Below are 60,948 nucleotides of genomic sequence, written 5' to 3'. Positions count from 1 at the left end.
AGGCTGCTTGGGGAGCGTTTAAAACCGAGTTAATTGTACTAAATAGCACAGCTGGCTTGTTGGAGTTATTACAGATGACACTAGAAAGATACTTTGATTTCTCAGATTTAACAGTTTTTTGGTATTTAAGCAAACTCTCCTTCAACATATCAAAGGAAATCTGTAATTTATCCTTCTTCCAGCGGCGTTCCGCCCTTCTACACTGGAGCCTAACAGTTCGAGTTGTAGCGTTCAGCCATGGTTGAGTTCTAGGTTTTGCTCGAACCATCTTAAAAGGAGCCACAGTATCCAAGATATTAAGACAAGTTGAACAGAACAAAGAAGTCAGATCATCAGTGTTAAGGCCATATGAAGACCTTGACCTTAAAAGCCTCTAAGAATGATTGAATGGTTGAAGAGTTAATTGTTCTACGGCGACGGGTTGGAGCAGTCACTTTAGGATCACAGGTAATACATATCTCAAAGAAAACAGGCAAATGATCAGAGAAAACAGCATCACCGACTTCAACATTACCAATTGGCAAGCCATATGATAAAACCAAATCTAAGATATGACCACAAACATGTGTGGGACTAGCCACAAGCTGAGTTAAGTTAAAAGACTCCACCAAATTAAGAAAGGCTTTAGCCAAGGGTTTGGCAGGACAACACACTTGGATGTTAAAATCCCCAACAATTAAGACCCGATCATATTTTGGCAAAATTTCAGGCAAAAAATCTGAAAACTCCTCAATAAAGTCTTTGTTATATTTGGGTGGGCGATAGACAACAGCGCACAACACCGAATAACTCAAGCTTAGTTCAAAAATACTGAGTTCGAAGCTGGAATAGGAGTAAGCAGACAGACGACGACAGTTTATGTGTTCTTTAAAAATAACTGCTACTCCACCTCCTCGACCCGTAAGCCGTGGAGCATTAAAATACGTACAATTCAGAGGTACGACTTCTGAAAATACACTTGACTCACCAACACCGATCCACGTCTCCGTCACACACAACATGTCCAAGTCCCTGAGAGTGAAAAAGTCATTCAAAATAAAAGACTTGTTGGCTAGTGATCTAGCATTCACCAAGGAAAACCTCACTGGGGTTGAGTCTTTCAGCAACGGAGGTGCACGATCAAAGGATCGGAGGAGCGAGAAGTCCACACCACCTCTTCTAAAATGAGGAGGCCGATAAATGTTGGCCGACGGCTTCCCGTCCACGCCAGCAACTGTTACCGGCACCAGCCACCCATACGCGGGATCCCAAAAGCACGGGAGCACATACCGGCAACAATCCACGCCAAGCTTGGACAAAATCCAACGGGGATCAGCCTCTGGAAACAAGGCCATCAAGGTCTTAGTTCTCACCAGTAGGCCACCGCGTTTACCGCGGCGTCGCTTCTTCCTCCCGGGGGCGCATAGGGTCCGACAAAGAAAGTCAGGTAATCCACACAGGAGCGGAGGAGGGGGTGAGTAGTTTTTTCCACCCTGATTAACCTTATAGATCTCTGTATTTTCAACAGCCGATCTAATATTAAGAAGAGTTTGGCGATCATACACCAATAGAGAGTCTGCAGTATTTAACACAGTCAATAAAAACACAACAAACATCCAAACAACCAGGAGCAGTAGTTCATTAGGATCTAAATTAGGTTTCTTAATGAGGGGCCTAACAACGGCCGGCTTGAAAGATTTAGGGACGTATCCCAAAAATAGCGAGGAATGAATAATATTAAGAAGCGGCTCACCAGCTTTATGTAACACTTCTTTTAGTTATTTAGTTGAAATGGGGTCTAGTAAACAAGTTGTTGGTTTAGCTGTAGTAATAAGTTTATCTAACTCTTCTTGTCCTGTACTTGTAAAGCGCTGTAGTTTTGAGTGTAGAGCTTTAGGTCAGACTGAGTCACAAGCTTCTCTCACATTGAACATTAACTATTTTGTTCCTGATGCTTTCAATTTTATCAGTGAAGAATCTTATCAGTGAAGAATCTGGTTCCCTTTCGTGGAAACTCGACGCTGCGTCAGGGCTGACGCTATGGGAACGCTTCTGAGAGGAAGTTGTGTCTGAAGCTCTGTGTGCAAAAACGCCAATTTAATGGCTCGGGAAGGACACGTAATGTAGTGATTACGCACCAGTATGTCCATATAAGGGCATCTACGTCACATTATTCTAGCTTCTTTGTCTTCAGGAAGCGCTCTGTGTATGTGTGTCAATTGTTTGTCCTGTCTGTCAAGTGCAGGGAGAGAAAAATATATATTTTAGGGAAAGCTAGGTGAGAAAAACAATAATATGTTGCAATCTAAGCATTTTAAGAGGTGTGCATCTGTGCCAACGTGCCCTCCAAGGAGTTGACCCACTGTCCGTCGTGGCTTTCCCTCTCTCATCCGGACCCTTTGGGCCTGGATGTCTTGGTATGGACGTTGCCGAGGCTCCGTCCGTACGCCTTCCCCCGGGGGCTCTGCTCCCGCAAGTCCTAGCCAGAGTGCGCCACGACCGGGTCAACCTACTCCTAGTTGCCCCTCGTTGGCCCTCTCCAGTTTGATTCATGGTCCTAGCCTCCCTATTGAACAGCACTCCATGGAGGTTCCCGTCAGGTCCTTCAGGCACAGGGGGCAATCCTACACCCCCGCCCCGAGATGTGGAAGCTTCGGGTCTGGCCCCTGAGAGGGACCAGTTCCCAGAGGCAGGCCTCTCATCTGAGGTGACCTAGACTCTACTGAATGCTAGGGATCCCTCCACTAGGAAGCTAGATGCTCTGAAGTGGAGGCTTTTTCACCTCTGTGGCTATGAACACTGTCAGGATCCAGTTCACTGCCTGGTCAGTACAGTGCTGGAGTTCCTGCAGTCTTGCTTTTCTCGGGGCCTGTCCCCTTCTACTTTATAGGTGTACGTGGCCGCCATTGCTGCAAACCACAAACCTGTCCTCAGGGCCTCCTTGCGTAGGCACCCTCTGGTCTCTTGGTTTCTGCATGGTGTCAGGCGGCTAAGGCCTTCCTGCAGACCACGCCTTTCTTCCTGGGACCTCTCTGTGGTCCTAGAGGGGCTGCTGGAAGCCCCCTTTGAGCCCATGGAGTCAGCCTCTGAAAAGTTTCTGACCCTGAAGTTGGCTCTGCTCCTAGCCTTGGCCTCTCTCAAGAGAGTGGGGGATTTGCAGGCTTTGTCGATCGCCCTTGCCTGCCTAGAATTTTCCCCTGGCATGGCCAAGGCTATCCTGCACCCCGGGGCAGGATATGTCCCTAGGGTGCCCAGGATGGCTGACTGTCCAGTCATACTGCGGGCCTACTGTCCCCTGCCCCATGAGTCAGCGGAACAGGAGAGGCTGCATTTGCTTTGCCCACTGAGGGCCTTGAGGACTTATGTCCACCACTCTAGCTTGTGGAGTAACTCATTCTCCACTCAGTCATCATTTTCTACTGAATAAACCTTTTTTTAAGTGATATTTTGCATTTGTTTTGTGTTTTAATTGACTGTCTTGTTGAAAGAACAGGAAACAGGATAAAGGCTCAAAAGATCTACTGACAACGATGGTAACGATCAGTGAAAAACAAAGGTTTGGATTGGATTATTCATATAATGAACTACAAACTACATCAAGGTTTCCTTCAATTCTACATATTGAATATCATCTTTATGTAATATTCTGATATTCTTTCTAAAATTACACAGTTAAACAATTCCAAATGTTAAATATATTTCAAATGTTTCTTTTTCCACTAAACTGGTTTAAATGGAAAATGGAAACAAACAAGTTGTGTTTAAAAAGTCTATATTGTAGTTATTAGTCACCATCCTAAAGGGAATATTTAGTATCCTAACGTTTTTATGTATTCCTATTTGCATTGCTTTAAAGGCAAAGCAAATAATTGCTTTGAAATATTTGTCCTTTGGAGCTTATATCTCAGTAAGATTCAAATTTAAGTCTAATTATCAATAGAGTTTGAATAATCAATATTGTTCAGCACCGCCCTATTATTCTCCAGGTAACCTCATCTGAACTTGTGATCACTGTGTTCCTGACTGTTGGAAACTTCAGCAATGCCATGATATCAACCATAAAACGAAAAGAAAAAATAGCTTACAGTTAACAAAAAAAAGGCCAATTAGAAATATTTTAGTACAAAGACAAAACGAAAGGAAAAGACCGGTTATGTAAAACGGTTGCATAAGTATACACACCCCTTAATTTATGTTTTGTAATAGCATTTCTTTCTTTGTGACTTCGCTTTTTTTTTTTTTTTTTTTTTTTTACAGGTTTCTTCATTTATGATGTAATAGAATTGTAGAAGGTGAAACTGTTGGTGGGTATTTCTTACGAAGGCTGAGAAAGGCACATCTCCCTCCCCCCATCCTGACCATGTTCTACAGAGGGACCATTGAGAGCATCCTGAGCAGCTGCATCACTGTCTGGTTTGGGAACTGTACGTTCTGGGATCACAAGACCCTGCAGCGGATAGTGAGGACAGCTGAGAAGATCATTGGAGTCTCTCTTCCCTCTATCATGGACACTTACACCACACGCTGCATCCGCAAAGCTAACAGCATTGCGGATGACCCCAGACACCCCTCACACACACTCTTCACCTTCCTGCCGTCTGGAAAAAGGTACTGAAGCATTCGGGCCCTCACGACCAAACTGTGTAACAGTTTGCTGCTAAGAAACTGTGTTCATTCTAGTATTACTGCACGCAATATTGTCTAAACTTACAGTATTTACATACAGTATTGACACTGGTCGGTCGGCGCTGTTTTTTGTTTACTGTCTTTGTGTACTGTTTTTTGTATTTTGTGTACTGTCTTGTAACCTTTTGTCTGCACTGTCTTGTCTGTCTTGTCTGTCTTGCCTTGCACTGTTTGCACCAGGTTGCAGTTGCACTTTATGTATCTAGGACTACTTACTATGTCCTAGCCCTGTCTTTGTTTTATGTAGCACCCTGATCCTGGAGAAACGTTGTCTCATTTCACTGAGTACTGCAACAGTTATATATGGTTGAAATGACAATAAAAGCTTTTTGACTCTTGACTTGACTTGACTTGAAAGGGCATCATGTTAATTTACAGTGATCCTGCTGTCTGATATTTTATTGAGTTAAAGGAGGAGCATCCAGTTCTGTAAATACTAGATATCTTGCCATGGGCGGTGCTACAGCTATAAAAAGATCAGCGTGATTCTGAGATGAAGCAGTGTTCCTGCACAACTGTACATGTCCACAGAACAACAATCTGAAGACAGCAAGTAAGTGTGTGTGTGTGTGTGTGTGTGTGTGTGTGTGTGTATGGTGCAGTGTTGTAATGTAACGGAGTACAAATACTTCGTTACTGTATTTAAGTAGAAATGTCACGTATCTGTACTTTACTTCGCTATTTAAAATTATGTCAACTTTCACTTTTACTCCACTACATTTCCTAGATAAAATGTCTACTTTTACTCCGTTATATTTCCACTAAGCATCTTCGTTACTCGTTACTACAAAATAAAATCAGAAGAAATGTGTGCGACTGCAATAAGGGAGGTTTGGCGAATCACTGCTCCTAGATTGCATTACGCTCCGCAAGCTCTACGGAGAAGCACAGGGACGCGCAGCGTGCACGCGCAGTCAGAGCTGGAGGCGTTTATCTAGAACATAGGTCACTAACAGGCGGACCGCGGTCCGGGTCCGGACCCAGAAGCTGCCCAATACGGACCCGGACCTACGGCCAAAACAAAAGGTTATGATGTAAAACTTGACGGGGCGCTTCTATTTAACGGGCGCAGCTTTTGCAATATTTACGGTAATGGTAGTGGAAACGCACAGACCAATTGCATGCGAGTTAAGCCATCCCACGTGATACCACTCAGCCAATCAAGTCTGTGCATTCCTGAAGTAAACACTGCGACTCAACAGTGCAAGACAGAGGAGAGAGAATTAGAGTAAAGTTACACGTGAAAGAAAGATAGCGATACATGTAGAAAACAAAGGGAGAGAAACAGACGAGTGAGACGGAGAAAGGGAGAGAAACAGACGAGTGAGACGGAGAAAGGGAGAGAAACAGACGAGTGAGACGGAGAAAGGGAGAGAAACAGACGAGTGAGACGGAGAAAGGGAGAGAAACAGACGAGTGAGACGGAGAAAGGGAGAGAAACAGACGAGTGAGACGGAGAAAGGGAGAGAAACAGACGAGTGAGACGGAGAAAGGGAGAGAAACAGACGAGTGAGACGGAGAAAGGGAGAGAAACAGACGAGTGAGACGGAGACTGAACTCTGTTCACACTTCCCACTTCACACTAAACCAGTGTGTCTCATATGTTCAGAAACTGTGGCACTTATTAAAAGTGACAATGTGAAACGCCATTATGAGACAAAACCTAAAGGTTTTGAACAAACATATCCACTCAAATCTGAAGACAGCGTCCCTGAGACAGCTTTCCCAGGTCTGAGGGAAGTAGCCCTATACATCCTGACTAGGGTTGGGAACCGAGAACCGGTTCTTATTCAGAACCGGTTCTGTTTTGACGGGTGAAGCGCTGGGAGCGGTCACTTTAAATAGCCATGTCTTACCTCATGTATATTAATTGTTTACACTGTTTACAGTCACGCAACCAAATTAACGCAGCTTATCACAGAAATCAGTCACTCGCGCTGCTATGCTGAGGTACACTGTGTTAAACACAGGGTCGGTTCTAGGATTTCATCTTTAGGTGGCTTTGCCCTCAGTGAGAATTTGAAACAGGAAGAGTTTTATATTATATATTATGACTACATAGCAAGCCAAAAGTTATGGTATTATTAAATGGCAAAAGTGGACACCAAAATTTTATGCGTAATGTAATGATGTCAGTTTTGAATCAAATCAGTTCGTGTATGTGTGCATTCTCTACAAACAGTGTGTCCAATGAATGCAGTCATTAATAAAAAAATATTCACAAGACAAAGCCCAAATCAATAATTGTTATTTTTATTTAGTATTGAATGGATTGTTTGCATTAATATTTTGTTTGTGCTACAACTCTGGTAATAAGAATAGTGAAATTTCACTGCTTTTGGTTGCCGTCTTTGCGGTTTAACCGCCGATTAACGTTATAGATAAACGCCTCCAGCTCTGACTGCGCGTGCCTGTGCTTCTCCGTTCAAATAAAGCAGACAGCTGATGACGCACTTTTGAAAGACTACAACGCACGTGCGTAAAAGAAAAGGAAAAAAAAATCGCCCTTGGATCAAACTGATAAATAATATTCTTTCCAATCGAAAACATGTCCTGCATTTTAACGTATTTTTTATTTTTTATTTTTGAAAGAAAAAAATATAGGGCTAAACGAGCTCATAATTCAAGATGCAATTAATCCTTGAACCACAAAGCTGGAGCCACCCTAAAAAAGGCCTAGAACCACCCCTGGTTAAACATGTCTAAAAAAAGTCTAAAGTGTGGATTTATTTCCAAAGCTACAACAATGAAGCAAATCTACCCCCTCTGAGAGGGTTTTCTCCACAGCTGGAGATACAATAAGCCAGGAAAGGTCTCGTCTTCTCCCAGAGAAAGCAGACGTTAATTATTCTTCAGAAAAATTGCTAACTGTTTTGCTAAGTTGTAATTCTGGATGTTAAATTCAGGGACGGAGCCAAGGGCCAGTACCCCACTGGCCACCCCCCTCGCAACTGCATTTTTAATAGAAGAAAACGATCTCGCAGAACAGAACCTCGATCACATGTCTACAATCATTGGACCGCGAAACTGACAGGCATCGCGAGAGATTCGAAAAACAGCGCGGTTTTCCACCTATTGTAAAAAGCGGGAGATGAGGAGCAAGTTACAGCACAGCCTCTGATGATATGATGATAGACTGAGCAATCTGGGGGTCTTAAGTGTCGAGTCCAGACGAGCCAAGTCTCTAAACCTTGAGGAATTTGTGAATTTCTTTGCTTTAAACCACAAAAACCGCAGAATCCAACTAATGTAAATTGTTTGTACTAGTAGTACTAGTGTCATGGATTTTGGAAACAGATTGTAAGTTTGTTACAGTTTTATTGTTTGCACTTTTAATAAAATGCACTTTAGTAGTCTACATTATGCCTACATAATTGATTTTCTGGTCTGTATATAGTTTTTTCAGCAATGGGAGACATGAATTCTGGTTTCAAAGTGAATTTCATAAGTTTTATTTGTTCAAATAGTTTTAAAAAACATGTGGTTGAATTATGACTATACATTTAATGTGAATTTAAATAATTTTTTTTTAATTAATTAAATTAATTAAATGAAAATTAAGGTATTGCACGTCATACATCATTGTAATTTTGGGACCTATACTTTTAAAAAAGTATTTTAAGGATAGATGAGTGTTGTTTGTTTGCATAATGATATTTTCTGTGCCACCCCAGAGTAAGTGCTGGCCCCTGCCTGGCCACCCCTATGAAAAATCCCTGCCTCCGCCACTGGTTAAATTTGATGTTAGATTTATTTAAATTTAAATTGATATGAATTGAAATGTCGGGGGCATGGTGGCTTAGTGGTTAACACGTTCCCCTCACACCTCCAGGGTCGGGGTTCGATTCCCGCATCCACCTTGTGTGTGTGGAGTTTGCATGTTCTCCCCGTGCCTCGGGGGTTTCCTCCGGGTACTCCGGTTTCCTCCCCGGTCCAAAGACATGCATGGTAGGTTGATTGGCATCTCTGGAAAATTGTCCGAATTGTGTGAGTGAATGAGGGTGTGTGTGTGCCCTGTGATGGGTTGGCACTCCGTCCAGGGTGTATCCTGCCTTGATGCCCGATGACGCCTAGTTAGCTCGGATAAGCGTAGAAGATGAATGAATGAATGAATGAATGACTTGAAATGCTCTGTTTAAAATATTTAAAGAGTGATTAATAAACACAAATGGAATTGTTTCAGTATTGTGCATTATTTTTCACATTTCTTTTATTATGGAATTGGAATCAGAACCGGGAATCGTAAGGCAGAACTGGAACCGGAATTGGAACCGGAAAATTTCTTTTGATACCCAACCCTAATCCTGACCATATTTGGCTCTACATACAACTGCGAGGCAGCTTTCTCTACAATGAACATAATCAAATCTAAATACTGTTCCAGGGTCACTAATGAGCACCTCCACGTGTATTAGAACGGCCCTGACTCCATTCAAGCCCAGGTTTAACATCCTGCCAAACTAGAGCTCAGTTCTCTCACTGAGATATAAAAGGGAAAGTTAAGCACTTTATTTAAACATGCACAATTTTCACATTTTATTTATTTTCTCTTGTATTGAAATTATACATATCTACAATCATACATATGCTCAGTTCTATGTTACGTGACAATACATATTGTCAAAAAGTATTTAAATTGTACTGAATTTATTTGATTTGACAGTCAGGTATTGATTGCTTGCAGATGTTGATACAATTACTAGGCTACTTAAATATATATCACACTAACTAGTTAGACATTATGATCTTCTGGACCTTCGCTTCAAGAAATGTTCTCTTACTGGGCCTCTTTAAATTTTAGTTGAATACCTCTGATCTAGAACGTTAATCGGCGGAAAGCCACAAAGACGGCAACCAAAAGCAGTGAAATGTCACTATTCTTATTACCAGAGTTATTAACAAACAAAATATTAATGCAAACAATCCATTCAATAGTAAATAAAAATAACATTTATTGATTTGGTCTTTGTCTTGTGAATATTTGTTTATTAATGACTGCATTAATTGGACACACTGTTTGTAGAGAATGCACACATACATGAAGTGATATGATTCGAGACTGGCATCATTACATCATGCATAACATTTTGGTGTCCACTTTTGCCATTAAATAATACCATAACTTTTGGCTTACTATGTAGTCATATAATATATAATATAAAACTCTTCTTGTTTTAAATTCTCACTGAGGGCAAAAACCCCCTAAAGATGAAATCCTAGAACCGCCCCTGCTCTTATGTCTACCGAAAATCACTGAAATTTTACTTTTTACTTTTACTTCAAATACTTAAGTACATTAAATATCAGAAAATGACTTTTGATACTTAAGTACAGTAAATATCAGATACTTTAATACTTTTACTTGAGTAATATTCTAAAAGGTAACTTTCACTTCTACCAAAGTCTTTTTCTAGTACGATACTTGTACTTTTACTCAAGTATTGCTTTCTAGTACTTTATACAACACTGTTATGGTGTGTGAGTGTGTGTGTGTGTGTGTCAGTGGGTGTGTCAGTGGGTGCTCATAATGGACTTAATTTCATCTGGGGTTTATTTCAACTGCAAGCAATTTTTGAATTAGTGTAATTCTTTAAAAAAAAGTCACATGCAGTCTGTGATGAAACCCCTTTTCAAGAGATTTCTAACATTCTCAGTACAGAAATAAAATGCGTGTTACATATTTAATGGAAAAACTAGAGTTAGAACTTTCAGATCATTTGACCTGCAAATTTCTTTGAACCGCCTGTGAGGAAATGCAAACTTTAGCAAAAGGCAGTTAAAATGATCCGTCACACAACGTTGTTATGTGAATGCACCAAATGTCTTTCTTACTTTCTTTTTCTTTCTTTTCTTTTTTTTAGATTATGAACCATTGCAGACAGTTGTAAGGAAATTTGGGGGGAAAAAGAAAAAAGTTTAAGGAAATATTGCACAATATTGTTTGCAAATAAAATTCAAATGTACTAAGCAGTAAAAATGAAAACTGAAGAAGAAAAAAAGTGTTTTTGTCACGACAAACTTGTGTACGTGTGTATGTGTGTGTATATATGTGTATGTGTATGTGTGTGAGCTGACAATCCGAGCTGACAGCTTCAACGTTTCCGTATTCCAGGAAAAAAATAAAAACAATAAAGATGCAGAGCCTTCTGGACGACTATTCTGAATACCTTCTGAACTTTGAGCTGCTGTTGGCGAATTCTACCGAACACCAGTGCTTGAAAGATTTCATCCATACGACTCTTCCAGACATCCTGGCCAGGCACACACACACACACACACACACACACACACACAGCGACTCTATATCTCTAAACACACTCTATGTTCCTCTCTCTCTGTCTGCCATGTGCAGCATCGGATCAGGAGAATCCATTCTGAATGTGATGGGAGTAGGAACTGGACCAGGTAGGTTGACTCTTTCTCACGTGGTTGGAGCTCCATAAAGGGATCTGCATCATCTTTCTTAATTAAAAGCCGTCATCTTTCTCCAGGTGAGATCGACCTGGAAATTCTCAAACTGCTGCACGAAATGCACCCGGATGCCAAAGTGGAGAACGAGGTGGTGGAGCCCAGCGACGTCATGATTAAAAAACATAAAGGTAAATAATGAACAAGAATCCCAGAAAGATCAAGTATCGTAGCAGGTTAAAGTATCATCAGTCTAAGCAGAGTGAATATTTTAATTAACTAAATATAAGATTATTAAACCAGTTTCTAGACCTTTGCTCTAATGTCAAGCTTTTAAGCTTTCTTCTTCTAAAATCGTATCAAGTTCAGGGTTCAAGAACTTCGCCTTTAAATGTGTGAATATTAAGCATACACACACACACACACACACACACACACACACACACACACACACACAGTGTGTTTTTTTACACTCCAGTGTCTATTTTAAATACTCAGAAATACCTCATTGAGACTAAAGACCCAGGGATTTTTAGGACAAATTATGTAATTGTTATGAGCAAAGAATAGATTTTTTCCTGCTTGTAACCAGCAGGTGGTGCTGTTTCTTTATTATTTTTGGTCTGAAGATTTCAAGTTCCAACATACGGTCGATGAGAAATTAGTGCCTCAAAAAAATAAATTAATCATTCTTGAAGTGAAATCAATGGTGAATGTTTTTTTGTTTAAACCCACCGATCCCAAAGCTTTTTTAAGCATACAATTGGTAAAAATGGCGAGTCGGTGACTTTCTAACAGGAAATCCTACGTTTCTGCAGCATAACAGTAACTGAATGTGAACCTGCTCTTGCTCTTTAGACTATAGAGTAGACTTAGGCTGGTGTGTGACATTATTTCTTCTAGCTTTATTATCCAAAACGCCCGGACTCGATTACGTGAACTTCACTTTTAATGAGATGACTGCGGTGGAGTTCGAGAAGGAATGGAAGACCAGGAACTCTGAGAAGAAGATGCACTTTATTAGCATGATTGAGGTTTGTACCTGCACTTCTGGATATTCCTTTGGTTTGATGAAATATTTACGATATATAATAAATATATAATACCGACTGTGATATTAAGTATAAACACAGGAATGGCTTTCTGCTCTATTGAAGACTGAAGAGCCTGATTTACTGTTTTATTAAAGATGCTGTACTATGTGGAGGATCCAGAGGCCACGCTTTCCTTCTACAGAAGTTTACTGCACAAAGATGGCAAAGTCCTCCTCATCCTGCTGGCAGGTAAACAAACCCAGTTTACTTTAATCTGAGGCACAGGACAAGGAGTGAGTGAGTGAGAGCTTTGCTAACACACAGCATTCCCTGCAGGTGAATGCGCATGGGCCAGGTTGACAGAAGTGTTTGAAGATCAGATGTACAAGCAGGGAACTGTGCAGAACTTGACAACCAGCCGACTCAAGTGCTTTCTGGATTCCAAAAAAATCCCTTACAAAAACTACAAACTCCAGTCCCTGTTGGACATCACTGAGTGTTTCATACCTGGAGATAAAAAAGGAGACAGGCTACTGGATCTCCTGACCGAGGTGATTGAGTTCCGTAAGACCGCTTCACCGGAGCAGAAGGAGAAAGTGATGAAGTTTCTAAAACTAAACAGCCAAACTGTGAACGGCAGGATCCTGTTCGACTGCAGCGCCGAGGCCTTGCTGATCGACGCATAGTTGATAGAATCCAGTTGTTATAAGCAGTGCAAGTGACATGTTTGTGTTTGAAATAAAATGTCTGGTGCCATATTCCTGAATCATATTATTTTTTAAAATCGTTTTACAATATCCGTTTGTCTGCTTCACTGAATTCTCCAATTCAATTCAAATATATTTCTATAGCGCTTCTATCGCTTAAAGCAACTTTACAGAACATAAACATGGTTTATAGAAATGGTTAATATTAAAAAGTAATATAAAGATTAATATAATACAAATTTCAAGATTAATATTAGATATATTTAGTTCACAATGTGTATGTATTTATCCCCAATGAGCAAGTCTGAGGTGACTCAGGTGACTGTGGGGAGGAAAAACTCACTTAGATGGTAAAGGAAGGAACCTTGAGAGGAACCAGACTCAAAGCTGAACCTCATCCTCATATGGGTGACACTGGAGGGTGTGATTATAAATATACAGTCTGATAAATGTTGTATTGATGCAAAAGATCACATGGGGTTCACATCTCTTCTTTAGTATCGCAGAGTCCGACTGGAGCTGGTAGATCTCTAGATGCGTCAGGATTCTCACAGCGTCGGCCTCGTCTCTGTGGAGGTCCAAAATCTTCATCGCATGGAAGACGATTGGAGCTGGTACATTTTCTGGCTGCCTCTGGATGGGTTAGAAAGAGACAAGCAGTGGAGAGGGATTAACATATCTGCTGTTCATAAAATGTGCAAGTCTAGTGTAATAGTGCACAATATTATGGGATGTATTATGTGTACGTCTGACTAAAGAGATGAGTTTTTAATCTACATTTAAACTGGGAAAGTGTGTCTGACCACCGAACACTATCAGGAAGACTATTCCAAAGTTTCTGAGCTAAATATGAAAACGCTCTAATACCATTAGTAGACTTAGATATTCTGGGAACTACCAGAAGTCCTGAGTTTTGTGATCTCAGAGAGCGTGAAGGATTGTAACGTGTTAGAAGACTAGTTAGATACATGGGAGCTAAACCATTAAGAGCCGTGTACGTACTGTAAGTAGCAGCAGTTTGTAATCAATTCTAAACTTAACAGGTAGCCAATGTAGAGATGATAAAATTAGGGTTATATGGTCATACTTTCTTGTCCTAGTGAGAACTCTGGCAGCTGCATTTTGGACTAACTGTAGCCTATTTATTAAAGATGCAGGACAACCACCTAGTAATGCATTACAATAGTCCAGTCTAGAGGTCATGAATGCATGAACTAGCTTCTCAGCATCAGATACAGACAGGATGTTTCTCAGCTTGGCAATATTTCTAAAGTGGAAGAAGTCTGTTTTTGTAATATGGGCGATTTTCAAAAGACAAATTGCTATGTAATATAACACACAGGTCTTTCACTGTCGAGCTCCTAGTGACAGTACATCCCTCTAAATGTAAGTTGAATTGTGAGAGTTCATGTGTACAGGTGTCACAACAGAAAATTACAGCTCATCCAGTCTTTTATCTCTCTAACGCACTGAGTTAATTTGGACAACTTAGCTATTTCATCTGGTTTTGATGAGATATATAACTGTGTATCATCAGGATAACAGTGGAAATTAATCCATGTCTTCTAATAATGTTCCCTAATGGAAGCATGTATATCGAGAAAAGCAGAGGTCCTAGGACTGATCCTTGAAGGACCCCATAATTAACTGGCAATAACTGGAGGAGTCACCATTTAATTCTACAAAATGGTATCGATCAGACAGGTAGGATCTAAACCAACTTAAAGCCTGTCCATGAATACCTGTGTAAGCAAACACAAGCGAATTTGTAATCGAACTAGGAGAATGTTGTGATCTACTGTATAGTGTCGAATGTACCAATAAGGTGAAAACACGCTGGATCTTGTTTACACAAACATTCCCGGCGCGTACCGTGCGGAGCCCCGCCCCCACCTCGGCTACTCAGACCACATCACTGTTATGCTAATTCCAGCATACAGACCACTCGTCAGACGCTCAAAACGGGTTATGAAGCAGGTGAAAACCTGGCCAGCAGGATCCACCTCTGCTCTTCAGGACTGCTTTGAGTGCACTGACTGGACTATCTTCAGGGAGTCTGCAACCAACGGTGACTCTGTCAACTTGGAGGAGTACGCGTCATCAGTGACCAGTTACATCGGCAAGTGCATTGATGACGTGACCATCTCCAAGACCATCACTACACGCTCCAACCAGAAGCCGTGGATGACTGCTAACGTGCGTGCTCTGCTGAGGACTAGAGACCTAGCCTTCAGAACAGGGGACAGGGCGGCCCTAAGAACAGCAAGGGCCAAACTGTCCCGAGCCATCAGAGAGGCAAAGCGCGCACACGCCCAGACAATCCATAGCCACTTCCAGGACAGCGGAGACACCCGGCGCATGTGGCAGGGCATACAGGCGATCACAAACTACAAGACAGCTTCACCTATTTCTACGCTTGGTTCGAGGTACAGAACAACGTAACGCCAAGGAAGACCATCCCTCCCCCCGACGACCAGGTACTCTGTCTATCCACGGCCGACGAGAGGAGATCTCTATGCAGATTTAACCCACGGAAGGCTGCTGGACCAGACAACATTCCTGGCAGGGTGCTCAGAGAATGTGCAGAACAGCTAGCGGATGTCTTTCCTACGTGCCTCAAAACTACCACCATCGTTCCTGTCCCAAAGAAGTCTACAGTGTCCTGCCTCAATGACTATCGTCCCGTTGCACTCACACCCATAGTTATGAAGTGCTTCGAGAAGCTCGTCATGAGGCACATCAAGACCCAGCTACCACCCTCACTGGACCCCCTACAGTTCACGTATCGTCCAAACCGCTCCACAGACGATGCCATTGCCACAGCTCTCCACTTAGCCCTCACCCACCTGGACAATAAAGACACTTATGTACGAATGCTGTTCATAGACTTTAGTTCAGCATTCAATACAATCATCCCTCAGCACCTGATAGGGAAGCTGAGCCTGCTGGGACTAAACACCTCCCTCTGCAACTGGATCCTGGACTTCCTGACTGGGAGACTTCAGTCAGTCCGGATCGGGAACAGCAGCTCCAGTACCACCACACTGAGCACTGGAGCTCCTCAAGGCTGCGTGCTCAGTCCACTGCTGTTCACTCTGACTCACGACTGTGCAGCAACGCACAGATCGAATCATATTATCAAGTTCGCCGATGACACGACCGTGGTGGGTCTCATCAACAAGAACGACGAGTCAGCATACAGGGAGGAGGTGCAACAACTAACTGCCTGGTGTAGAGCCAACAACCTTTCTCTGAATGTGGATAAAGCTAAAGAGATGGTTGTGGACTTCAGGAGAGCACAGAGTGACCACTCTCCGCTGAACATCGACAGATCATCTGTAGAGATCGTCAAGAGCACCAAATTTCTTGGTGTTCATCTAGCGGAGAACCTCACCTGGTCACTCAACACCAGCGCCATCACCAAGAAAGCCCAGCAGCGTCTCTACTTCCTACGAAGGCTGAGAAAGGCACATCTCCCTCCCCCCATCCTGACCATGTTCTACAGAGGGACCATTGAGAGCATCCTGAGCAGCTGCATCACTGTCTGATTCGGGAACTGTACGATCTCGGATCGCAAATCCCTGCAGCGGATAGTGAGGACAGCGGAGAAGATCATTGGGGTCTCTCTTCCCTCTATCATAGACACTTACACCACACGCTGCATCCGCAAAGCCAACAGCATTGTGGATGACCCCACACACCCCTCACACACACTCTTCACCCTCCTGCCATCTGGAAAGAGGTACCGAAGCATTCGGACCCTCACGACCAGACTGTGTAACAGTTTCTTCCCACAAGCCATCAGACTTCTCAATAACTGAACTGTACTGTACTGAGCACAACATACACACACATCATCTGTATGCATGACTGCATAGACCCTCACAAAACAGACACACCGACACATCATACTGTTAACATGCTGCTTACAATCCAGCAAAGTGTTTACATGCTGTTTTGCACACTTTTTCTGCTGTTTTTGCACAAACTGTCCCAACATTTCAGCCGTTTTTGCACATATTGTACAATATCTCAGCCATTTCGCACATACTATACAATATTTCAGTCCGGTTCGAAGCTAGGAACAAGTCGTTTGTAACTTTAACAAGTGCAGTTTCTGTGTTATGATGGGGCCTGAAACCTGACTGAAACTCTTCAAAGATATGGTTCACCTGTAAGAAGGAGCTCAGTTGAAGAGACACAACCTTTTCTAGTACTTTAGACATAAACGGCAGATGTGAAATAGGTCTGTAATTTGATAGTTCATTAGGATCTAAATTAGGTTTCTTAATGAGGGGCCTAACAACTGCCGGCTTGAAAGATTTAGGGACGTATCCCCAAAAATAGCGAGGAATGAATAATATTAAGAAGCGGCTCACCAGCTTTATGTAACACTTCTTTTAGTTATTTAGTTGAAATGGGGTCTAGTGAACAAGTTGTTGGTTTAGCTGTAGTAATAAGTTTATCTAACTCTTCTTGTCCTGTACTTGTAAAGCGCTGTAGTTTTGAGTGTAGAGCTTTAGGTCAGACTGAGTCACAAGCTTCTCTCACATGTTGAACATTAACTATTTTGTTCCTGATGCTTTCAATTTTATCAGTGAAGAATCTTATCAGTGAAGAATCTGGTTCCCTTTCGAGGGAACTCGACGCTGCGTCAGGGCTGACGCTATGGGAACGCTTCTGTGAGGAAGTTGTGTCTGAAGCTCTGTGTGAAAAAACGCCAATTTAATGGCTCGGGAAGGACACGTAATGTAGTGATTACGCACCAGTATGTCCATATAAGGGCATCTACGTCACATTATTCTAGCTTCTTTGTCTTCAGGAAGCGCTCTATGTATGTGTGTCAATTGTTTGTCCTGTCTGTCAAGTGCAGGGAGAGAAAAAAATATATTTTAGGGAAAGCTAGGTGAGAAAAACAATAATATGTTGCAATCTAAGCATTTTAAGAGGTGTGCATCTGTGCCCCCGTGCCCTCCAAGGAGTTGACCCACTGTCTGTCGTGGCTTTCCCTCTCTCATCCGGCCCCTTTGGGCCTTGATGTCTTGGTATGGACGTAGCCAAGGCTCCGTCCGTACGCCTTCCCCCCGGTGGCTCTGCTCCCGCAAGTCTGGCTAGGAACTGGCCTCTCAGGGGCCAGTTCCCAGAGGCAGGCCTCTCATCTGAGGTGACCGAGACTCTACTGAATGCTAGGTATCCCTCCACTAGGAAGCTAGATGCTCTGAAGTGGAGGCTTTTTCACCTCTGTGGCTATGAACACTGTCAGGATCCAGTTCACTGCCTGGTCAGTACAGTGCTTCCATCTGATGGATAGTCCTGTCTGTGTAGGGTTAGAGTGAACGCTGGCGCGTCTTGGCTGCCGCTGCTCTCCCGGATAACAATAATTATTAACATCATATACACTGCGTAGACTACAATGAGGATCTATTGTCTATGGCTTGTACTTGCCTGGACTGTACTACCTCTTGTACAGTCCGCAGTACTGTTTCAATACTCTGCTGCTGAACTTTTGAGTTTCCGTCCGTGTTTGTATGATTCAACACCTCCTGCACTGCTTGCTCATCCGGACATCTTATATCTGCCAAGACGGAAATACATTCATCGTGGCTCTCGGCGGAACTTCTGGTATAATAAATCCAGTGAAATAAAGTCGCTATGGTCAGAAGTTCGACGCCCACAAAGGAACGCCGGTCGCCGCACCGGTCAGCGTGTGCTGGCAAACCCGGCTAACTCGGCTAACTGCAGACCAAGCAACAACAACACTGTGAGTTTCGGTCTTCTTAACATCCGCTCACTTACGAGTAAGGGGCATCTTGTGCAGGATCTCCTTGCAAATCGCAAGATTGATTTTCTCTTTTTAACCGAAACATGGCAGCAACAAAATGACTTTATTGCACTCAATGGCGCCATTCCGCCAGGGTTTGTTTACATCTCTCAACCACGTGACTCTGGTCGAGGAGGCGGTCTGGCGATAATCTACCGTGAGAAGTGGAGACTGATGTCTTTGAATGTTTCTGCTTCCCACTCATTTGAGGCTGCTGTTTGTCAGCTCTCTGGATCTACTCCAACTATTATCAGTACTGTATATCGACCACCAAAGTTCAACAAGGATTTTATCCCTGACTTTGCTGCTTTTTTGAATCAAATAACTACACTCTCACCAAATATAATTCTTGTGGGGGATTTCAATATTCACATGGATGATGTTCACAACAATCTTACTAAAGAATTTACATCTTGTCTGGATAGCTTCGGACTGCAGCAGCATGTGAATTTTCCCACGCATTCTAAAGGACATACTTTGGATTTAATCTGTTGTTCAGGTGTCTCTCCAGACAACCTTAATGCAGACTTTTTTCCATGTACTGATCATCTGTTACTGTCTTTTAATGTTAATCTTCCACTTTTCAAATCGAAATCTGTACGCACGATATCATTTCGAAAAATCAAGGACATTAATTTGGACAGCTTGTCTTTAAGCATTGCAAGTCTTCCTAAGGCTGACAGCTGTTCCACTCCAGATAACTTGGTCTCTCATTATAATGATAGTCTCCATAATTTGCTTAATATTTTTGCCCCACTTAAGACTAGGACTGTTTCATTTGCTGTTACTGCACCCTGGTTCACCTCTTTTCTCAGGCAATTAAAAGCAAAAGGACGACGGCTTGAGAGACTTTTTAGAAGAACTGGCCTTACTGTGCACAAGGAAATGTATTCAGAACATATGTCTTACTATAAAGAAACTATTGCCAAAGCTAAATCTACATACTATTCTGGCTTAATTGGTTCTAATGAAGGGAATTCAAGGGTTCTTTTTTCTTTATTGAAAAATTTTACAACACCCCCCGATTCACTTCCCTCTCATTTGTATTCATCTGATTTTTGCAATACTTTAGCTTCATTCTTTACTTCAAAAATTGAAGACATCATCATCAACTTATGGCCACTCCTGTTTCTACTCCATGTGTCTCAGTTTTACCTGTTCCTACACAACTGTTATCTGAGTTTATTCTACCCTCAATCCCTCAATTGATGACATCTTAAAACTTATTCATCAATCTAAATCTTCAACTTGTGTTCTTGATCCTATACCAACTGTCCTTGTTAAGGCTACTGCTTCCTCTCTGTCCCCTTTTATCATGGGTATTATTTATTCTTCCCTTACCACTGGAGTTGTTCCTTCTATTTTCAAAACAGCTGCTGTAACTCCAATTCTAAAGAAACCAGGATTGGATACCAACAACCTTAATAATTTTCGTCCTATTTCTAATCTTCCTTTTATTTCTAAAATTTTGGAAAAAGTTGTTGCTGCTCAACTTCATATTCATTTGTCTGGTAACAATCTATATGAACAATTTCAATCTGGTTTTCGCCCATTTCATAGCACTGAAACGGCTCTATTGAAAATTACAAATGATTTGCTTATAGCAGCTGATTCTGGCTTACTATCCATCCTCCTACTCCTTGATCTGAGTGCAGCTTTTGATACAATTTCCCACAATATTCTTTTAGACAGGCTTTCCACTATTGGCATCACCAACACACCTCTGAAATGGTTTCATTCATATCTCTCTGATCGCACACAGTTCGTTCAACTAAAATCATTCACCTCTTCGACAGTTTCCGTTACCTCTGGTGTACCCCAGGGCTCTGTCCTGGGCCCTTTGCTATTTATTACTTACCTTTTACCCCTTGGACATATTTTTCATAAGCATCAGGTCAAGTTTCATTGCTATGCCGATGACACCCAGCTCTACCTTTCCACAAAACCACATTCCAAACTCCCTCCATCTGCTCTTACTGATTGTCTCATTGACATAAAATCATGGTTTTCAGCAAATTTTCTTAAACTAAATAGTAATAAAACAGAATTTCTCATTATAGGCACAAAATCTGTGCTTAACAAATTCTCAAATTTTCTTATTTCCATTGCTGAATCTCTCATAGCTCCCTCATCTCAGGTTAAGAGTCTTGGTGTCATCTTTGATAGTACCCTTTCTTTCACCTCTCATGTAAATAATGTTACTCGGGCTGCATACTTTCACCTTCGAAATATCAATAGGCTTCGCTCCTTTCTCACGATCCAATCAACCACCACTCTTGTTCACAGTCTAGTAACCTCCCGGCTTGACTACTGTAATTCCCTTCTTATTGGGCTTCCTCACAAAACCCTTCATAAGCTGCAACTTGTTCAAAATTCTTCTGCCCGCATTATCACTCGTACTTCCTCTATCCATCATATTACACCTGTTCTGGAACAGCTTCATTGGCTTCCCATTATTTTTCGTATTAAGTATAAAATTCTTCTTCTAACATTTAAAGCTATCCACAATCTTGCACCTTCATATCTTCTTGATCTTCTTCATACTCCAAAACAAACTCGTACTCTTAGATCTTCTTCTTCCACTCATTTCATTGTTCCCTCTGTCCGTCTTGTAACTATGGGGAATAGAGCTTTCAGTTACTCTGCACCTCAGCTCTGGAACTCCATCTGAACTCCGTAATATTGTTTCTCTTTCATTATTCAAATCTCAGCTTAAAACTCATCTGTTCAGTTTAGCTTATTCTACACCATAATTTGTACTGCTGGTCTAATTTGTATCGCAATGTAGCTATTCGATTTTGATTGTCTTTGTTGTTTTTTGTACGGTGACCTTGAGTGTTCAGAAAGGCGCCTTTAAATAAAATGTATTATTATTATTATTATTATTAGTGCTGGAGTTCCTGCAGTCTTGCTTTTCTCGGGGCCTGTCCCCATCTACTTTATAGGTGTAAGTTGCCGCCATTGCTGCAAACCACAAACCTGTCCTCAGGGCCTCCTTGCGTAGGCACCCTCTGGTCTCTTGGTTTCTGCATGGTGTCAGGCGGCTAAGGCCTTCCTGCAGACCACGCCTTTCTTCCTGGGACCTCTCTGTGGTCCTGGAGGGGCTGCTGAAAGCCCCCTTTGAGCCCATGGAGTCAGCCTCTGAAAAGTTTCTGACCCTGAAGTTGGCTCTGCTCCTAGCCTTGGCCTCTCTCAAGAGAGTGGGGGATTTGCAGGCTTTGTCGATTGCCCTTGCCTGCCTAGAATTTTCCCCTGGCATGGCCAAGGCTATCCTGCACCCCGGGGCAGGATATGTCCCTAGGGTGCCCAGGATGGCTGACTGTCCAGTCATACTGCGGGCCTACTGTCCCCTGCCCCATGAGTCAGCGGAACAGGAGAGGCTGCATTTGCTTTGCCCACTGAGGGCCTTGAGGACTTATGTCCACCACTCTAGCTTGTGGAGTAACTCATTCTCCACTCAGTCATCATTTTCTACTGAATAAACCTTTTTTTAAGTGATATTTTGCATTTGTTTTGTGTTTTAATTGACTGTCTTGTTGAATGAACAAGAAACAGGATAAAGGCTCAAAAGATCTACTGACAACGATGGTAACGATCAGCGAAAAACAAAGGTTTGGACTGGATTATTCATATAATGAACTACAAACTACATCAAGGTTTCCTTCAATTCATCTACATATCGAATATCATCTTTATGTAATATTCTGATATTCTTTCTAAAATTACACAGTTAAACAATTCCAAATGTTAAATATATTCCACATGTTTCTTTTTCCACTAAACTGGTTTAAATGGAAAATGGAAACAAACAAGTTGTTTTTAAAAAGTCTATATTGTAGTTATTAGTCACCATCCTAAAGGGAATATTTAGTAACGGTTTTATCTATTCCTATTTGCATTGCTTTAAAGGCAAAGCAAATAATTTCTTTGAAATATTTGTCGTTTGGAGCTTATATCTCAGTAAGATTCAAATTTAAGTCTAATTATCAACAGAGTTTGAATAATACATACTGTTCAGTACCGCCCTATTAGGTAACCTCATCTGAACTTGTGATCACTGTGTTTCTTACTGTTGGAACCTTCAGCAATGCCATGATATCAACCATAAAACGAAAAGAAAAAAATAGCTTACAGTTAACAAAAAAAGGCCAATTAGAAATGTTTTAGTATAAAGACAAAACGAAAGGAAAAGATCGGTTATGTAAAACTTTTTTTATTTTTTACGGGTTTCTTCATTTATGATGTAACAGAATTGTAGAAGGTGAAACTGTTGGTGGGTACTTCTTATGAAGGCTGAGAAAGGCACATCTCCCTTCCCCCATCCTGACCATGTTCTACAGAGGGACCATTGAGAGCATCCTGAGCAGCTGCATCACTGTCTGGTTTTGGAACTGCACCATCTCTGATCACAAGACCCTGCAGCGGATAGTGAGGACAGCTGAGAAGATCATTGCAGTCTCTCTTCCCTCTATCATGGACACTTACACCACACGCTGCATCCACAAAGCTAACAGCATTGTGGATGACCCCACACACCCCTCACACTCCCCTCACACTCTTCACCCTCCAGCCGTCTGGAAAAAGGTACCGAAGCATTCGGGCCCTCACGACCAGACTGTGTAACAGTTTCCTCCCACAAGCCATCGGACTCCTTAATAACTGAACTGAACTGAACTGAGCACAACATACACATACACACACATCATCTGTATGGACTGCACAGACCTACACCACATACACACACTTCTAATATACATCTATCAACTTGTTTACATGCTGCTTACATTCATCAAACTGTTTACATGCTTACATTCATCAGACTGTTTACATGCTTACTGTTTACAAACTGTTTACATGCTGTTTTGCACACTTTTTTACTTTTTGCTCTTTGCACACACTGTCTAACATTTCAGTCATTGTGCACATTCATTCATTCATTTTCTACCACTTATCCGAACTATCTCGGGTCACGGGGAGCCTGTGCCTATCTCAGGCGTCATCGGGCATCAAGGCAGGATACACCCTGGACGGAGTTCCAACCCATCGCAGGGCACACACACACTCTCATTCACTCACGCAGTCACACACTACGGACAATTTTCCAGAGATGCCAATCAACCTACCATGCATGTCTTTGGACCGGGGGAGGAAACCGGAGTACCCGGAGGAAACCCCCGAGGCACTGGGAGAACATGCAAACTCCACACACACAAGGCGGAGGCGGGAATCGAACCCCCAACCCTGGAGGTGTGAGGCAAACGTGCTAACCACTAAGCCACCGTGCCCCCCCCATTGTGCACATACTGTACAATATTTCATTTGTTGCTGTTTTTTGCACAATCTTATACACTATATCAGGACCTGCTGCTAAGAAACTGTGTTCATTCTAGTATTACTGCATGCAATATTGTCTGAACTTACAGTATTTACATACAGTATTGACACTGGTCGGTCGGCACTGTTTTTTGTTTACTGTCTTTTGTGTACTGTCTTTTTTGTATTTTGTGTACTGTCTTGTAACCTTTTGTCTGCACTGTCTTGTCTGTCTTGTCCTGCACAGTCTTGTCTGTCTTGTTTGTATTGTCCTCCACTGTCTTGTCTGTCTTGCCTTGCACTGTTTGCACCAGGTTGCACAGTTGCACTTTATGTATCTAGGACTAACTTACTAAGTCCTAGCCCTGTCTTTGTTTTATGTAGCACCCTGATCCTGGAGAAACGTTGTCTCATTTCACTGAGTACTGCAACAGTTATATATGGTTGAAATGACAATAAAAGCTTCTTGACTCTTGACTTGACTTGAAAGGGCATCATGTTAATTTACAGTGATCCTGCTGTCTGATATTTTATTGAGTTAAAGGAGGAGCATCCAGTTCTGTAAATACTAGATATCTTGCCATGGGCGGAGCTACAGCTATAAAAAGATCAGCGTGATTCTGAGATGAAGCAGTGTTCCTGCACAACTGTACATGTCCACAGAACAACAATCTGAAGACAGCAAGTAAGTGTTTGTGTGTGTGTGTGTGTGTGTGTGTGTGTGTGTGTGTGTGTGTATGATGCAGTGTTGTAATGTAACAGAGTACAAATACTTTGTTACTGTACTTAAGTAGAAATGTCACGTATCTGTACTTTACTTTGCTATTTAAATTTATGTCAACTTTCACTTTTACTCCACTACATTTCCTAGATAAAATGTCTACTTTTACTCCGTTATATTTCCACTAAGCATCTTCGTTACTCGTTACTACAAAATAAAATCAGAAGAAATGTGGCGACTGCAATAAGGGAGGTTTGGTGAATCACTGCTCCTAGATTGCATTACACTCCGCAAGCTCTACGGAGAAGCACAGGGACGCGCAGCGTGCACACGCAGTCAGAGCTGGAGGCGTTTATCTATAACGTTAATCGGCGGAAAGCCGCAAAGACGGCAACCAAAAGCAGTGAAATGTCACTATTCTTATTACCAGAGTTGATAGCACAAACAAAATATTAATGCAAACAATCCATTCAATAGTAAATAAAAATAACATTTATTGATTTGGTATTTGTGAATATTTGTTTATTAATGACTGCATTAATTGGACACACTGTTTGTAGAGAATGCACACATACATGAAGGGATATGATTCGAGACTGGCATCATTACATCATGCATAACATTTTGGTGTCCACTTTTGCCATTAAATAATACCATAACTTTTGGCTTACTATGTAGTCATATAATATATAATATAAAACTCTTCTTGTTTTAAATTCTCACTGAGGGCTAAAACCCCTATAGATGAAATCCTCGGACCGCCCCTGCTCTTATGTCTACCGAAAATCACTGAAATTTTACTTTTTACTTTTACTTCAAATACTTAAGTACATTAAATATCAGAAAATGACTTTTGATACTTAAGTACAGTAAATATCAGATACCTTAAGACTTTTACTTGAGTAATATTCTAAAAGGTAACTTTCACTTCTACCAAAGTCTTTTTCTAGTACGATACTTGTACTTTTACTCAAGTATTGCTTTCTAGTACTTTATACAACACTGTTATGGTGTGTGTGTGTGTGTGTGTGTGTGCCAGTGGGTGTGTCAATGGGTGCTCATAATGGACTTAATTTCATCTGGGGTTTATTTCAACTGCAAGCAATTTTTGAATTAGTGTAATTCTTTAAAAAAATTCACATGCAGTCTGTGATAAAACCCCTTTTCAAGAGATTTCTAACATTCACACTACAGAAATAAAATGCATGATACATATTTAATGTAAAAACTAGAGTTAGAACTTTCAGATCATTTGACCTGCAAATTTCTTTGAACCGCCTGTGAGGAAATGCAAATTTTAGCAAAAGGCAGTTAAAATGATCCGTCACACAACGTTGTTATGTGAATGCACCAAATGTCTTTCTTACTTTCTTTTTCTTTCTTTTTTTTTTTTTTTAGATTATGAACCATTGCAGACAGTTGTAAGGAAATTTGGGGGGGAAAGAAAAAAAGTTTAAGGAAATATTGCACAATATTGTTTGCAAGTAAAATTCAAATGTACTAAGCAGTAAAAATGTAAACTGAAGAAGAAAAAAAGGTGCTTTTGTCACGGCGAACTTGTTTACGTGTGTATGTGTGTGTATATGTATGTATGTGTGTGTATGTGTGTGTATATATGCGTATGTGTGTGTATGTGTGTGAGCTGACAATCCGAGCTGACAGCTACAATGTTTCCGTATTCCAGGAAAAAAATAAAAACAATAAAGATGCAGAGCCTTCTGGACGACTATTCTAAATACCTTATGACCTTTGAGCTGCTGTTGGCGAATTCTGCCGAACACCAGTGCATGAAAGATTTCATCCATACGACTCTTACAGACATCCTGGCCAGGTATACACACACACACACACACACACACACACACACACAAAGCGACTCTATATCTCTAAACACACTCTATCATTCTCTCTCTCTGTCTGCCATATGCAGCATCGGATCAGGAGAATCCACTCTGAACGTGATGGGAGTAGGAACTGGATCAGGTAGGTTGACTCTTTCTCATGTGGTTGGAGCTCCATAAAGGGATCTGCATCATCTTTCTTAAATAAAAGCCGTCGTCTTTCTCCAGGTGAGATCGACCTGGAAATTCTCAAACTGCTGCACGAAATGCACCCGGATGCCAAAGTGGAGAACGAGGTGGTGGAGCCCAGCGACGTCATGATTAAGAAACATAAAGGTAAAGAATGAACAAGAATCCCAGAAAGATCAAGTATCTTAGCAGGTTAAAGTATCATCAGTCTAAGCAGAGTGAATATTTTAATTAACCAAATATAAGATTATTAAACCAATTTCTAGACATTTGCTCTAATTTCAAGCTTTTAAGCTTTCTTCTAAAATCGTATCAAGTTCAGAGTTCAAGAACTTCGCCTTTAAATGAGTGAATATTAAGCACACACACACACACACACACAGTGTGTTTTTTTACACTCCAGTGTGTATTTTAAATACTCAGAAATACCTCATTGAGACTAAAGACCCAGGATTTTTAGGACAAATTATGTAATTGTTATGAGCAAAGAATAGATTTTTCCTGCTTGTAACCAGCAGGTGGTGCTGTTTCTTTATTATTTTTGGTCTGAAGATTTCAAGTTGAAGATTTCACTGAATGTGAACCTGCTCTTGCTCTTTAGACTATAGAGTAGACTTAGGCTGGTGTGTGACATTATTTCTTCTAGCTTTATTATCCAAAACGCCCGGACTCGATTACGTGAACTTCACTTTTAATGAGATGACTGCGGTGGAGTTCGAGAAGGAATGGAAGACCAGGAACTCTGAGAAGAAGATGCACTTTATTAACATGATTCAGGTTTGTACCTGCACTTCTGGATATTCCTTTGGTTTGATGAAATATTTACGATATATAATAAATATATTTATATATATATCGACTGTGATATTAAGTATAAACACAGGAATGGCTTTCTGCTCTATTGAAGACTGAAGAGCCTGATTTACTGTTTTATTACAGATGCTGTACTATGTGGAGGATCCAGAGGCCACGCTTTCCTTCTACAGAAGTTTACTGCACATAGATGGCAAAGTCCTCCTCATCCTGCTGGCAGGTAAACAAACCCAGTTTACTTTAATCTGAGGCACAGGACAAGGAGTGAGTGAGTGAGAGCTTTGCTAACACACAGCGTCCCCTGCAGGTGAATGCGTATGGGCCAGGCTAAAAGAAGAAGTGTTTGAAGATCAGATGTACAAGCAGGGAACTGTGCAGAACTTGACAACCAGCCGAATCAAGAGCTTTCTGGATTCCAAAAAAATCCCTTACAAAAACTACAAACTCCAGTCCCTGTTGGACATCACTGAGTGTTTCATACCTGGAGATAAAAAAGGAGACAAGATACTGGATCTCCTGACCGAGGTGATCGAGTTCCGTAAGACCACTTCACCGGAGCAGAAGGAGAAAGTGTTGGAGTTTCTGAAACTAAACAGCCAAACTGTGAACGGCAGGATCCTGATCGACTGCAGCCCCGAGGCCTTGCTGATCGACGCGTAGTTGACAGAATCCAGTTGTTTTAAGCACTGCAAGTGACATGTTTGTGTTTGAAATAAAATGTCTGGTGCCATATTCCTGAATCATATTTTTTTAAATCGTTTATAATATCTGTTTGTCTGCTTCACTCAATTCTTCAATTCAATTCAAATTTATTTCTATATCGCTTTTTACAATTGTCGTTGTCTCAAAGCAGCTTTACAGAACATAAACATAGAAGAAATGGTTAATATAACGAATAATATAAAGATTAATAGAATACAAAATTCAAGATTAATATTAGATATATTTAGTTCACAATGTGTATGTATTTATCCCCAATATGCAAGTGTGAGGTGACTCAGGTGACTGTGGGGAGGAAAAACTCCCTTAGATGGTAAAGGAAGAAACCTTTACAGCAGAGGTATTCAACTAAAATTTAAAGAGGTCCAGTAAGAGAAAATTTCTTGAAGCAAAGGTCCGGAAGATCATAATGTCTCACTAGTTAGTGATATATATATTTAAGTAGCCTAGTAGTTGTTTCAACATCTGCAAGCAATCAATACCTGACTGTCAAATCAAATAAATTCAGTACAATTCAAAAACCTTTTGACAATATTTATTGTCACGTAACATAGAACTGAACAACCAGTTTTCAGTTACATTTCAAAGTAAGAGAAAATAAATAAAATGTGAAAATTTAGTTTGGATTATGTTCATTGTAGAGAAAGCTGCCTCTCAGTTGTATGTAGAGCCAAACATGGTCAGGATGTATAGGGCTACTTCCCTCAGACCTGGGAAAGCTGTCTCAGGGACGCTGTCTTCAGATTTGAGTGGATATGTTTGTTCAAAACCTTTAAGTTTTGTCTCATAATGGTGTTTCACATTGTCACTTTTAATATGCGACACACTGGTTTAGTGTGAAGTGTGAACAGAAATCAGTCTCCGTCTCACTCGTCTGTTTCTCTCCCTTTCTCCGTCTCACTCGTCTGTTTCTCTCCCTTTCTCCGTCTCACTCGTCTGTTTCTCTCCCTTTCTCCGTCTCACTCGTCTGTTTCTCGCCCTTTCTCCGTCTCACTCGTCTGTTTCTCGCCCTTTCTCCGTCTCACTCGTCTGTTTCTCTCCCTTTCTCCGTCTCACTCGTCTGTTTCTCGCCCTTTCTCCGTCTCACTCGCCTGTTTCTCTCCCTTTCTCCGTCTCACTCGTCTGTTTCTCTCCCTTTCTCCGTCTCACTCGTCTGTTTCTCTCCCTTTCTCCGTCTCACTCGTCTGTTTCTCGCCCTTTCTCCGTCTCACTCGTCTGTTTCTCTCCCCTTCTCCGTCTCACTCGTCTGTTTCTCTCCCTTTCTCCGTCTCACTCGTCTGTTTCTCGCCCTTTCTCCGTCTCACTCGTCTGTTTCTCTCCCTTTCTCCGTCTCACTCGTCTGTTTCTCTCCCTTTCTCCGTCTCACTCGTCTGTTTCTCTCCCTTTCTCCGTCTCACTCGTCTGTTTCTCTCCCTTTCTCCGTCTCACTCGTCTGTTTCTCTCCCTTTCTCCGTCTCACTCGTCTGTTTCTCGCCCTTTCTCCGTCTCACTCGTCTGTTTCTCTCCCTTTCTCCGTCTCACTCGTCTGTTTCTCTCCCTTTCTCCGTCTCACTCGTCTGTTTCTCTCCCTTTCTCCGTCTCACTCGTCTGTTTCTCTCCCTTTCTCCGTCTCACTCGTCTGTTTCTCTCCCTTTCTCCGTTTCACTCGTCTGTTTCTCTCCCTTTGTTTTCTACATGTATCGCTATCTTTCTTTCACGTGTAACTTTACTCTAATTCTCCCTCATCTGTCTTGCAGTGTTTACTTCAGGAATACACAGACCTGATTGGTCTGTGCGTTTCCACTACCTTTACCGTAAAGACTGCAAAAGCTGCGTCGTTAAAAATAGAAGCGCTTCGTCAAGTTTTAAATCATAACCTTTTGTTTTGGCTGTAGGTCCGGGTCCGGATTGGACAGCTTCTGGGTCAGAATTGTTTCGTTATTCTGAATAAATATACTATGATCCACAAATAAATATAAAGAGTTTGACAAATATTTTTTAAATCAACAAATGCACAATAAGCAAACCGTAAATATATGTTACAAATTTCACAAAAAGAAATGAAATTCACAAATAAATAAAATGGGATTTGCAAATAAATTTTTTTTTTATAAATATATATTTAATTGTATTTATTTGTGAATGGCGTTCTGTGCATTTGTGGATTTGAAACATTTCTAACGTCAAGACGTGCTCAAGAATCCACAAATAGGTGGACTCCGCCCACCGTCTACTCCAGCCAATCGGACAACGGTCTCGTGGCGCTGACCAATCGTGGCACGGTCTATTGGTGCACGTCTTGACGTTAGAAATGTTCCAAATCCACAAATGCACAGAACGCATTCTTTATTCAGAATAACGAAACAATTCTGACCCCATATTTACTCACTCTCATGTTGTTACAAACCTGTATAAATTTCTTTGTTCTGATGAACATGAAGGAAGATATTTTGAGAAACAAAAACAGCTTTGCAACCAGAAGCTTTAGCTTACCTGAAACTAAGGAAAGTTCTAGAGGCTTCCTGAAATGAATTAAAGGAGTAGAGATGTATTTCATTATTATTGCCCTTTCATCAAGGCATCAAATGTGCAACAATCACAACACAAAAGAAATGAAATGTGTGTGTGTGTGTGTGTGTGTGTGTGTTTCCTTCTGTTGTTCTGTCTGGAGACACACACACAGTTTATGAGAATTTATGGGCTGCCTCGTTCTAGTTCTGCCTGGTAAAAAAGTATAAAGGTTTGGAAATTTGTGTTACTTGTGCATATTTATTTTTTATTTATTATTATTTTATTTATTAAGTACTTGAATTTACCTGAATTATTTTAATTTAAGCTATTTTGTAATTAATTCATTTTAATTTATTTTATTAATTGGATGAGCCATAATTTGCCTAAAGATTATTTTGTATTTTTGTCTGATTGTTGTCGTGTTAAAAAATAAATCAGAGGTTACTCAACAGTTACTCAGTACTTGGGTAGTTTTTTCACCAAGTACTTTTTTACTCTATTCAAGTAATTATTTGGATGTCTACTTTTTACTTTTACTTGAGTCATATTATTCTGAAGTAACAGTACTTTTACTTGAGTACAATTTTTGGCTACTCTACCCACCTCTGCTGTCTAGTCTGTCTTGTCCTGCACAGTCTTGTCTGTCTTGTTTGTATTGTCCTCCACTGTCTTGTCTGTCTTGTTTGTATTGTCCTCCACTGTCTTGTCTGTCTTGCCTTGCACTGTTTGCACCACACTCTAAAAAACGATTCGTTGGCTGAACAACCATTACTTTTAAAAATAAATAAACTAAACACAAATAACAAAGTAATTTTAACTTTCCAACCTCTACTTAGCATATATAGTGTCTGTAACATAAATATATAAGTTACAAGGTGAACCTAAATGTATGCATAAATATAATGAAAAAACATAAGTCACGTCAACTAGTATTAAAATTGCATCAAAACTAAGTAATTATAACATAATATTTTAAGTTTGACTGTGAGCCACGTGATATGCAAATCTGGAAAAAACTGGAGCCATTTTGTGACGCACATGTGAAGACGGTGGAAAGAGGTAAGCTTAACTTTCAATAAACTAAGCAAAATATTCGATTTTGAGGTTTTGAAATTAATAAACACTTGTTTGTAGTGTTAGATGAAGATATTTTCTGAAACGCAAAGAGACGAAGACGCTGAAAAGAGGTAAGATTTGTCGTTTTAACGTACATTCGTTTATTTGTGTTTGCGTTTGTGGTCAAGAAAGAAACTTTTTTAAATTGAATTTCTGAATTGCTACGAATTTAGCTTCAACAATTAGAAACGTGTTACTTGAATACTTATGAAAGTCCAGTTTGTACAAGTAAGTTATTGTATGAAAGGAGGAACGAGTGTGCACGCGATTGTCCGCCTAAAAGCAGTGTGCCTCCATCGAATGAATGTTCTAGTGGTTAATTTGTTTATTTCAGAGGTATATGACCATGCATCGCGTTGGCATGTTTGCATTAAGATAAGGGCGAATTCTGACGAATCTGTTCCCGCCCTGCTCCGTGTAACGCTTTGCAGTTCTTTGTTCAATTACCACCTTGGCTTGAAACTTAACTTTTCTTATAATAATGAGAAACTCCTACGCATGCGTAAATGCGGAGCAGAAGGGCGTGACACGCTTCCGACATCCGCTGGTCTTAGCATAGCACATTATGCAAAAACGTGATCTATTAATATCTTTAAATAACAGTATTGATAAATTACCAGTATATGAGTATTTTGCCAAAAAAAAGGTGATGCGTCATTAGTATAACAATCTTTTACTGAAAAGGTCTATGCTAGTAAGACTCTGCAATGTCTTGCCTATTCATACTAAATATAAAACTTTTTTCTCTTTCTAGCTCAGAGCAAGAAAGTGTTGCAAAGGGGGCAGCATCAAGGAAGTGTCCTGTTTGTTTTTTTGTTCAAAATTTGTTAATTTGACACATTTGTTGTACATTCATGATGTGTGGTTTTAGGCTTCACCATTGTATTGCAGCCTGTTTCAAAAAATAAAGTGAAATGCTTTATTTTGTGTGATTTGCATGTGTAATTTATTTTAGTGAAGTGACATGGTGACCCATACTAGGAATTTGTGCTCTGCGTTTAACCCATTCAAGCAGCAGTGCAGTATGCAGACCAATAGCTGATGATCTAAAATAACTTAAAATTTTACATTGGTTCAACTCAATTAATTATCTTTTTTAACATAAATGAGCTTAAATTTTAAGTTAACTTAACTTGCAGTTACTTAGCAGATTCTACCATGTTACTTATATTTTTAAGTAAACAATGTTGAGTGTACCCAAAAATTTAAGTACATATAACAACAGTTTTCTTGTTAATTTTAAGTAATTTTTTTCCAAGTTGGGTTTACTTAAAAAGTGTGATGCAAAAATGGTGCATACATATTTTAAGTAAATCCAACACATCATTTTTTAGAGTGCAGGTTGCACAGTTGCACTTTATGTATCTAGGACTACTTACTAAGTCCTAGCCCTGTCTTTGTTTTATGTAGCACCCTGATCCTGGAGAAACTTTGTCTAATTTCACTGAGTACTGCAACAGTTATATATGGTTGAAATGACATTAAAAGCTTCTTGACTCTTGACTTGACTTGACTTGAAAGGGCATCATGTTAATTTTCAGTGATCCTGCTGTCTGATATTTTATTGAGTTAAAGGAGGAGCATCCAGTTCTGTAAATACTAGATATCTTGCCATGGGCGGAGCTACAGCTATAAAAAGATCAGCGTGATTCTGAGATGAAACGGTGTTCCTGCACAACTGTACATGTCCACAGAACAACAATCTGAAGACAGCAAGTAAGTGTGTGTGTGTGTGTGTGTGTGTGTGTGTGTGTGTGTGTGTGGTGCAGTGTTGTAATGTAACGGGGTACAAATACTTCGTTACTGTATTTAAGTAGAAATGTCACGTATCTGTACTTTACTTTGCTATTTAAATTTGTCAACTTTCACTTTTACTCCACTACATTTCCCAGTTAAAATGTCTACTTTTACTCCGTTATATTTCCACTAAGCATCTTCGTTACTCGTTACTACAAAATAAAATCAGAAGAAATGTGTGCGACTGCAATAAGGGAGGTTTGGCGAATCACTGCTCCTACAGTAGATTGCATTACGCACTTCTGCACGCTCTAAGGAGAAGCACAGGCACACGCAGTCAGAGCTGGAGGCATTTATCTACAGTATAACGTTAATCGGCGGAAAGCCGCAAAGACTGCAACCAAAAGCAGTGAAATTTCACTATTCTTATTACCAGAGTTTATAACACAAACAAAATATTAATGCAAACAATCCATTCAATATTAAATAAAAATAACATTTATTGATTTGGTCTTTGTCTTGTGAATATTTGTTTATTAATGACTGGATTCATTGGACACACTGTTCGTAGAGAATGCACACATACATGAAGTGATATGATTCGAGACTGGCATCATTACATCATGCATAAAATTTTGGTGTCCACTTTTGCCATTAAATAATACCGTAACCTTTGGCTTACTATGTAGTCATATATATAATATAAAAATCTTCTTGTTTTAAATTCTCACTGAGGGCTAAAACCCCTAAAGATGAAATCCTCGAACCGCCCCTGATCTTATGTCTACCGAAAATCACTGAAATTTTACTTTTTACTTTTACTTCAAATACTTAAGTACATTAAATATCAGAAAATGACTTTTGATACTTAAGTACAGTAAATATCAGATACTTTAAGACTTTTACTTGAGTAATATTCTAAAAGGTAACTTTCACTTCTACCAAAGTCTTTTTCTAGTACGATACTTGTACTTTTACTCAAGTATTGCTTTCTAGTACTTTATACAACACTGTTATGGTGTGTGTGTGTGTGTGTGTCAGTGGGTGTGTCAGTGGGTGCTCATAATGGACTTAATTTCATCTGGGGTTTATTTCAACTGCAAGCAATTTTTGAATTAATGTAATTCTTTAAAAAAATTCACATGCAGTCTGTGATGAAACCCCTTTTCAAGAGATTTCTAACATTCTCAGTACAGAAATAAAATGCATGATACATATTTAATGTAAAAACTAGAGTTAGAACTTTCAGATCATTTGACCTGCAAATTTCTTTGAACCGCCTGTGCTAAGCAGTAAAAATGTAAACTGAAGAAGAAAAAAAGGTGTTTTTGTCACGGGAAACTTGTGTACGTGTGTATGTGTGTGTATATATGTGTATGTGTGTGTATATGTATGTGTGTATGTATATATGTGTATGTGTGTGTATGTGTGTGAGCTGACAATCCGAGCTGACAGCTACAACGTTTCCGTATTCCAGGAAAAAAATAAAAACAATAAAGATGCAGAGCCTTCTGGACGACTATTCTGAATACCTTCTGAACTTTGAGCTGCTGTTGGCGAATTCTACCGAACAACAGTGCTTGGAAGATTTCATCCATACGACTCTTACAGACATCCTGGCCAGGTATATATACACACACACACACACACACACACACACACACAAAGCGACTCTATATCTCTAAACACACTCTATCATCCTCTCTCTCTGTCTGCCATGTGCAGCATCGGATCAGGAGAATCCACTCTGAATGTGATGGGAGTAGGAACTGGACCAGGTAGTTTGACTCTTTCTCACGTGGCTGGAGCTCCATAAAGGGATCTGCATCATCTTTCTTAATTAAAAGCCGTCGTCTTTCTCCAGGTGAGATCGACCTGGAAATTCTCAAACTGCTGCACGAAATGCACCCGGATGCCAAAGTGGAGAACGAGGTGGTGGAGCCCAGCGACGTCATGATTAAAAAACATAAAGGTAAAGAATGAACAAGAATCCCAGAAAGATCAAGTATCTTAGCAGGTTAAAGTATCATCAGTCTAAGCAGAGTGAATATTTTAATTAACCAAATATAAGATTATTAAACCAATTTCTAGACCTTTGCTCTAATGTCAAGCTTTTAAGCTTTCTTCTTCTAAAATCGTATCAAGTTCAGAGTTCAAGAACTTCGCGCACACACACACACTCATACACACACACATACACACACACGCACACACTGTGTTTTTTTTACACTCCAGTGTGTATTTTAAATACTCAGAAATACCTCATTGAGACTAAAGACCCAGGATTTTTAGGACAAATTATGTAATTGTTATGAGCAAAGAATAGATTTTTCCTGCTTTTAACCAGCAGGTGGTGCTGTTTCTTTATTATTTTTGTTCTGAAGATTTCAAGTTCCAACATACGCTCGATGAGAAATTAGTGCCTCAAAAAAATAAATTAATCATTCTTGAAGTGAAATCAATGGTGAATGTTTTTTTGTTTAAAAAACCGATCCCAAAGCTTTTTTAAGCATACAATTGGTAAAAATGGTGAGTCGGTGACTTTCTAACAGGAAATCCTACGTTTCTGCAGCATAACAGTAACTGAATGTGAACCTGCTCTTGCTCTTTAGACTATAGAGTAGACTTAGGCTGGTGTGTGACATTATTTCTTCTAGCTTTATTATCCAAAACGCCCGGACTCGATTACGTGAACTTCACTTTTAATGAGATGACTGCGGTGGAGTTCGAGAAGGAATGGAAGACCAGGAACTCTGAGAAGAAGATGCACTTTATTAACATGATTGAGGTTCGTACCTGCACTTCTGGATATTCCTTTGGTTTGATGAAATATTTACGATATATAATAAATATATAATACCGACTGTGATATTAAGTATAAACACAGGAATGGCTTTCTGCTCTATTGAAGACTGAAGAGCCTGATTTACTGTTTTATTATAGATGCTGTACTATGTGGAGGATCCAGAGGCCACGCTTTCCTTCTACAGAAGTTTACTGCACAAAGATGGCAAAGTCCTCCTCATCCTGATGGCAGGTAAAGAAACCCAGTTTACTTTAACCTGAGGCACAGGACAAGGAGTGAGAGAGTGAGAGCTTTGCTAACACACAGCATTCCCTGCAGGTGAATGTGCATGGGCCAGGTTGACAGAAGTGTTTGAAGATCAGATGTACAAGCAGGGAACTGTGCAGAACTTGTCAACCAGCCGAATCAAGAGCTTTCTGGATTCCAAAAAAATCCCTTACAAAAACTACAAACTCCAGGCCCTGTTGGACATCACTGAGTGTTTCATACCTGGACATAAAAAAGGAGACAGACTACTGGATCTCCTGACCGAGGTGATTGAGTTCCGTAAGACCGCTTCACCGGAGCAGAAGGAAAAAGTCATGAAGTTTCTAAAACTAAACAGCCAAACTGTGAACGGCAGGATCCTGTTCGACTGCAGCCCCGAGGCCTTGCTGATCGACGCATAGTTGATAGAATCCAGTTGTTATAAGCAGTGCAAGTGACATGTTTGTGTTTGAAATAAAATGTCTGGTGCCATATTCCTGAATCATATTATTTTTTAAAATCGTTTTACAATATCCGTTTGTCTGCTTCACTGAATTCTCCAATTCAATTCAAATATATTTCTATAGCGCTTTTTACAATTGACATTGTCTCAAAGCAGCTTTACAGAACATAAACATAGAAGAAAAGGTTAATATTAAGAATAATATAAAGATTAATATAATACAAAATTCAAGATTAATATTAGATATATTTAGTTCACAATGTGTATGTATTTATCCCCAATGAGCAAGTCTGAGGTGACTCACACAGCAGTGGCAAGGAAAAACTCCCTTAGATGGTAAAGGAAGGAACCTTGAGAGGAACCAGACTCAAAGGGGAGCCTCATCCTCATATGGGTGACACTGGAGGGTGTGATTATAAATATACAGTCTGACAAAATGTTGTATTGATGCAAAAGATCACATGGGGTTCACATCTCTTCTTTAGTATCGCAGAGTCCGACTGGAGCTGGTAGATCTCTAGATGCGTCAGGATTCTCACAGAGTCGGCCTCGTCTCTGTGGAGGTCCAAAATCTTCATCGCACGGAAGACGATCGGAGCTGGTACATTTTCTGGGTGCCTCTGGATGGGTTAGAAAGAGACAAGCAGTGGAGATGGATTAACATATCTGCTGTTCATAAAATGTGCAAGACTGATGTAATAGTGCACAATATTATGGGATGTATTATGTGTACGTCTGACTAAAGAGATGAGTTTTTAATCTACATTTAAACTGGGAAAGTGTGGTAGCCAATGTAGAGATGATAAAATTGGGGTTATATGGTCATACTTTCTTGTCCTATTGAGAACTCTGGCAGCTGCATTTTGGACTAACTGTAGCCTATTTATTAAAGATGCAGGACAACCACCTAGTAATGCATTACAATAGTCCAGTCTAGAGGTCATGAATGCATGAACTAGCTTCTCAGCATCAGATACAGACAGGATGTTTCTCAGCTTGGCAATATTTCTAAAGTGGAAGAAGTCTGTTTTTGTAATATGGGCTATTTTCAAAAGACAAGTTGCTATGTAATATAACACATAGGTCTTTCACTGTCGAGCTCCTAGTGACAGTACATCCCTCTAAATGTAAGTTGAATTGTGAGAGTTCATGTGTACTGGTTTCACAACAGAAAATTACAGCTCATCCAGTCTTTTATCTCTCTAACGCACTGAGTTAATTTGGACAACTTAGCTATTTCATCTGGTTTTGATGAGATATATAACTGTGTATCATCAGCATAACAGTGGAAATTAATCCATGTCTTCTAATAATGTTCCCTAATGGAAGCATGTATATCGAGAAAAGCAGAGGTCCTAGGACTGATCCTTGAAGGACCCCATAATTAACTGGCAATAACTGGAGGAGTCACCATTTAATTCTACAAAATGGTATCGATCAGACAGGTAGGATCTAAACCAACTTAAAGCCTGTCCATGAAAATCTGTGTAAGCAAACACAAGCGAATTTGTAATCGAACTAGGAGAATGCTGTGATCTACTGTATAGTGTCGAATGCAGCACTAAGGTCAAATAGAACTAATAGGGACCTACAGTCTTGGTCCGAAGCTAGGTACAAGTCGTTTGTAACTTTCACAAGTGCAGTTTCTGTGTTATGATGGGGCCTGAAACCTGACTGAAACTCTTCAAAGATATGGTTCACCTGTAAGAAGGAGCTCAGTTGAAGAGACACAACCTTTTCTAGTATTTTAGACATAAACAGCAGATGTGAAATAGGTCTGTCATTTGATAGTTCATTAGGATCTAAATTAGGTTTCTTAATGAGGGACCTAACAACTGCCGGCTTGAAAGATTTAGGGACGGTATCCCAAAGATAGCGAGGAATGAATAATATTAAGAAGCGGCTCACCAGCTTTATGTAACACTTCTTTTAGTTATTTAGTTGAAATGGGGCCTAGTGAACAAGTTGTTGGTTTAGCTGTAGTAATAAGTTTATCTAACTCTTCTTGTCCTGTACTTGTAAAGCGCTGTAGTTTTGAGTGTAGAGCTTTAGGTCAGACTGAGTCACAAGCTTCTCTCACATGTTGAACATTAACTATTTTGTTCCTGATGCTTTCAATTTTATCAGTGAAGAATCTTATCAGTGAAGAATCTGGTTCCCTTTCGAGGAAACTCGACGCTGCGTCAGGGCTGACGCTATGGGAACGCTTCTGTGAGGAAGTTGTGTCTGAAGCTCTGTGTGAAAAAACGCCAATTTAATGGCTCGGGAAGGACACGTGATGATGTGATTACGCACCAGTATGTCCATATAAGGGCATCTACATCACATTATTCTAGCTTCTTTGTCTTCAGGAAGCGCTTTGTGTATGTGTGTCAATTGTTTGTCCTGTCTGTCAAGTGCAGGGAGAGAACAATATATATTTTAGGGAAAGCTAGGCGAGAAAAACATGTTTGTTGCAATCTAAGCATTTTAAGAGGTGTGCATCTGTGCCCCTGTTCCCTCCAAGGAGTTGACCCACTGTCCGTCGTGGCTTTCCCTCTCTCATCCCTCTCCCATCCCTCTCCCTTTGGGCCTGGAAGTCTTGGTATGGACGTTGCCGAGGCTCCGTCCGCATGCCTTCTCCCCGGTTTCTCTGCTCCCGCAAGTCCTAGCCAGAGTGCGCCACGACCGGATCAACCTACTCCTAGTTGCCCCTTGTTGGCCCTCTCCAGTTTGATTCATGGTCATAGCCTCTCTCCTGAACAGCACTCCATGGATGTTCCCGTCAGGGAGGATCTCCTCTCTCAGGCGCAGGGGGCAAACCCCCTGCCCCGAGATGTGGAAGCTTTGGGTCTGGCCCCTGAGAGGGACCAGTTCCCAGAGGCAGGCCTCTCATCTGAGGTGACCGAGACTCTACTGAATGCTAGGGATCCCTCCACTAGGAAGCTAGATGCTCTGAAGTGGAGGCTTTTTCGCCTCTGGTGTTATGAACACTGTCAGGATCCAGTTCACTGCCTGGTCAGTACAGTGCTGGAGTTCCTGCAGTCTTGCTTTTCTCGGGGCCTGTCCCCATCTACTTTAAAGGTGGACGTGGCTGCCATGGCTGCAAACCACAAACCTGTCCTCAGGGCCTCCTTGCATAGGCACCCTCTGGTCTCTTGGTTTCTGCGTGGTGTCAGACAGCTAAGGCCTTCCTGCAGACCACGCCTTTCTTCCTGGGACCTCTCTGTGGTCCTGGAGGGGCTGCTGGAAGCCCCCTTTGAGCCCATGGAGCCTCTGAAAGGTTTCTGACTGCTTTTCTCTGCTCCTAGCCTTGGCCTCTCTCAAGAGAGTGGGGGATTTGCAGGCTTTGTCGATCGCCCTCGCCTGCCTAGAATTTTCCCCTGGCATGGCCAAGGCTATTCTGCACCTTGGGGCAGGATATGTCCCTAGGGTGCCCAGGATGGCTGACTGTCCAGTCATACTGCGAGCCTACTGTCCCCCGCCCCATGAGTCAGCGGAACAGGAGAGGCTGCATTTGCTTTGCCCACTGAGGGTCTTGAGGACTTATGTCCACCGCTCTAGCTCGTGCAGTAACTCCTCCGCCCTTTTTGTCTTTCTTGAGGGCCGGAATAAGGGTAATCCGGTTTCCACTCAGCGCCTGGCGCACTGGGTGGTAAAGGCCATTAGCTCAGACCTATGAGGTGCACGATCTTGCCTCTCCTCTCGGCATCAGGGCTCACTCCACTACAAGTATTGCCTCATCCAGTGCCTTGGCCAGGGGTGTCCCCTTGATGATATTTGTGCTGCGGCAGGTTGGTCCTCTCCGCACACCTTTATCAGGTTCTATAACCTGTACTTGGACCCCACTCCAGGGTCCCAGGTCCTGTAGGGCCATTGATGGTCTGTTCCCAGTCTGCTCGTGCTCTCTCACGACCTCTGGCACAGTCATCCACCGGTGCGTGGAGGCATGGGTATTGGAGTTCCCATCGTGTCAGCCCTGACACAGCGTCGAGTTCCCTAGAAATATAGCGCCTCGTTCCCTTCTCAGGGAACCGGGTTACATACGTAACCTGGTGTAGTTTTTTGTTAATCTAGTCATTGTGCTAAATAAAAACCTGGGATTGTTCTGGTTATTTTCTATGAGTTTGCTAAGGTGCTCAGCCCTAGCAGTTTTTAGAGCCTGTCTATAGCTGGACATACTGTCCTTATACGCAATTCTAAAAACCTCTAATTTAGTTTTTCTCTACTTTCGCTCGAGGTTACGGGTTTCTCTCTTGAAGGTGTTAGTATGACTATTATACCATGGTGCAGGTGTTTTGTCTCTAACTTTCTTTAACCGGATGGGGGCAACAGTGTCCAATGTGCAAGTGAATATCGCACCTATGCTGTTATTACATCTAGATCGTTTGTGTTTAAGGGTACAGTAAGAAGTCCAGACAGATCAAGGGGAAGTTGTGGCCTAATGGTTAGAGAGTTTGACTCCTAACCCTAAGGTTGTGGGTTCGAGTCTTGGGCCGGCAATACCACGACTGAGGTGCCCTTGAGCAAGGCACCAAACCCCCCCAACTGCTCCCCAGGCACCGCAGCATAAATGGCTGCCCACTGCTCCGGGTGTGTGTTCATGGTGTGTGTGTTCACTGCTGTGTGTGTGCACGTTGGATGGGTTAAATGCAGAGAACGAATTCTGAGTATGGGTCACCGTACTTAGCTGTATGTCACGTCACATCACACGGTCACATCACATCAGGCAGGTTATTTGTGACTCTGTCTTTAGTGGTAAGAATAATAGTTGTAACGAGTCAATACCGTGGTGAGACTCAGTTAGTCTGCTCTACAGGTAGTGTGTACATTATGAGGTAATGGTCTGTGATGTCATCACTGAGGTATGATATCTATATCAGTGACATCTATTCCGTGTGATATTATTAAATCTAGCGTATGATTAAGACGAAGAGTTGCTCTAGTGATGTTTTGTTTAAGCCCAAATGAGTTTAGTAGGTTCAAAAATGTGAGTCCTAAAGCATCAATATGGCTGCACAGTCAACAAATTCCCCTTCATCATTTTCTACTGAATAAACCTTTTTTAAGTGATATTTTACATTTGTTTTGTGTTTTAATTGACTGTCTTGTTGAATGAACAAGAAACAGGATAAAGGCTCAAAAGATCTACTGACAACGATGGTAACGATCAGCGAAAAACAAAGGTTTGGTTTGGATTATTCATATAATGAACTACAAACTATATCAAGGTTTCCTTCAATTCATCTACATATTGAATATCATCTTTATGTAATATTCTGATATTCTTTCTAAAATTACACAGTTAAACAATTCCAAATGTTAAATATATTTCAAATGTTTCTTTTTCCACTAAACTGGTTTAAATGGAAAATGGAAACAAACAAGTTGTGTTTAAAAAGTCTATATTGTAGTTATTAGTCACCATCCTAAAGGGAATATTTAGTATCCTAACGGTTTTATCTATTCCTATTTGCATTGCTTTAAAGGCAAAGCAAATAATTGCTTTGTAATATTTGTCCTTTGGAGCTTATATCTCAAGATTCAAATTTAAGTCTAATTATCAACAGAGTTTGAATAATACATACTGTTCAGTACTGCCCTATTATTCTCTAGGTAACTTCATCTGTTGGTGAAAGTCTCGCTCTCTCCATCCTCGCCGAAGATTAGACCTTACATAGAGAGCATCCAAAATGTTTTTTTTTTATAGATATGCATAAGGAATCTTTACAGCCAAAAAAATACAAGTAAATAAATGCAACCAAGCAAGATGTTTTTACTTTTATTCTTTATCATACATTCCATGCATTTATGGAAAGAAAAACGTGTGTGTGATCTGTCATAAAAAAACTGAAGACTGAAGTGGATGTAAATACAGATAAAGTGTATTAAAAAACAAATGGCAAACAAATCCATAGTCAGGTAAAAGACCAAAACAGGGAATAACCAAACAAGATGGAAATGAGAACCTGAAACATGAGTAGCTTTGTAATTTCCAGTATAGCCAGTTAACACTTTTCCCTAACACAGAAATAATGAAGTGTTTACGTGCCGGGTGTGACAGACAGCAGGTGAGCGTAATCCTGGTATTCTAATCATTGCAATGTGGTAAGTGTAGTTTGGGGTAAAGACATATTTGTAGGTGTTGGTGGACTTGTTTGCACATGGGTTTCAGAATTCATCAATGTAGGCTATGATAAATATTGAAACAACTCTATGAATTGATGTTAGGAATAGCTCGGTCTCCTGGGGATCTTGGCTGGAGACATACAGCGAGCCTTGAGGCAAAATAGCTTCACATAATGAAGTGTTAGCTGCATACATGCCTGGCCAGGTGAGTGCTTGCAAGATCAGATTGCAAACCTTGTTGTTGTGCTATTGCATGTTGTCTTTCTTGTCCTCCTGCTGAATTCATACTGTAGTACAGTTGAATTAACCTTGAAGTGTGTCCGTTGTAGCCAGGTGTAGGTGTGCTTGCAGGGCTTTCTGGTAAACCAAGATGCCAAAGTTGATCTGAGTTCACCAAGATCTATCTATTTTGCCATGTAAAAGTCCACAATGTGTTTATTGCATGTCACGGTATTCGGTTAAAAAGCAGGCTAACAGGGAAACACTTACACTTTATATAAGTTGCTATCACAGTTTACATGGAAAAGTTCTGCGTGAAGCAAAATATACTTAAGAGGAAGAAATGGAAATCTTAAAAACTTCAGAATGTGCTGTTATAGGAAAATAATCAATGGTTGTCGGGGAATGAAGTGCAAGACTAGGGGCAATATATTCCTAGTAAATGTCCATGCAAATGTCTTTCTCTTTAAAGTAAATGGTGAGTGACATCAAGCCCTGTTCTGCTCTCGGAGATGCTCTCGATTTATATCAGACTCTCAGCCAGACCAGAAATTCATTCAGTTTGTTTATATATTTTTTTTTCTAGTGGATTATTTGGAAAAATCATACCTGAATCAGAAAAAAAAATAAGATACAGAATAATAATACAGAAATATATAATAAATAATACGGAAATACAGATGTGTGTGTAATTAAGCAGTTTATCTGGATTAACTGATCATTTAAGAAGTAAGCAAGACCGGATGATACCAACCTCATGGGGCTGAAGACCAATTGCCCGAATCTGCATTTGCTTTAGTTCGATACATCAGGCATAAAGTAAAAACCTCTTGAGACATTATTTATTCACAGCGAGTGACGCCCTTTCCAGTATGTTTTCTCAGGGTGGTTTTCCTCACTGTTTTTGCCTCTGGCTTGCTTAAATGAATAAAAAACTTGAATACTTGAAAATTCTTGAAAAACAAGAATTGAAGAAAATTATTTATTCGGTAGGAATAGAATAATTTGTATTATCAGTCGCATTGAAGCTTTGACTCATCAAAACGTTTTTAGGATTATGTGAATAATAATAATAATAATGATGATGATGATGATGATGATGATTATAATGATAATAAGTTCTACCTCCTACTGGTTTTGCATGACTGTTCTGTTCAGGGTTGATGAAGGATCACTGTGTTCCTGACTGTTGGAACCTTCAGCAATGCCTGATGCCATGATATCAACCATAAAACGAAAAAAAAAAAAAAAAAAAGCTTAAAGTTAACAATTTGGTTCAATTTAACTATAATAAAAAAAAGGCCAGTTAGAAATGTTTTAGTACAAAGACTAAACAAAAGGAAAAGACCAGTTATGTAACCTGTTTGCATAAGTATACACAACCCTTAATTCATATTTTGTAATAGCATTTGTTACTTTGTGACTTCGCTTTTTTTTTCTTTGACGGGTTTCTTCATTTATGATGTAATAGAATTGTAGAAGGTGAAACTGTTGGTGAAACTGTTGCTAGGCTTTTTACTATAAGCGGCCTATTTTCTACAGCTACAAATTCCACCGTCAAAGATTTGCTCCGATCAGACCTCCATCAATTTTTTTAATTTTTAAATTAGCTTGTATTTGTGTACCAGCATCTTTAATAAAACTTTCAGGCTGCACTTGCATCCCTCGTGACGGTTTGTAGTAATACATACAGCGCTCTGACTTTTTGGTGTCATATGCTGCCACCACCATGCTTCACCACTGGCTGTTAGGGTTAGAAACTCTTTTGTTTTTGGGACAAACATTAAAGTCTATAAAATATTCTGGCACCAGATTTTTTTTGTTGTTGTATAATTGGCTTCCTTGAGCCTTGATCCATGATCTTTCTATTTCATTTCCTGTCGAAACAGGATGTTGTGCAGAATAAAAAACAAGGTATTCTCTGAGTCTAGAGCCTACACATGTATTATTTATTGTGAACTCTACACATCCTGGATGAATATTTTAGTGTAATAAACCTGCCTATAGGTGTTCTATACTCATATTTAATCACTGGGTTGATGCAGTCGGCTAAACGTTATTTACACTCAGTATTTACTTGACATTTCAACCAAAATTCCAGTTTGGGGTCAAGTTAAAGTTTCAAGACGGTTTTCCTGCATGACGTGAAGGCTTGGATTAATACACAAATACATTTTTCAAACCATACACAGGTTTTAACTTCAGTTATAGATGAATATAAATCTGTAATGTTCCAATTTTCATATATATACAGCTCTGAAAGGGCATCATGCTAATATACAGTCATCCTGCTGTCTGATATTTTATTGAGTTAAAGGAGGAGCATCCAGTTCTGTAAATACTAGATATCTTGCCATGGGCGGAGCTACAGCTTTAAAAAGATCAGCGTAAATTCTGAGATGAAGGGGTGTTCCTGCACAACTGTACATGTCCACAGAACAACAGGCTGAAGACAGCAAGTAAGTGTGTGTGTGTGGGTGTCAGTGTGTGTGTGTGTGTGGGTGTCAGTGGGTGTGTGTGTGTGTGGGTGTCAGTGGGTGTGTCTGCAAGCAATTCTTTATGGTAATTCTTTAAAATTAAAATTAAAATTCATATGCAGTCTTTGATAAAAAACCCTTTTCAAGAGATTTCTAACATTCTCAGTACAGAAATAAAATGCATGATACATATTTAATGTAAAAACTAGATTTAGAACTTTCAGATAATTTGACCTGCAAATTTCTTTGAACCGCCTGTGAGGAAATGCAAACTTTAGCAAAAGGCAGTTAAAATGATCCGTCACACAACGTTGTTATGTGAATGCACCAAATGTCTTTCTTACTTTATTTTTCTTTACATTATGAACCAGACAGTTGCAGACAGTTGTAAGGAAATTACAACATGTAGAAACTGAAAGTAAAAACAATGTCGGGAGGGAAAAGAAAAAAAAAAGTTTAAGGAAATATTAAGGAAATGTTATCATTTGCAAGTAAAATTCAAATGTACTAAGCAGAAAAAATGTAAATTGAAGAAGAAAAAAAGGTGTTTTTGTCACGGCGAACGAGGATGATAGAGTGTGTTTAGAGATATAGAGTCGCTTTGTGTGTGTGTGTGTGTGTGTGTGTGTGTGTGTGTGTGTATATGTGTATGTGTGTGTATAAGTGTGTGTGTATAAGTGTGTGTGTATAAGTGTGTGTGTATATGTGTATGTGTGTATATGTGTATGAATATATGTGTATATGTGTATGTGGGTGTGATACGAGAAAATCAGTACCTTCAATCAAACTGGTTTAACGATGCTTCTTGCTTGACGCCACTATGTTGTGCAATCCGAGCTGACAGCTACAACGTTTCCGTATTTCAGGAAAAAAATAAAAACAATAAAGATGCAGAGCCTTCTGGACGACTATTCTGAATACTTTCTGTCCTTTGAGCTGCTGTTGGCGAATTCTGCCGAACACCAGTGCATGAAAGATTTCATCCATACGACTCTTCCAGACATCCTGGCCAAGTATACACGCACACACACACACACGCACACACACACACACACACACACACACACACACAAAGCGACTCTATATCTCTAAACACACTCTATCATCCTCTCTCTCTTTCTGCCATGTGCAGCATCGGATCAGGAGAATCCACTCTGAACGTGATGGGAGTAGGAACCGGATCAGGTAGGTTGACTCTTTCTCACGTGGTTGGAGCTCCATAAAGGGATCTGCATCATCTTTCTTAAAAGCCGTCGTCTTTCTCCAGGTGAGATCGACCTGGAAATTCTCAAACTGCTGCACAAAATGCACCCAGATGCCAAAGTGGAGAACGAGGTGGTGGAGCCCAGCGACGTCATGATTAACAAACATAAAGGTAAAGAATGAACAAGAATCCCAGAAAGATCAAGTATCTTAGCAGGTTAAAGTATCATCAGTCTAAGCAGAGTGAATATTTTAATTAACCAAATATAAGATTATTAAACCAATTTCTAGACCTTTGCTCTAATGTCAAGCTTTTAAGCTTTCTTCTAAAATCGTTCAGAGTTCAGGAACTTCGCCTTTAAATGTGTGAATATTAAGCATACACACACACCCACACACACACACACACACACACACACACACAGTGTGTTTTTTTTTTACACTCCAGTGTGTATTTTAAATACTCAGAAATACCTCACTGAGACTAAATACCCAGGATTTTTAGGACAAATTATGCAATGGTTATGAGCAAAAAATTGTTTTCTTGCTTGTAACCAGCAGGTGGTGCTGTTTCTTTATTATTTTTGGTCTGAAAATTTCAAGTTCCAACATACGGTCGATGAGAATTGAGTGGCTCAAAAACAAAATTAAATAAAAGAATTCATAAATGAAATCAAAGGTGAATGTTTTATTCGTTTAAAGCCACCGATCCCAAAGGTTCCAGTCATCTTTTAGACTTTTTTAAGCATAAAATTGGTAAAATGGTGAGTCGGTGACTTTCTAACAGGAAATCCTACGTTTCTGCAGCATAACAGTAACTGAATGTGAACCTGCTCTTGCTCTTTAGACTATAGAGTAGACTTAGGCTGGTGTGTGACATTATTTCTTCTAGCTTTATTATCCAAAACGCCCGGACTCGATTACGTGAACTTCACTTTTAATGAGATGACTGCGGTGGAGTTTGAGAAGGAATGGAAGACCAGGAACTCTGAGAAGAAGATGCACTTTATTAACATGATTCAGGTTCGTACCTGCACTTCTGGATATTCCTTTGGTTTGATGAAATATTTACGATATATATAATAAATATATTATATCGACTGTGATATTAAGTATAAACACAGGAATGGCTTTCTGCTCTATTGAAGACTGAAGAGCCTGATTTACTGTTTTATTATAGATGCTGTACTATGTGGAGGATCCAGAGGCCACGCTTTCCTTCTACAGAAGTTTACTGCACAAAGATGGCAAAGTCCTCCTCATCCTGCTGGCAGGTAAACAAACCCAGTTTACTTCAATCTGAGGCACAGGACAAGGAGTGAGTGAGTGAGAGCTTTGCTAACACACAGCGTTCCCTGCAGGTGAATGTGCATGGGCCAGGCTAGCAGAAGTGTGTGAAGATCAGATGTACAAGCAGGGAACTGTGCAGAACTTGACAACCAGCGAAATCAAGAGCTTTCTGGATTCCAAAAAAATCCCTTACAAAAACTACAAACTCCAGTCCCTGATGGACATCACTGAGTGTTTCATACCTGGAGATAAAAAAGGAGACAGGCTACTGGATCTCCTGACCGAAGTGATCGAGTTCCGTAAGACCGCTTCACCAGAGCAGAAGGAGAAAGTGATGGAGTTTCTAAAACTAAACAGCCAAACTGTGAACGGCAGGATCCTGTTCGACTGCAGCACCGAGGCCTTGCTGATCGACGCATAGTTGATAGAATCCAGTTGTTATAAGCAGTGCAAGTGACATGTTTGTGTTTGAAATAAAATGTCTGGTGCCATATTCCTGAATCATATTATTTTTTAAAATCTGTTTATAATATCTGTTTGTCTGCTTCACTGAATTCTTAACAGATGAAAATTGTAACACACGAATGCAAGAGATTTTATTTTTCTCATCAATTAATTTTTTAGCTCAAGCACCAGCTTTCTATATTTTTATTTATTCAGTAATTCAGTGTATAGATATTTATTAGCTCAGTCAACCCCAAGTTCCAGTTGCTAGTGTAGAACTTCAGTGTAGAACACGCCGAGTTCATTTAGACAAACTTATTACTAAAGACAAATACGATAAGTGAAGAAATGTTTTTTCGGAGCAGAGATGATACACAGTTGCTGAGTTGCTTTGTTGTAGCTCAGTGATTTCACATTGGCAGGGTTTCAGTATTGTAGTTGGGCTCTGTGTGTGTATGTGGGGGGGTGGGGGGGGGGGGGTGTCAGTCTTTCTTCTCGTCCACTCGTCCCATTTTCGTGCGCATGTTGCGCAGCATGAAAAACCAAACAGTGGTCAGGGTGCAGGTCACCTCCGCTACCCAGAAGGCCGTGTCCCAGCTGTAGCGCTTGGCGATGGTGCTGAATGGCAGGCCGGCAAGGAACGCCCCAACTGATACACACACACACACACACACACACACACACAGAAAAAGCATTTATGGAATGCTTCACAACAAGCATGTTGTTATATTGAGTATTTTAAATGTAAATCCTAAGATTATATTTCTTAATAATCTTAAGCAGTAAGTCAGATATAAGACGCACCATTTGCCATAAGTGCTACGATGGCATGTGATGTCCCACAGAAGTTCGAGGGAGCGCTCTCGCTAGCAATCACCCCGAACAGCGCGATAGGGCCGTACGACGAAAATCCAAAAGCAGCACCGAGAGTTAAAATCCAGAGCTGTGTGGAAGGAAAGGCAGGAATCTCATTTAAAATAACAGCTCTTTAAAAAGAGGCGTGACTGACAGTTTTTTGTGTGAAGGAGGCATGGTTTGTGTTTCATTAGTAGTAAAGGGGGCGTGGTTTGTGTGTGTGTATCATTAGTAGTAAAGGGGGCGTGATTTGTGTGTGTGTATCATTAGTAGTAAAGGGGGCGTGATTTGTGTGTGTGTATCATTAGTAGTAAAGGGGGCATGGTGTGTGTATCACTAGTAGTAAAGGGGGCATGGTGTATGCATCATTAGTAGTAAAGGGGGCGTGGTTTATGTGTGTCATTAGTAATAAAAGGGGTGTGGTTTGTGTGTGTATCATTAGTAGTAAAGGGGGCGTGGTTTGTGTGTCTCATTAGTAGTAAAGGGGCGTGGTTTGTGTGTGTATCATTAGTAGTAAAGGGGGCGTGGTTTGTGTGTATCATTAGTAGTAAAGGGGTGTGGTTTGTGTGTGTATCATTAGTAGTAAATGGGCGTGATTTGTATGTGTCATTAGTAGTAAAGGGGCGTGGTTTATGTGTGTATCATTAGTAGTAAAGTGGCGTGGTTTGTGTGTATATCATTAGTAGTAAAGGGGGCGTGGTTTGTGTGTATCATTAGTAGTAAAGGGGCGTGGTTTGTGTGTGTGTATCATTAGTAGTAAAGGGGCGTGGTTTGTGTGTGTGTATCAGTAGTAGTAAAGGGGCGTGGTTTGTATGTGTATCATTAGTAGTAAAGGGGCGTGGTTTGTGTGTGTGTATCATTAGTAGTAAAGGGGCGTGGTTTGTGTGTGTGTATCAGTAGTAGTTAAGGGGTGTGGTTTGTGTGTATATCATTAGTAGTAAAGGGGCGTGGTTTGTGTGTGTATCATTAGTAGTAAAGGGGCGTGATTTGTGTGTGTGTATCAGTAGTAGTAAAGGGGAGTGGTTTGTGTGTGTGTATCATTAGTAGTAAAGGGGCATGGTGTGTGTGTGTGTATCAGTAGTAGTAAAGGGGAGTGGTTTGTGTGTGTATCATTAGTAGTAAAGGGGCGTGGTTTGTGTGTATATCATTAGTAGTAAAGGGGCGTGGTTTGTGTGTATATCATTAGTAGTAAAGGGGCGTGGTTTGTGTGTGTGTATCATTAGTAGTAAAGGGGCGTGGTTTGTGTGTGTGTATCATTAGTAGTAAAGGGGGCGTGGTTTGTGTGTGTGTATCATTAGTAGTAAAGGGGCGTGGTTTGTGTGTGTGTATCAGTAGTAGTAAAGGGGTGTGGTTTGTGTGTGTATCATTAGTAGTAAAGGGGCGTGGTTTGTGTGTGTATCATTAGTAGTAAAGGGGCGTGATTTGTGTGTGTGTATCAGTAGTAGTAAAGGGGCGTGATTTGTGTGTGTGTATCAGTAGTAGTAAAGGGGTGTGGTTTGTGTGTGTATCATTAGTAGTAAAGGGGCGTGGTTTGTGTGTGTGTGTATCAGTAGTAGTAAAGGGGTGTGGTTTGTGTGTATATCATTAGTAGTAAAGGGGCGTGGTTTGTGTGTATATCATTAGTAGTAAAGGGGCGTGGTTTGTGTGTGTGTATCATTAGTAGTAAAGGGGCGTGGTTTGTGTGTGTGTATCATTAGTAGTAAAGGGGGCGTGGTGTGTGTGTGTGTATCATTAGTAGTAAAGGGGGCGTGGTTTGTGTGTGTGTACCTCTTTCTCAGACAGCCCAGTGAGGACAGAGATTGGATGGAGAACAATGACCCACAACGGAGCTTCCTAAATGGACAGAAAATAATGAATACAGATTCAGTAAAGTTGAAATTCTATGTCCATACTAATCATTTGTTACATAGAAGAAAAGAGAACACTTTGTTCGTACTAGTAAGGTCGTATAAAAATGTGGATCAAATCACCTTTAAATTATTTAGTACAGAATAAAATCAGATGCAGTACGTACTTCTGGGACATCAGGAGTGAGGGTAACTCGGAAGAGATACATGGACAAGGACATTCCTGCCATCATGAGTAGGAGGAGTGTGTGTCGGGGGTTGCCGTACGTGCCCAGTCCTTGCTGTTTAAACCACAATTAAACAGTGGTTAGTTTATACTGTTGAGCTGTTGCTGGTTGTAGGAAAATGTATACACACACACACACACACACACACACCCGGGCAACGGCTCTGTCAGAGATGAAGCCTGCTGCGAGGCTACCAGCAAAACCACCAACCTCCAGCGCGCTCATGTACGAACTGCCTAGAAAAAAAAGAATCAAGGGCATGACTGTAGATCTGATAACAGCTCCTTAAATTAAACACTTTAATACAAATATCTAACAATTAAATGTAACTTTTAAACCAATGTACACATCTACTAATTAATCATTTTTTTAAAAATGTCAGGTTTTGTTTTGCTTTTTTCTTCCAGGTTAAAACGTCGGACTGTGGTGCTGCAGTCGTACCCATCATGGCCGTCTGGCCTTTCTCCTGCATGAGAAACAGCTGCCCCCAGTCGGTGCAGGCGATCTTCACCCCGAACACCACCAAGTATCCGAAGGACAAAACCCACAGGTACGGAGAGAGCAGGAACTCTTTTAACGTGCTCTCATCGTTCACGGCTTCAGAGTGAGGAAAGACAGAGAGTGGCTTAAGACAGTATTATACAGAAACTACAGTCATTAATAAAACTACTTCCTGTTGCATAACTATTTCTATAGAACTGTAATCAAACCCTTTGAAAGAGGCGTGGCGTGTTGTCTCAGCATCCGTGCGTCTCTCAGCAGAGAGTCGCTGTAGTGTTTTGACCTTCATACTGAATTTAAAGTCGTTTTGCTACCACCATTGAAATATTTCTGGATGGCATTATGCAGCAGGTTGGGAAAAGGAAAAGTAGTGTGTGAGAATGTTGACGAAAGAGGAGAACATATCTATCGAACCCTTACTTCCTTTTTTGCCTTTGCCTTTCTTGGTGCTGTGCTGGATGCTGGGCAGACCCACGTCTTTGGGCTCGTTCTTCACCAGCAGCAGGCAGACAAAAGCGAAGGCCATGCAGATGACACCGGAGGCGCAGATGATGCTCCGCCAGCTGTAGTACAGAGCCAGGAGTGTGGTGATGATGGGACCCACGCTGCCAGCCAGGTTCATGCTGCAGCACAGAACGGCCCACCACGTGCCAAACTGGGACGGCTCGAACCACTGCGGCGGGAAAACGGGGGACACTTTTACATAGTCTTTACACACACTGCTGTGAGTATTGTACAAATTGTTCTGTACATGTACTTAGTCAAAACCATACAAGGACACTGTGTGTGTGTGTGTGTGTGTGTGTGTGTGTGTGAGTGAAATGCCATTCTTTGTAATGTAAGACATTCAGAAAGCCTATTTATACTCAACCCTCACATACTTAAAATGCTTTGCATAAGTATTCACCCCCCGTGACCTCCCAAATATCATGAGTCTACACAAAATACCCCATGATGTTGAAGAAAGCTGGACTCTATATAGTCTAGTATAGTAGGCAAAATTATTTACGAAAATTAAAGAATGTGACACCTGATTTGCACACTAACACTGATTTGAAAGCTAACGCTAAAGTGCTGCCGACACTGAAAAACAGGTGCACGCTGAGCTACTGTAATGGGAAAAGGATAAGGATAAGATCGCATGTTGTCAAAATGTCTTGAAACGTGAGCCGGGGCATGGACATAGTAATTGCCTTACCTTGCGCAGCACTTTGCCACATGGCGGCCAGCCGAATCCTTGGCCGAGGCCATTCAGAAACCAGAGCAAAGTAAAGGCTGTGAGGGAAGAGGACTGAGAGAAGAGCACGTTGATGGCTCCGACGATGAGGAGGCCGGAGGAAAAGAGCCAGCGTGCGCTGATCTGATCCGACAGCACTCCGCTGATGAACTTACTGATAGCGTATGCCAGGGTCTGACTGCTCGTGATCAGACCTGAGACAGAAGATTGGGGTGTCTCTTTAAAGACTGAAGATCACACTTTCTGCAAAACTCCATATCTTATAAACATGCAGTAAAATAAAGAGTATATTTTGTCTACATATTATCATTAAGTAAACAACTTGATAGTGATATCAGAATATAGCCAACATACTGATTCCCAAACATTAAGGGACACTCCACAGCTATTACTGCAACAATCGAGACTCACCGAGTTCCTCCTTATCTAGCTCGATCTCCTCCAATACCGATGGCATCAGAAAGGAGAACGTCTTCCGGTTGAAGTAGTAAAGCAAGTAACCCAAAAACATTGAGGTGAAAATGACAGAGCGGTAATAGCCATAACCGGTAGCCCCCATGATTGAGACCACTGAGATGAGGAATGTTTTGAAAGATGAAAAAAATTCAGTTGCAGACCCTTCAAAACCTTTAAGAGGAGATAAGCGAATATATCTGCCGAGAATGATCTCAGCTCCACACAGGACAGATTCGATCCAAATCCTGAGGTAGACCCTGAAGTTGTAGAACAATCAGCGGTTCGTTCCTTCAGCTTCTTTTGGTCTTAAACAAATCTGAACTTCTTCTGCTCATCACTGATGGCACTTGGAAATAAAGAAAGAAATAAGTTATAAAAGCATCAAGTAAACTAGTTCTTCAGTATTATTGGCAGATGTTGGAAACCAGCCCTAAAACTCAGTCATGCAAAATTTTGGTTGCACTTTAACAGAAGTTTTAAATCCATCTGATGATCAGATTTATTAAATTTGTCCTTGAAACCACAGCAATCAATCAATTAATAAATAAATAAATAAATATGGCACGTCGGCGGTCGCTTTGTACATTTGACTCTTTGGGAGAATCAAACTCAATCTACTCGATTCACGTTTTACCTTTCAAAGTAAGCTCGGATTCAAACGTTGTAAAAGAATATACATCGGAACAACAAAAGATTTTATTAGAAACAGATTAGAAAATAGAAACCACTGATAAATATACGACACACATTGTGTTCAAAGGTACGGTTCATTTAATAAATATATAATAAAGGTTTTATTCTATAACTTTATTTAAATTTGACTTTACTTTATTTATTATATTAATAAGGGTTTATTATATAACGTTCTTTACACTCATAAATCAGAATAGCACCATGATTTAATTTGTTTATACAACTAACTCATTACTATTCAATTACAAATGTCAATTACTTTGGGGAAAAAGTTTAAAAATAACAAATAACAACATTTCCAAGATGTTGGAGAATTAGAATAAAAACAACACTGAAAAAGCCTAATCCAAAAATAAATAAATAAATAAATAGATAAATAAATAAAAGTTCCATTATTGCCAATGTTGAGATTTTCTTCCTGTTTACTAACTGAATCGCTTCGATCGGTTCACATAAACGAGTCGTTCATATAAGTGTCGATTCGTTTATGTTCCAGCCCGTCAGCTGTTATTCTTCACAAACCATGAGACGACTCATTCTTACAATTATATGCGAGCAAAAACACTGACGGCATAACAGAAAACTGCAGGTTAATTTTTAGAGATTTATATTTATACTTGTCAGTATGACTAAAGAGTCGATTCAAAGAATCGTTAGAGGACATGCAAACAGCGACGGATGTACATACGGTGCAGATCATTTTTATACACATAGGTTCGTGTTTAAAACAAAAGAAAAACATGCATTTAAATGCATTTAAGTTCTAATTTCTCGGAATAAATGAAAGAAAATGTACCTCCATTTGCTCGAGACACACTAGCTCAAAACCGCTTGTTCTTGGAGGAGGTCCCGCCCTAAATCCCTGATCCTGAACTCTGATTGGCTGCCGGATTGTCAATCATTTCGGTGTGCAAGGCTTATCACGTGTGCAAAACAGTGAGGAAATAAGATAAAAAAAAAAAAAAAAGAGAGGTTTTTTTACATTTGAAAGATTAAACTGTGAATAAATTGCAGATGCAAATCCCACACGTACATATTGGTGGGTTAAACTCATGCATTTCTATTTTAAACCCACTAGGATTATTTTAGTCCTGCTCCACTTCCCTAACAGAACTTGGCACTAAAGGGAAAGTTCAAGGCATCAGTGCAATGGGACTAAAGCTCAGATTGCAGAATTCCATCAGGGGGGAAGTTTTGTTGTGAGGGAACTGTGAAGACTGCATGAATACACGACTGCAGATTACAGGGCTGTAAATGGAGCTCCATAATAAAACTCTTCTGATTGTGATTGAGTCACTTGAATTGAAATCATGAATCTTTTTTTTTTAAAGAATCATTTTGTCCAGACTGCAAAAATTGAAAGTTTATTTGTTTACAAAGTGGAAAAAATGATTAATGTAGACCACACACACACACACACTCACGCACACACACACACACACACACACACACGCTCACACGCACACACTCACACGCACACACTCACACTCACACACTCACACATACACGCACACACGCAAACTCACACACACTCCTTTATAGGCTTTGGGATGTCTAATGTTATCCTTATATTTATGGTGAAAACCTGATTGTGGCATCGTGCATGAGTGCAGCTGAAGGACAAGACTATGTGTGTGTGTATATACTTATTGTGTGTGTATGTTTGTGTGTCCGTATGGGAGAAAGACGATGTGATGTGCTTTTAAATGTGTGAGAGAAGAGAGCAAGAAAGAGAGGAGAGGAGAGGGAGAGGCAGTGTGCATGCTCACTGAGGGTGTGTGCTGGTTGTAAATCGGATTTATAAGTTAGCTGTGTGTCGGTGTGTTCTGCAGGCCTGAACCCTGTTTTGTGTGCCTGAAAGGGGAACATTAATCAGTGTGCCTTCAATTTAGAGGACACAGTAAACTGGCCTTGTGTTGCATCTTCGAACATCCGAATGGGGACGAGCAGAAAGTCAGAACTGGGCTGAACCAGCTCAGAGGAGCATCACAGGTAAAAAAAAGAAAAATACATACATATTTTATTCTTTCAAATGTGCGCTCTGACTAATCTGACTCCCTGCATGCAAATTTCCTTGCTTGGTAAACACGTTTTCAGAAAAAAACGAAAACAATGGAGAGTTTCACTCTTAAATTTGAACTTGCAAATCGATTAGTGGACATGTGGAATATGGATTTGGATGTTAAACTAGTCTCTGGGGGTGTTTGAGCAGAATTGGGACACGACCATGTGGGTTTGAACATTCCAGAAATCTTTATATATCAACCCACCACCGAGTTCTCACATCAGTCACAGTTACATAAGCAGAGAGAGAGAGAGAGAGAGAGAGAGAGAGAGACATATAGAGAGAGAGAGAATGAGAGAGAGAGAGACAGAGAGAGGGAGGGGGTGAGGGAGGGAAAGAGACATATATATATATATATAGAGAGAGAGAGAGAGAAAGAGAGAGAGACATAGAGAGAGAGAGAGCAGACTGGGAGAGGCAGAGAGTTGTCTGTCACATCGCTGTCTGCTTCCAGATTTGGTCCCTCAGTTGTCATAGCAACAGCCATTAGTCATCACTTCATTTGTGAGCACACACAGTTAAAAATCAGCTTCACACATTCTGTTTTAGAGCACAATTTAATCCCCATTATTAATAATTAGCTCACTCATGATGATGATGTAATAAAAGTTGAGTAAACACAAAATTTCAAGAGGAGCAGGACACTGAACTTGTGCCTTGAACTCGTGTGAACCTCAAATGTGTTCCTCTGCTGTAAAACTTGGCAGAAGATAATGATTAGGAATTATTCCAGTCTTCATTGCACATTTAGAGATAATATCCGTTCTGGTTTGAACCGGTTTTATTCTTCATCTCTACTCTCAAACCTTACATTGGGACAGGGGACGATATCTGGGCTTAGTAGCAGGCGAACAAAACTACTCTGACTTTGATTAATTAATTAAATAAAACATTTAGAGCGAAAACGTCTCTCTGTTCTGTGTCTGTCATTAATAAACTATTAATAATCTGTATTTAAAATAGCTGGAATTACAGGACGTGGAATTCATTTATTTAAAAGTTGACCTTTTTTGTGGAAATGGGGTAGATGTTGAATCTAGGACACTTTGTATATGACCTTAATTTACTGTGTGTGTGTGTGTGTGTGTGTGTGTGTGTTTGGGACCTCCTGCGTCCTGCTGAAAGGACTCGAGAGTAAGTGCAGCTTTTATACCGATGTAGTACTTCACATCTTCTCTTCTCTTCCACTGAAGCCTTCATGAATATTCATGAACGTTACAGCGCCCATCCAGAAGCCCCCGCTCTCCCTCCAAGCCACGTGATGCGAAAGACAAAAACGCACTCTCATATTTTTAGACACTTGACTGAGGAGATCTCGAGCCTGTTAGGCTGTATTTTCTTCTCTTTGTTCTGCCTTGCCAGTCTCCATCAGCGTCCACAATCGGTGCCTCTGTTGCTCGGATGAGAGGGGACATTCTTCCAAAGGGATGATTTTTCTCGTCTCCGCAGGCCCTGGCACCACGCGCGTCTGCCCCCGCACCGGCCTCAGTGCCAGGCTGGAGTCGCTCTCAAGCTGACAGACGCATACGAGCACTGCAAAGCGACAGGACCTGCGCATGGTTCGTGAGTATGGCTGATTTTTTTAAATCTGAGCTAGACACAGAAAATAATTTTCATTCATTCATTACTTCTTGTTATTATTATAAGTTAATGCTCCATCTTTAATCTCCATCATTGTCTGAGCTGCAGTGGATTTTAGGTAAGAATAAACCCATTGGATGGAACAGAAGTCCATGGAGGAACCCCTGGAGCTCTCGATGCTGCCTCCTGCACTGTTCCACTGACCTGTTACTTTTCTGCGTTGTGTGTTACAGATCCGTAATACGATGGAAGTGCTCAAGTGCTTACTCCAGCATTTTCTACTGAACACGTGTAAGTCCTTCATGTTCATATCCTTTTGTTTTATTCTCATTCTTCAGTAATGGTCTTGAAGTTGGGTAACATATTAAATGCATCTCAATCTCTTGGACAGCAGCGATTATTTAATAGGGGGCCAAGCACTTATTTTTCTCCACTAAAACAGAAGAACCTTAATTTTTTCCCTGAAGTCTGATATGCTGATTCCTTGGCTTATTGAGAACAAATGTACAATTTGGACTAAATAATTGCTTGGTCTGCTAATAATTATTTTTTTCCTTTGTTTACTGAGAACAGATCTGCTTTTGGACCTTCACCCTCTTTGAGTTTCAGCTAAATTGAGACTGAGCTAATGAACCTGATTGTTCTATTCCATTTCATCAAAGAAAAATAAGTGCTTGGCGCCTTGATATAATATTTTTACCTGTGTTTAAGACGAACAGTTTGTCCTAGAGACTCTGATATCTTGGGTTATTTGGAACAATTCTCTCCACTCACTTGATTTGTGTGTTAAACATCACAATAATATGTGAAATGAATTTTTCGCAAACTAATCCTCAGTCTATTGGCGTGTGGTAACGAAATCGGTGCCAAGCTACTCAGCAGATTCGATGACTCGGTAATTAACAAAGTGATGATTGTTGAGCTTTTCCAACAACATGGCTGCCACAGTTCTGGTGCGGTGGAGATATATAGGCTTAGACAGCTGTAACTTGTGATTGTGGCTTGTGGAGACATTCACTGGGGATGAAATGACAAAAAGATCTCTCTCTCTCTCTCTCTCTCTCTCTCTCCACATGGCGTAGAGCAAGACTTGGACATGCCGAGGAGACGAGACATCCTTGCCTTTGTCCTGATTGTGCTGCCATGGACTTTACTCATCAACATGTGGCATCAGAGTCCTGTAACTCCACAGCCCGTCACACTCAAGAGTAAATCACCATATAAACATCTCTCTCTGAATGAGTTATATCATGTTTTATTACATTTAATGTATCTATATAAAAAATATTTTCCATTGACAGTACACCCTCTTGTGTTTTATACCTTAATTGTTAAATATTCTGGTAAAGCATGACATCATGCACGTCATGTAATAACAATCATCGCTTTTCCTCGCTTTTGTCTTGGTCTTATTATTACTCCTTCACAGATGTAACGAAAGTACAAAAGAATCACATCAGAGAAAAGTGCATCACAGATAACGTCGTCCGCCGTGGCCGCACGTTGGGGCGTCCCGCACCGTGGTCCGACCTTCTGCCCATCATCCACGTCATCACGCCCACCTACACCCGATCCGTGCAGAAAGCCGAGCTCACGCGCCTCACCAACACGTTCCTTCATGTCCCCAACCTGCACTGGATCGTGGTGGAAGATTCTCCACGCAGGACGCCGCTCGTCTCCAGGCTGCTGAGGAGCTCCGGGCTCAATCACACGCACCTGAACGTTGAGACGCCGCGAGTTCACCGGATGCGCAAGGAGGCAAGGGGTAACCGTGTACCGCGTGGAACGGTGCAGAGGAACCTTGGCCTGCGCTGGCTCAGAGAAAACCTTGGCCGTACGCCTCGCCACCAGGGGGTTGTGTATTTTGCTGACGATGACAACACATACAGCCTCGAGCTGTTCGAGGAGGTGAGAAGGACGGAAGTTCCGGAATTACAGATATTTAACATTTTATCATCGACGTGGAACTGTTATTTACTTAGCGCTGATACCAGAATTATTGGCACCCTTTATGAAAAGGATGAACCTATAAACAATGTAAAGCCATTTTTCCTCATATTTACAGCCAGGGGAACAATTCTGAATTTTTTGTCATTTTTAAAAAAATCTTTACATTAAATGTTTTGTATTAAAAAAATTAAAATCTTTTAACATTTTTTGTGACTTTAAAAATAAGACTCTTACGAACAACGGTCATTTTCTGTTTTATTCTTGATTTTATCTTTGTGAATCTGCAAAATATTCTTTGGAAGGGTGCCAATAATTCTGGAGGACGAATGCATTCTCCACAGAGGAACACATTAACAGATGGTAATTTCACTCTTGTCTGTAACTTAGGGCTGCATCAGTGATTTTTTTCCTATTTAGCAGGAAATAACCGATCTTGTAACCTCCTGATCGCCTGCGTTTTTTTTTCTTTAGATGCGTTCGACCCAGAAGGTCTCTGTCTGGCCCGTCGCCTTTGTAGGCGGCCTACGTTACGAGTCGCCTAAAATCAACAACCTGGGAAAAGTGTACGGCTGGAGCACCGTGTTCGACCCTCGGCGGCCGTTTGCGATCGACATGGCCGGGTTCGCCGTCAACCTCCATCTCATCCTCAGCAAACATCAGGCCTACTTTAAACTAAACGGGGTTAAAGGAGGATATCAGGAGAGC

General features: G+C 40.7%; 6 protein-coding genes across 9 annotated transcripts in view; 5 read left to right on the top strand and 1 right to left on the bottom strand.

Moving 5' to 3' along the window:
* The first annotated feature begins 5,145 nt into the window (after window positions 1–5,145).
* Window positions 5,146–12,865, top strand: LOC132863595 (histamine N-methyltransferase-like). The gene is made up of 7 exons (XM_060896488.1): window positions 5,146–5,218; window positions 10,778–10,924; window positions 11,018–11,070; window positions 11,157–11,264; window positions 11,977–12,107; window positions 12,263–12,356; window positions 12,444–12,865. The coding sequence occupies exons 1-7, from the start codon at window positions 5,187–5,189 to the stop codon at window positions 12,791–12,793; spliced, it is 915 nt and encodes a 304-aa protein (XP_060752471.1). The 5' UTR covers window positions 5,146–5,186; the 3' UTR covers window positions 12,794–12,865.
* Window positions 12,866–24,475: 11,610 nt separating this feature from the next.
* LOC132863300 (histamine N-methyltransferase-like) lies at window positions 24,476–28,244 on the top strand. Its single transcript, XM_060896032.1, has 7 exons — window positions 24,476–24,633; window positions 26,354–26,500; window positions 26,600–26,652; window positions 26,739–26,846; window positions 27,346–27,476; window positions 27,639–27,732; window positions 27,820–28,244. Exons 1-7 carry the CDS (start codon window positions 24,602–24,604, stop codon window positions 28,170–28,172), a joined length of 918 nt encoding a protein of 305 aa, XP_060752015.1. The 5' UTR covers window positions 24,476–24,601; the 3' UTR covers window positions 28,173–28,244.
* A 5,270-nt stretch (window positions 28,245–33,514) lies between these two features.
* Window positions 33,515–37,121, top strand: LOC132863768 (histamine N-methyltransferase-like). The gene is made up of 7 exons (XM_060896751.1): window positions 33,515–33,554; window positions 35,053–35,199; window positions 35,301–35,353; window positions 35,440–35,547; window positions 36,233–36,363; window positions 36,519–36,612; window positions 36,700–37,121. The coding sequence occupies exons 1-7, from the start codon at window positions 33,523–33,525 to the stop codon at window positions 37,047–37,049; spliced, it is 915 nt and encodes a 304-aa protein (XP_060752734.1). The 5' UTR covers window positions 33,515–33,522; the 3' UTR covers window positions 37,050–37,121.
* Window positions 37,122–45,755: 8,634 nt separating this feature from the next.
* On the top strand, window positions 45,756–48,880 carry LOC132863767 (histamine N-methyltransferase-like). The gene is made up of 7 exons (XM_060896750.1): window positions 45,756–45,876; window positions 46,761–46,907; window positions 47,027–47,079; window positions 47,162–47,269; window positions 47,990–48,120; window positions 48,278–48,371; window positions 48,459–48,880. Exons 1-7 carry the CDS (start codon window positions 45,845–45,847, stop codon window positions 48,806–48,808), a joined length of 915 nt encoding a protein of 304 aa, XP_060752733.1. The 5' UTR covers window positions 45,756–45,844; the 3' UTR covers window positions 48,809–48,880.
* Window positions 48,881–48,990: 110 nt separating this feature from the next.
* Window positions 48,991–55,488, bottom strand: slc37a4b (solute carrier family 37 member 4b). Its single transcript, XM_060896743.1, has 10 exons — window positions 55,444–55,488; window positions 53,910–54,300; window positions 53,460–53,692; window positions 52,682–52,934; window positions 52,202–52,357; window positions 51,911–51,996; window positions 51,701–51,814; window positions 51,454–51,519; window positions 49,636–49,774; window positions 48,991–49,480 (listed from the first exon to the last, which is right to left on the bottom strand). Exons 2-10 carry the CDS (start codon window positions 54,055–54,057, stop codon window positions 49,314–49,316), a joined length of 1,362 nt encoding a protein of 453 aa, XP_060752726.1. The 5' UTR covers window positions 54,058–54,300; window positions 55,444–55,488; the 3' UTR covers window positions 48,991–49,313.
* b3gat1b (beta-1,3-glucuronyltransferase 1 (glucuronosyltransferase P) b) overlaps window positions 52,855–60,948 on the top strand; it is a 10,494-nt gene continuing 2,400 nt past the window's right edge. The window contains exons 1-7 of one of the 4 annotated variants that reach the window (XM_060896748.1): window positions 52,855–52,985; window positions 56,480–56,639; window positions 58,162–58,271; window positions 58,527–58,584; window positions 59,376–59,501; window positions 59,723–60,201; window positions 60,715–60,948. The exon at window positions 60,715–60,948 is cut by the window's right edge and continues 63 nt beyond it. In XM_060896748.1, coding sequence (XP_060752731.1) covers window positions 59,390–59,501; window positions 59,723–60,201; window positions 60,715–60,948 — 825 coding nt within the window. In that variant the 5' untranslated portion in view covers window positions 52,855–52,985; window positions 56,480–56,639; window positions 58,162–58,271; window positions 58,527–58,584; window positions 59,376–59,389. Of the gene's footprint in view, window positions 52,986–56,479; window positions 56,640–57,837; window positions 58,276–58,526; window positions 58,585–59,375; window positions 59,502–59,722; window positions 60,202–60,714 lie in introns of all 4 variants that reach the window. The other 3 variants (XM_060896746.1, XM_060896749.1, XM_060896747.1) reach the window with 3 other exon arrangements.

This window comes from Tachysurus vachellii, chromosome 20 (assembly GCF_030014155.1).
Source record: "Tachysurus vachellii isolate PV-2020 chromosome 20, HZAU_Pvac_v1, whole genome shotgun sequence".
Classification (NCBI taxonomy): domain Eukaryota; kingdom Metazoa; phylum Chordata; class Actinopteri; order Siluriformes; family Bagridae; genus Tachysurus; species Tachysurus vachellii.
This window is presented reverse-complemented; position numbering and strand designations above follow the sequence as displayed.

Coding starts and splice junctions, on each gene's coding strand:
- LOC132863300 (XM_060896032.1), top strand. CDS start 24,602: ATGTCCACAGAACAACAATCTGAAGACAGCAA. Junction 26,847..27,345: donor CATGATTAAGAAACATAAAG/GTAAAGAATGAA, acceptor TATTTCTTCTAG/CTTTATTATCCAAAACGCCC. Junction 27,477..27,638: donor ACTTTATTAACATGATTCAG/GTTTGTACCTGC, acceptor GTTTTATTACAG/ATGCTGTACTATGTGGAGGA.
- LOC132863767 (XM_060896750.1), top strand. CDS start 45,845: ATGTCCACAGAACAACAGGCTGAAGACAGCAA. Junction 46,908..47,026: donor CTTCCAGACATCCTGGCCAA/GTATACACGCAC, acceptor TGCCATGTGCAG/CATCGGATCAGGAGAATCCA. Junction 47,080..47,161: donor GGGAGTAGGAACCGGATCAG/GTAGGTTGACTC, acceptor GTCTTTCTCCAG/GTGAGATCGACCTGGAAATT.
- LOC132863595 (XM_060896488.1), top strand. CDS start 5,187: ATGTCCACAGAACAACAATCTGAAGACAGCAA. Junction 5,219..10,777: donor CAACAATCTGAAGACAGCAA/GTAAGTGTGTGT, acceptor TCCGTATTCCAG/GAAAAAAATAAAAACAATAA. Junction 11,265..11,976: donor CATGATTAAAAAACATAAAG/GTAAATAATGAA, acceptor TATTTCTTCTAG/CTTTATTATCCAAAACGCCC.
- LOC132863768 (XM_060896751.1), top strand. CDS start 33,523: ATGTCCACAGAACAACAATCTGAAGACAGCAA. Junction 33,555..35,052: donor CAACAATCTGAAGACAGCAA/GTAAGTGTGTGT, acceptor TCCGTATTCCAG/GAAAAAAATAAAAACAATAA. Junction 36,613..36,699: donor CCTCCTCATCCTGATGGCAG/GTAAAGAAACCC, acceptor CATTCCCTGCAG/GTGAATGTGCATGGGCCAGG.
- slc37a4b (XM_060896743.1), bottom strand. CDS start 54,057: ATGGGGGCTACCGGTTATGGCTATTACCGCTCTGTCATTTTCACCTCA. Junction 52,358..52,681: donor AGGCAAAGGCAAAAAAGGAA/GTAAGGGTTCGA, acceptor CTCACTCTGAAG/CCGTGAACGATGAGAGCACG. Junction 49,775..51,453: donor CTGGGCTGTCTGAGAAAGAG/GTACACACACAC, acceptor CCTTCCACACAG/CTCTGGATTTTAACTCTCGG.